Here is a 54,265-nt window from a genome sequence, read left to right as displayed (position 1 = left end):
CCTTGCAGCTAATTTTCAAAGAGTATGGCAAAGAATCAGGAATCTGCCATGAGGCAGAAAGATCAGAAAATCAGTGTACATCCTCAGTTCAGAAGTATGGGCTGAGCTCAGTTACATGGCTGTTTTGAGCCAGGGTCTCATTCTATACCCAACATGGCCCTCCTGTCTCAGCTTCCTTAGAGGCTGGAATTTCAGGCTTGACTTACTATGCCTGGCTCAAATCTTTAACAGATACTATTCAGAAATTAGTATTTAAACACTGCTGCTGCTTTATAAGTCCAGGTAAATCTAGGAATCTGGAATTGTGTCCTACCTAGTGTTTGCACCCCTTTTCACTGTCTTTAAACAACTAGTTCAGAGTATTTATGGTACTTTTGGCAGCACATTACATATAAGCTGCAGTAATTACAGGTATAAAAAGTGAAAACAGCTTACTGTGACACTGTACTCTCTAAAGTCCTGTGAAGGAATGACTGAAACCTAGGGCATTTCATGTCACTGCTGGGAAGTTAAAGCCATTGGAGATTTTGAAAAAAAAAATGAGCAAAAGCTTCAGTGTGAAATAAAATCTTCAATGATTGAAGACATACAAAGACAGCTTCTCTGAACACAGGAGTTCCAAGGGAGCCTGTAAGTCTTCCAGTAAGAAAGAGTTCAACTAGTCCTAATCCAGAATTACTGACGATTTTATATCTGTAAGAAAATGTACAGGATTGTGTAATAATTTAAAACTTTATTTTCTATTCTATGCATATGTGTTTTGCTTGCATGTATGTATGTGCAACATGTTATGTCTGGTACCCATGAGGCTAGAAGAGGGCACTAGATCCCTATAATTGGAGTTACAGGCAGTTGAGAGCCATCATGTGGGTACCTGGAACTGAACCCTGGTTTCTCTCTGCAAGAACAGAAAGTGCTTTTAACCCCCGAACCATCTCTTCAGCCCCTAACACATGCCATTTTAATCATATAAAAATAATATTAAATTGCAAACACTTCTGGAAAATATCTGTCAATCCCCTCAAGACACAAAATAGTGAAAATATAATTTGTAATTTTTGCCTTTTTTTTTTTTTGAAAAGATAGGGTCTCACCTATATAGTCCAGGCTCGCTCAAATTTGCTATCCTCCTGCCTCAGCTATCTTGACTACCTAAGTTTAGAGGGCATATAAAATAAAAATTATACAAGCTAAGAAGACAAATAGTAAAAGTAAATTAAACCTTTTTTTATATTCAAAAGTAGGACATTCCCCCTCTAAAGCCCTTCAGTTATCTTGTCATTTATCATAAAAATCATCGGAAATGTGTGGAGAAACTCTAGTTGTAGCATTTCTGCACCCTTCTGAGCCAGTCTCAGCCCTGTCTGATCAGACATCCTGTGCTACAAAAGCCTGTCCGTCTACAGATGGCACAGAGGACATCATACCTCAGTTGAGTCAGACTCTCCCATTTCAAAAGTTGTTTCAGAAGTCTCCTTCAGCTGGTTCTGGGTTGAGCAGCTAAAGCTCACAGGAAGGAGCAGCACCTCAGCCTGGAAGCATCTCTGCTAGAGACAAGGCTATTTATTGCTCAGTGCAACGGGAACTTGTGAAATGGGGGGTACTGCGTGCCGGCTGCTTTAAGACAGTCTTGTCATTTGGGTCTGAACTAATGCCAAGCTTATCACAAGATGTTCCACTAAAGTGCTTTAACCCTGACGGCAGGCATCTGTAGTTCATATAAACCATGCTTATGTGAATGATCAGTGCTGTAGCACAGAAAATTACCACCTTGTTATTTGTCATATGATCTGTAAGAAAAGAGAGAGGACAATGTGCAGTCTTTGCTACGTTTTAATAATAACTTTTAAGGAATTCGTTTTTAGGTCTAGTCAGCAACATCAGACAAAATGTACTGCGCACTCCCCAGGCACAGAGCACCACCAAGTGCCTTAGAACCTTCCCTGACAGAGATGGGGCTCTGCCCCTGAGGAGCTTACAATCCGGGGATCTACAACTCAAAGCCCGAGTTGGACAGCGAGCTAATTTAAGGCAAAAACCTCTGTCCCCTAGAGCTATTATAGATGGAATTATTTTAGCATTTTGAATTAAGCCAATGAAGAGATAATTTGGTTGTAGATTTAATTTGGTTGTGGATTTTTTTCAGGTTGAGCCTGAAATAGCTTTTTTTTTCTTTTTTCTTTTTTTTGGAGCTGGGGACCGAACCCAGGGCCTTGCGCTTGCTAGGCAAGCGCTCTACCACTGAGCTAAATCCCCAAACCCCTGAAATAGCTTTTATTAAGATTATCTAGTAAACAGTGACCTAGTAGGTGCTCAAAGTCAAGACTAGATCTCTTGAAGGGTAAGTTGAAAACATCTTCATTGTGGGTGGTTACTTGAAAAAGCAAATATATTGAATGGTGTGATGAGGGTATACTATTTAGAAACAGGCCCCGTATTGACAGTGTAGCCCCCTCATGCACTGTTCATTGACAAGTGAATATTAAAATACATGGCTCGTCCAACCCACAGAAAGACCCTCACAAACCTTAATGTTTGTGTAACAACCATCCACCGTGTGCTATCAAAGTTTTATTTATGCCTTGTTACACCAAAAGTAAATAGTCAATTCAAAATAAACTAATGACCTGCATATTTTCATATGGGTGAATGAATGTATATCTAAATAGGAAATAAATGGCAATCCTATCTACCTATATTAAAAAAAATAGACAGTCTTTCCAGATTTTTGCATACTAAGGAGAGGTCTGCGGTCTTAAGGTCTCACAACGGGTGACCAGGAAAGCAGCAGTTAGCCCGCAGCATCTTACCATCTGACTCAACTGTTCCTAAATGACACCATTTAAAAGATCTGTAAACACATTATCCGTAGTTATTCTGAGATGGTCCCGATGTTAACCCTAGGATCTACCAGAAAGAATTAGCAGTACAATAGAGAAGAACAGATAATCCACCTGACTATACATGCGCTCTCTTCAGGAAATCAATCCAGGCCTCTGGGGAGCACTCAATTCTCATCAGGTCAGGCCACGCTTTCTATGCAGGAGACCCATGGCATCAGGTGAGGTCTCTTCTAAGTTAGGAGTCTTTGTTAGGCAATGTAACTAGTCCAATTCCTCTCAGAACAGTTCTGCCCACCTCCACTCACAGCATGACACTTAACCCTTCTGAGCACACTGGAGGAGAAGTGAGCAGAGATGTAAACTCTAGCACATTCTTATTGCTGCATTGTCTCAAGTTCTGCACATCTACCACAGCAGTACTGTCCGGGAAACGGTAGCAGTGGCAATGAGAAAATAGACTATTAATTGCACAATTAATAGAAAAGTAAAAATGTTTCAAAATCTACAATAAACCTGTATCCAAAGGAGTGATAGGTGACATGCTGAGCTTTTGTTCTGGGGTCCGGCTGTGCAATAGACTTGCTTGGTCACCTGGCGTGGGTGGGCTCCTTTCCTGCCTGTGGAAGGCTGACTCTGCTACACAGAGCTAGGATGGTTCTGAGTGGTGAGTCACACAAGTCCTTGGTTCTGTGTAGCGGATTCACTCCTTGTGCAAACTTTGATGTAGATGAAGATAAAGTGGTTTCTTGGTCAATAGTTGCAATTTCTTTCTTTTGAAGTCAGTGGGTTTCTTGTATCTGTAACCACAACAGAGAGATGATTGGTTAGAAGCTTCCGCTTGATTGACCCCCACGTTCCATTCTTTGCTATGCCCAAAACTTACAGCTCTATTATGATTGGCCCAGGTTTAATCTCATCCATCTCCATGAAGGCAAAACACTTGGTGCTGGTAAACCTCTTTTTAGGCTTGTAATGTTTGAATTCAAAGAAGATGGCCGCACCTAAGAAATTGAAAGACACATAAACCTCAGGCAGCACCTTCTATGTTAATTAGCTTTCTTTACTCACCAGGACCTTATGAAAAAGCATTGGTTTGCATAAGCTGCAAAGTAACCTGTTAAATACAGTCTGTTGAGGTATGACTATTGGCTGCTAGGGATACCACCATAGTCTCTGCTGAATCTAACATGTCTCCATATCAACAAAGTCTAGCAAACCTTCCTGAACAAGACCGACTCAAGACTAAATTACTAAGGAAGGCTGAGTAGGGTGAGATGGTCCAATGGTTAGAGCGCTTGCCTTGCAAATATGAGGACTGAAGTTCAGATTCCCCAGACCCCATTTGACAGGTAGCCTGCCTGCAATCCCAGCTTAGAAGGAAGAGACAGAATTCCTGGAAAAAAATGGTTAGGAAGACCAACTTTATCAGTGAGCTCTGAGAAATGTGTCTAAATGAGTAAGAAAGTAAATAAAGAATACTCCCAATGTCAGCCTTGGACCTCCATGTACATGTGCACACAAGTGTAGGTATACCTACATATACATGTGAGCCCACACATTAAATACTCATGTACACCACTGTGCCACATAGTTTTATGTTAGCCTGAAATAGAGTCATCTGAAAGAAGGGATCACAAAAGAGAAATGCCTCCATAAGATTGGCTGTAAGGCAAACAAGCCGATAGAGTATTTCTAAAACTTAGTTATTGATGGGGGAGGGCCCAGCCCACTGTGGAGCCGTCCTTGGACTGGTGGTCCTGGTGCTATAATAAAGCTGGCTGAGCGAGCCATGAGACACAATCTGGTAAGCAGCACCCTCCACAGTCTCTGCAGCAGCTCCTGCCTCCAGGTTTCTGTCCTGTGAGTTCCTTTCCTGACCTCCTTCAATGATAACAACCCCATGGAAGTTTAAGCCAAATAAAGAAACCCTTCCTTCCCAGCTTGCATTTCTGTCATGGTGTTTCCCTGCAGCAAAAGAAACCCAACCACACAGAGAAAAAAATCAAACAAAACAAAACAATCCCAGAAAGGATCACAGTCTATAGGGATAAAGCGCACGTGTACTGGGCAGACTGGCAGTGAAAGTTCCTTTTAAAACATTCAAGCTTGACCAGCTTTGCTTCCTCCCAAAGCAAACCCCAATATGTAACTAACATGAGTCACAGCTGTTAAAAGCTGCCTCATGCCTGCTTTAGAGTCCTGAGCTGTGTATTTAACCCCTGCAACTGCTGACACACACATGGAGATGTGCTACGGAAGGAAGGGTACAAAGGCAACAATAATCAAGCACTGACTGAATCAAGGACAAGGAAGTCACATCGTTACACATCTACAAGACCGACAGTTAAGTCCTCTATAGTGAAGGGAAGAACAGTTAAGCTCAGGGAAACAAGTTACCTCACCAGTGTAGACAAAAACTGATTTCTACAAACAGCATGGAAAATAATGTAAGCTCGTGTCTCACTTACTCCCTTAATTCTGCTCTGACCAGGGTAGTGCTGGATCTGATCTTTAAAAACGATAACAGACATGGACTTCAGTGACCACACAGCTTCTAACTGATGTTTAACAATGTTCAAAAGTGTGAGCGGTCCTGGCACTTGGGTACAGAGCATCTCACAAATCAAGCAGAAAAGCCCAGACACTTCAGGACACACTGGAGGAGGGGAGGACGGGGCAGTGGGCACACTGGCCATGCATTTGCCTTCACACTGAGGTGTGACAATACAGGCTACTGGGGACTAACTTCCTAAGCACAGGGCCCTACTAGAACCAGAGAGTTTTAGGATCTCTTCTCATCCCTACACCAACAGCTGACACCTGATTATCAGAGACTCTGGAGCTATCAGGTCACATGCCTTGAAAACCTGAGTCCAAACATGTCTCCATCCTTACTTACTCATGTATATCATAAGAAAACAAGATGTCTTAGTATGCAGACCTCTACTCCACACAATTGTTAAGAGAACTGTAAAACTAAGATATCCTGAGATGACTTCAAGGTTTATAAACAGGAGTGTTCATTAGTCAGAACTATAGTGACTAAAGATTAAGTTCAAAAATGGAGAACAGGAACAGTGAAGTCCTGATATGGTTCAATGATTCGTCGGTATCAGGACAGAGCACAGTAAGGACAACCACTGTCTTCCCTTCAAGTCAGAAATGGGTTCAAAGTAACAGAGAGAAAGCAAGCGTGTGAAGGCACACGCGGAGTTGCAGTGTTCTCATGAACCCAGAACACACGCTCTGACACATACCCTGTCAAGTTCTGGAGTCTATCAGTGGCCTGGAGGTCTTAAAAACACTTTGCTGTGCTGCACCATGCTCATCCATCAGAGTCTGAGGCTGCTTCTGCCACAGGTCTGGCTTTGAGACTCCAGAGGCTGCAGGAATGCTTGCTAAAGGCACTCACTCCTCACACACTTCCTACAGAGCTGGGCATTCAGAAACTGCAGCTGAGCCCGGGTTGTCTGCAGAGAACACTGACATCAGCGGGTAAGTGGCAACCGCCGTGTTTACTGTACAGATTTGTGCTGGGCTGGCCGTGCAACTTCACTGTGCTAAAAGGTGGCTCTTTTCCATCTTCCCTCCAATGAGCTGCACGCTCTGCGTTTCTCTATTCAGTGCAAGTGGAAGGAAAAGATTAGAGAGCAACCTCAGAGTTCCAGCTTCACCTACTCAGTAGGAGAAAAGCTGTCATGGATGTGTGTGTGTACACATGCAGAAGCAAGAGGTTAATGTGAGTATCTTCCACAATCAGTTTTCCACATTGCTTTTTTTAGACAGGGTTTCTCACTGGGCCTGAAGCTAGACTGCCTGGTCAACAAATCTCAGGAATCCATCATCTGTCCTCTCCCAGCACTGGCAGCTGTCACACCTGGCTTTCAATGGGTACAATGGGTTTAGCTTAGGTCCTCCCAGGAGCCATCTCCCAGGCCTACCATTTTAATAGTAAAGAACATATATTCCAGTGTCATTATACAACCAGATAACACACCATCCATTCTCAACATTTAAAAATCACTAATATTTGGATTTCTTCAACTAACCAGGTGACACTGACTTCTACCAGATATGGACTGTGATAGGACCACTGTGTACATACTCAAACGAGTGCTGTCCATAGGAAGACAAAGACAAAGTCACAAACCTTTGGTTAACTTTTCAACGTGTTTCTGGAGCTCAATGTCCACATTAAAATGAACGTAAGTATCTTCTTTTCTTGATGCCACAGGAGTATCTTGTACAGGAGTTAAATCTATGCCATTCAAATCTAGAGAGAAACAAGTTTCCACTTAGGGACAATCAAATTTATAGAGCACCAAAGGCTAAATATCCTGCAGAGGTGGGAGAGGGGAAGGATTTGGGGCTCTTTGTATTAAACCTATGAATTCTAAACTACACACTACTCTCCTGGTCTCTGCTCTTAACACCCACCTTCTCATGGTTTTTGTTGTGTTTTTTGAGACAGGATTTCTCTGTGTAGCCCTGGCCGTCCTAGAACTACATTGGTAGACAAGACTGGCCTGGAACGAAAAGATTTGCCTTTGCCTGTATGTGCAGGGCTCTGGGAACTGCTGCTATCTGGGAGTGTGTGGAAGGAGCTGAACTCAGAGCACGGGAGACCACCGGGTTGGGAAAGTAAGTCTGCAGGAGATCAAATTTGGTCTTTAAGAGAGGAAAGAACTTTCTGTTTCCTGAGGACACATATGACCTCATACAGTTTGCTACAATGGCCCGCTGGCCTTCAGGCCCTCAGGTGCTATTTTGTAACAATGATCAGAGGGTAAGGCTGGGAAGGCCTTAAATCTAGAATGAAGTCAGAATTCCTCAGCTGTTTCAAGTCAGATGGGCCTAAGAGCAGCCAAAAACGAAACAAAACAAGCAAAACCAAAAACCAAACACATGAAAACCCTGTCTCACCAGTGAAGAAATTTATACACGGGGCTTACATTCTAGTCATGTTTCTACATTTCCTAAGACATAACTGGCTTTACCACAACCAGATGGTATACTAAGTTTCTGGATCCAGGAGCCCCACCTTAATCAAAATCTGCATTAGTCTTAACAAACAAGTGTTTATATATTGTTCAACAAAGATATTAATTTGGTAGGTCCATCTGATTATTTCAGTTCTTAAAGGTATTTACACAAAACCATGTTTCAGTTCAACATACATGCAAAGGTAATTTAACTCACTATTTATCATTCAATATTTCATATTTAACTCAAAAATACCTTTCTGAATTAGTTGTATTATTGTATAAATGGTATATCAAACAATATGTAGAGTACAATTACTTTTTCACACTTGATAGCTGGTTATATCTTAAAGTAGTGGTTCTCAACTTTTTTGAGGATCATTTATCAGACATCCTGAATATCAGCTATTTACATTATGGTTGGTAACGTTACTGTTGGGGCGAGCACACCATTAAGTAATTGTGGCATTAGGAAGGTTGAGACACTGACTGAACGGATCACCATCATTAGTTCTGCTAAGAGGACTGCGCATGGCTAGCCAGCTCCCTAGGTGGGTCTGGAGTATGAAGTATAACAAGAAACAAAGACAAGCTCAAAAGCAAAAGTGAGTCTAAGCTATACATTTAAAAATATAGTTATTAAATTATCAGAATCAATCACTAAAAGAGTAAAGATCAATTCCAGGGACTTCCTGTCATTATAAAATGTATCAAAGTGAGTTGCTTCAGACACAGTAGCCACATCTCTAAAAGCAACTGTTCCAAAGAGAAAGCAGCATGGCGTCTGGCAGAAGGAAACCCACACACGGAGAAGGAGTGCTGACCTTTCACGCTGACTGTGATGTAGGGATCGATGCACTGCCCCGCGTCTTTCAGACCAATCTTCTCGATCCTGATAGTGAGTAACGTCATCCCTGGTTCTGATGGCAAGCGTGGCAATAAAGTACCTGGCAACAGAGGAACCACAGGAACAATCAGGCCATCAAAAACTGCAGCAAAAGCACGTTCAGCAAGCAGGAGAGACAGGCTCCCTCGGAACTTAGCAACCAGGCAGGCATTAACATGCTGCTTTCTAGCAATCTCAAACACTGGACTATCCTTTTGGTTTTTAGGATGTTCTTAGGTTCCTGAGTAGGGATAATATGGGCATGTGCCACCATACCCGGTTTGGTGTTATTCTCTGTGAATAAATCCTTAGTTATATGCAAGAAAAGCTGCACTCCACACTCCACAGTCACCATAAGAGCAGAATTATTAAGGCAAGCTCAGTAATGTTCACGTTACTAAAGGAGCCTAATTCTAAGCTGCACAAAATCAATAAAGTATATCCACACAAAACATCTATCAGTACACTTGGAAAGATACACATTACATTTCAATATGAACTTGTAAGAAAAAAAAACAGGAAAAATCTTGTTATTCTGAAGCTTGAGAAGTTTGTGAGGCTGGAAAGATGGCTCAGCAACTAAGCTCAGTGATGTCTTAGGTCAAGCCCCAGTACCCAGAGAGAAGCGCACAACTTCTCAAACTCCAGTCTAAAGGTACCTGATGCCGCCTTCTGGCCCTTGAGGGCATTGCATGAACATGGTACACATACATGCAGGCCAAAACAATTTAAAAATAAAAAATACTCATACACATGAAGAAGGAGGAGGAGGAGGAGGAAGAAGAGGGGGAGGGGAAGGAAGAGGAGGGAGAGGGGAAGGGGGAGGGGGAGGGGAGGAAAAGCAAGCCAGGAGTGGTACACATCTTTAATCCCAGCACTCTGGAGGCAGAGGCAGGCAAATCTCTGAGTCTGAGGCCAGTCTTGTCTACAGATGGAGTTCTAGGACAGCCAGAGCTACACAGAGGAATCCTGCTCAAAATACACAACAAAACTGAAGTGTGTGTGTGTGTGTGTGTGTGTGTGTGTGTGTGTGTGTGTGTATGAAGGAGGGAGGGGAGGGAGGGAGGGAGGGAGAGGGGAGGGAGAGAGAGAGAGGGGGAAGAGAGAGAGAGAGAGAGAGAGAGAGAGAGAGAGAGGGAGGAAGAGAGAGAGAGCATGCGCACACACACATTCAAGAGCATGCAGGGACGAGGAACTCTCCCAGTCACTACTACTCTGTAGGTTTGTATGCACAGACGCCATTATTGGGTAATTCCTAACGCCTCGTTTGCTGCTCTCTTCCTCACGGCTCTGGATGATCTCGTCTTAGAAGTCAAGCTAGAGGAACGCAACGTAAAGCTGCAAGAGCAGCTGGAATGTTGGAAATGTCTTCACTCATCAATTAAACGTGACTGGGCTGCAGCATGGCTCCAAGCGAGTGCACTTTCTCCGCGACCTGAGTGTGAAACTTAGCAAGCACCTCAGTAAAAAGCTGCTCATGGCTGCACTCGCCAGTGAGTGCTGTTGAAGTCCTCAGGCTTGGTTTTCTCTGGTGCTTTACTCGCATTAACCTAGGTGTGGAGAGGCACTGACCTGGCTGTAGCTCGTCTGGTCAATAGGGCAGCACACCTTTCTGAATTAAATCATGCATTTGGATTTTTTCCTTTCTGAAGAGGATGTTGAAATGTCCTTTCCTTATTAAGTTGTAAGAGATCTCTAATATGTTAGAAAAAAACAGCTGAAGAGGGTTTTTCCTTAAAAAAAAAAAAAAGAGTGTACAAAACACAACACACGCATTTACAAAGCCTACATTTTGAGTGCAGTTTGCTGACTCTCACAACACGGAGTCTCACATGGACACGTCTGTGGGTGGCACCACACATGAACGGCGTGACTGACATGCTAGGGCACTGGTGGTCCTTCTGCCCTACTCAGGCCTCTAATCGCTCTCCCGGAAGACAGCAAGCGCTGCTGTTGTTTACCACCACAGACAGACAGGCTGCTTACACTCTGGTCTCTCATGGTGTCTTCTATGAGAATTTCATGCTAGGACAGTCAAATTTCTTAATGCCTTCTTTCATAGTTGATGCTTTAATAAAGTCTATATAAAATTGTGTTTAACGCAACAGTAATAATGGTCCGTACACCGCAGACACTAGACATGCATGTGCTGCACGTACAAACTTGCAGGCACAACACTCAGCATGAAATTTTAAAAATGAGTAAGTCTAATAAAATTTTAAAAAATAAAGAAAGAAGCATCTGTTTTTAGAAGCACAACAGACTAGAACTAATAATGTCTTGTACCTGAAACGGACCGCCAGTAGTAACAGCAACTGTGTGTGATTTCCCTAAAGTTATTATATTCACAGGGAAGGAAGATCTTCATCCAAGCTTGTCCACAAATAAAAACAGCTCGGTGTGTATCCTTTACTCCTCATAGGTAAAGGTGCACCAACCACAGTCTGGTTACAGGCTGATTATGTAGCATAGACACAGGCTGATACTGCAGGCCTAAGGCAAAGCCCATTTGCAAGGCTGACCTGTGGTGATTTCTGGGATCTTGGATCTGATGAGGACTTCCATGTGCCCTGCTCTTCCTTATCCGCTCAACTGTGTATGAGAGCAATATGCTTGTGTAACACTCTTTCCTTCTGAAACCTGTGATTCTGGTGGATGGCAGGTAGAAGGTAACTGTGTCTAATTCCTAATAGCAGCTGTGAACTGAATCTCTGTGTATACATTTCACTGTTCACAATGTTGCCACAACTTTTTACAGTGAGAATTAAATGCTGCCTCTGTGGCTGGCTGCACAGGGAGAGGGGTTTTGGAATCTGTGTTGAGAGATTCACAGGCATTCACAATTAAAAGGTGAGACAAGAGAGCACAGGAACAAAATTAGGCAAAGGCCAAGTGCGTGTGCTGTGTAAGGATGCCCACCAGGAACTCTTGCAGAAAAGGAGTCAGGAGGTCCTGCTCCAGCACCACCTTCTTCATCTTCTTCAAATTCCAAATTCTCCTCTTCACCAGGTGCTAAAATCCGTCTAAATGGAAAAGAGAGAGAGTGAGAGAAGAAAAACCCTTAAACAATGAGTAATAGATAATACTCAGTACACCAGCGAGACCTCAGAACAGCTCCCAGGATGGTAGGTGTGTTAAGAGCACTGTTACCAATGCGGATACCAACCATTAGCAATGACACCAAAGTGTGTAAAGCAACACAGCCCTCTGAAGACCAGGAATGAAGAAGACAGTAAGGAAGAGGGTAAACGTGATACCTTAATGGGATAGGCTGGACATCAAACGGGAACTCTTTATTATATGTAAGAATGTTCTTCAGGACTGTAATAAAAAGACAAAGAAACATCAATTTTTCTATGAAAACCAAACATTGTAGCTCAGAGAGCTAATTTTTAGTCATTTTTGCCAAGCACATTTAAATATATTTTTAAATTTCCAGACTCTTTCAAGAGCTACTATGCATTTGTTTGCAGACAGTCTGAGGAAAATTAGCCCCCCAAACCTTTTTCTACTACGTACAAGGTCCTGGGTGAGACATGAGGTACCTCCTCCCTGTACTGCTTTAATTAAGGGACTGACATTAAAGATTACAATCAGTGAAACACAGGAACATATTTTATTCTGTCTTAAGTTTTCTGTTTGATATTACCAAACTGATATAGTCTGTATTAACATGGTTATACTTACCATATTCCTTTTATGATAAAACTTACTGTGTATCTCCATATATTACAGATATAGACAAAGGAGTGTTTATCTTCCAGAGAAGTCCTAGACAACACAGTCCTATGTCCTGGCTTACCCCTAACAGCTCCCTTTGGGCACAGAAGATAGAAAGAGATGCTCTGTGGTGCTGCTGCATCTGCAGAAGTGCTTTACCTCCAGCCTTACAGGTCCCCATAATACACTGCAGGAACCCACGGCATGAAATGGGCAACACAAAAGGCTCTTGTGTCTTGGTGCTCAACACACTCAGCCTTTACCTCCCAGAGGGCACCAGTGGCAATGGCCCGACATATTACGGTGACTGTCGGTTGTTATCCAACTTCTTCTATGTGTGCTGAGTCCAGTGAGAAAAGAAGTCAGCAGCCACAGTTCTCACTGATTTGCATCCTCTCTCTTCAGCTCTTACCTATACCCTTCTACCATCTTTCTTCTCTTAGTAACTGTGAATTTACTACCCACAGTGTTTTAGACTTTCCTAGGATGCACAGCGATCAAGAACTCCTAAATAGATCTTAAACCAAACTCAAGAAAAACAGACAACAAAACGTCAACAAATAGACCAGATATCACATAAATATGAACATGCTAGAGGACAGCAGAAGAGCATCACACGACGTTTTATTTTGTCTCGAATAAAATTGGAGCCTCAATGGCATAAAACTGCAAAGGTGTCAGAAAAGTTATTCTTCTGATGTCTTGCTTATGATAAAATTGTATTGCATGTATTATTAACATATTACAGAACTAGATTCAGTTCAGCTTCTTCCTAAGGGAAGTCTTCAGACATGAATACTGGCTGTGGACAGGTTTTAGACTGACACAGACACTCATCAAAAACTCCCATTTGGACCTTTTCTCCAAACTGGAGAAAAACAGACAATGAATGCCAATAAGTAAAGAAGCTCACGTACGAATGTGGTTACTGTTAGGATGGGTACTGTGTGAATGGGTAGAGACATAGCAGCAGCTGAAGTCAGTGCCTCAAAACTAAGTTATAAAAAGACATTGGAGCTGTGACCCAGGATGGAGCATGGTCCACAGCCCCTCTGGGGTCAGAGCTGTCCAGTATTCCAGAAGAAGCAAGAACAATGGCTCGGAGAAGGTAGCAGAGCTTTGGGGTGGGGGTGGCAGTGGGGGTGGGGAGCTTCTTTGTGAGAGAGTTTCACTCAGTATCTCAACCTAGAATTCACTATGTGACAGTGCCTTACCCTGACCTCATGACAATCTTCTCACCTCAGCCTCTTAAACAGATATATCCCACCACATCCAGCTTGAGTCTGGCTTCTTCAAATAATACAAAGTTTACAAGCAAGAAAAAGTTATCAGAAAACCAAAGTAGGTTTAAATAAAATCCAGCTCTACAGTTCCAACGAAGAACACCTGTACAGCTATGCTAGAGTAACAAGTCTCCCGACCCTAGAGAGGGATGCCACCTCCTTCCCAGATGGCTGGATGAAGGGGAAGTAGAAATGCGCTGCTATGTGGGGCTCAATGCTCATCACAGTTTTCTGTTGTGACTGAATAGACTCCTATGTTTCCTGCCTCACAGAGAAGTTCTGCCTTTTCAAAACATAACAATATCCCTTCTGAACTTGATGGTTCAGTAACCAGCAAGTACTCACTTAGTATTGTGGGGACACTAACAATGGGAGCGAGGATTACAGCACGTGTCATTTATAGTGGAGATGACACAGAAATCCTATTTTATGATAATGAGAAAAAGCCAACCCTCACACATATAAAAGAAGTTGAAAGCTACATTAGTACAAAGAACATTTTCCCTTACCACAAAGGGTTTCATGTAGGTTAGGCTGGCCTTAAACTCCTTACATTGTTGAAGTTAGACTTGAATTTCTAATCCTTCTGCCTCCATCTTCAGAGTGGAATAATAATAGGCATGTATTACCATAACTACACATATTTTGCATCTTGTAAACTTCTTTTTTCGGGTATCAGTGCTTTGGACGGGAAAAACAGTGGAGAGATGGCTCAGCGTTTAAGAGCACGTACCATTTATTCTTTGAGAGAACCATAACTCAGTTCCAAGCGCCCACTTGGGATAGTTCACTCAGTTCTAGGGGATCTGAGGCCTGTCATGGTCCCTGAAGGCAATGTGCTTCTGTATAAACCAACAGTGGAATGCTCCCAACGGCCTGCTTCCATAAGCCAGGCTCCACGGATTTGTACCTGCTACCTCTTATGTACTTCGTGCGTGTGCACTGTGGAGGTAAGAGGACAACTTTTGGGAATAGACTCTTTCCTTGCTCTATGTGGGTCCTGGGGATTGAATTCTGGCAGTTAATGGCAAGTGTCTTGCACTCTGAGCCATTCTGCTCTTCTCAGGCCTCACTAAGTGTTTTTCACCCCCTTAATTAGACCACTCACAGGGCCTTCAGTTTCATACACTCACAAGCACTCTGACCCCCATGGTACCCTCTGTGCTCCTAGCCCTTCTGACTGTGGGAATGGACCTGCTATCCCCTTGCACTTCCTGCTCTAAAAAAATGACACATGTGGAGATCACATGTCCATGTAGCAATGTATCAATCACTTCATGTGGAGATCACATGTCCGTGTAGCAATGTATCAATCACTTCATGTGGAGATCACATGTCCGTGTAGCAATGTGTCAATCACTTCATGCAGACAAAGATGGAAACTACTTTCCCTCTGAATGGCTGGTTTCTAAGCTATGTAAGAAGATTCCCTCTTAAGACACTCAAATCTATTAAATACAACACACAATTGCCACATTTCTACTCTAAACAGAGCACTGCATAGACTACGCATGGGGAGGCCAAAGGCTCTGTAAGTGTTCTGAGGAATAGAATAAATAGACTGGGGAAAGCCACACACTCTGAGAGTGGAGAGGAGAGGAGAGGAGGGGGTGGCTAGTTCAGGCTTGGGAAAGTACAGAAAGCTTACAGGAAAGGTGAATTTCTGTGGCCTCTAAAGGATAGGTCATTGGAAAGGAATTTTATTGGGGTTGGGGAAAATAGGTTGGAGTAAACAGTACATCCTGAAGAGAAAAACAAAAGTTACTAGAATTACTACAATCACAGGTTTAATATGAACTTTGGACAGGAATGTCAAGAGATTAAAAAACTTCTAAGGAAAGAAAACATGAGCAAAATGAATCACCTTAGTCTACCATAGTGAAAGCCACTGTCAGTATTTTTCCTCAGAAAAGCATAATCAAGGGAAAACTTGACTAAGAATAGTTCATCTAAAATGTTATTAAACACTGAGTTGCAGAAAATATTTGAGAGAAATAACTCATAAGTGCGTAACTTTGATAAACTAAAAATTACAGAGTATATCCTCCTGAGGTAACGTAGACATAGCTATGCTCCTTCCAGAAAAACAGCAAGTTAATCAGCAGAAGTGTGGAGAAGGGTCCAGCAGAGTGCTCACTGTGTAAGTAAATGTGCTTGTTGCTGGTTCCAAGGACCTGGGTTGGATTCCTGGAAGGAGAGAAGCAGTTCCTATAGGCTGTCCTGAAGTTATCCTCTGATGTCTACTCAGATGGTGAGCCTTCAAGCCTTCCAGATAGGTAGGCAGACAGACAGACAAAACAGACAGGCAGGCAGGCAGATAGACAGACAAGCAGACAGACAGGCAGATATGGATATAGGTTAAGATAGACATAAAACAACCTTTTTAAAGTCAAGAAGGTCAAGTGAAAAGCATTATACAAATTCAAATATAATAAAATGAAGGCAAAGCTAGTGGTGAATTACTGTAGTCCCTGTACTTGGGAGGCTAATGCAGGGGAGAATGGAGTTTCAGACAAGGTTGAGCTACACAGCAAGGCCTTGTCCTCTCACCAAAACAAAGCAAAATAAATCTAATGTAAACCTTTAAAATATAAAGAAAAGCCTTAAAAAAGAAAAAAAAAAAGCAAGCACAAGGAACAGCAAGGCACTCTTAATCTAATTTTCCACTAAGGCATGAATCCATCGTGCTCAGGAGTTAGAACTAGACAGAAAGCTGTGGCATTTAGGATTAACAGATACCAAACCCACTCCCAACTCTGCAAGCACAAAGGCCCAGACAAGCATCAGAGCTGTTATTAGCAAAAGGCAGCTGAGAGGATTTCTCCAAATGCCAAGTCATACAGTTGATAACTCTTAAAAACAAACGAGAGAGAGAGAGAGAGAGAGAGAGAGAGAGAGAGAGAGAGAGAGAGAGAGAGAGAGAGAGGGGGAGGGAGGGAGGAGGCAGGCACTGGGAGGGACTGTGGACGAGGATTACAGAGAGGTACTGGGGAACAGTGTACAGAGAGGTACTGGGGAACAGTGTACAGAGAGGTACTGGGGAACAGTGTACAGAGAGGTACTGGGGAACAGTGTACAGAGAGGTACTGGGGAACAGTGTACGTCTTCACAGACCCCACCTACGAACAGTTCCCTACCTACTCCACCCCTCCCCTTTGTCTCTCTTGCAACCCTAGTGGACTAACCAAGGCCTTGTTCCTATAAGCCACATCCCCAGCCCTCTGCAAGATTCTTAAACTGTGTTTGAAGCAAACAAAACCCAAAACCCTAACTGAATATAGTAATTGTAAAATGCCAGACTCTTACTTCTTTTTTTTAATCATTTAAGTTTCCTTAGACCGAGGCACCCTCATCCCGATGAGAGCTGTGACCTTGGCGTATTTGTGTGTTTGCTTCTCTGTGGCTCTGGGATGCCTCACACATGCTGGGTATGTGCTCTACCAAGGAGACACCAGCCTGAGAGTTACAAGCTTCTTATTAAAGCCACCAGTGTGCTTTTCTCCAAAATACCTTAGGTATAGCCAGTCATGGGATACCAGATATGATTGCATTTGTATAAAATGTTCAGAATACACAAGTCTATAGACAAATTAAATTAGTGGCTGCCTGGAGTTGGAACTTGGAGAAGGTCAGGATTGGTAGAAGTGAATGAGGCTGGTGGGTACAGGGTTTCTGTTGAGGGGATAAAAGGATCCTAACACTGACTATGGTGATGGCCTCAGTGTCAAGACAATACAAAGGAGGAAATACTTCTACGGTATCTAAATATTACTTCAATAAAGCTACTAGTGAAAAACCTGTATAAACTATTTGTTAATGCTTTTTAAAGAGAACCTAAAAGTTCCAGGCATGAGAAAATGTGGTCAGAAAAGATGAAAACTTTTTACATTATTTGATTGGCATTCCTATATATACCAAGTACAGGTAAAAACTATTTAGGAATATAGAATTACAGTTCTTGTAACAAAAAGGCTATGGTCTGCATTATATAAAGTAACCAAAACTATTAAAATGACACAGTTCTTCATGATTCTTGCCATATGCAGAAGGATCTTGCTCGGAGGAGATGAATCTGACCGGGTAACCATTGTGGAAAAGCCAGCAGAATCACAGCAGATCTGTGTCTGTGTTCTTTGTTGCTTCTCTCTACCAACCCAAACAAAACAACAGAAACCTGATCCCTTTCAGTACAGACGCTGCAGTCCTCTGTCTGCCCTGGTCCTTCCATTACAGCACATTTCGCTTCTTCAGTAACTCACATCTGTCTGCCTTTCTCATTTGCTGTGAGTGAGCTCGGACGGCAGCTTGTGAGACTGCAACGAGCAATCTCTTCAGGCCTTTGACCTTTCACCCACGGTGTGGTGTGGAGACACCAACAGAACTGCACGAGTAGGAACTCTGCTCCCCTGATTCAGGCCCTGCCCAGCTAAGGGCTGCAGAGAGGCAGGGACAGTCATTTCATCTCATTCTTCAACTAAGCAGTGAGAGAATGTGACCACAGCAAGATTCCTTCATGTTCTCAACTTTGATTCCCTACTTGAAATCTGTCTTAACAGATGCTCTGAGAACTGTCCTTCCGTTCCGTTCACATACACGTTGAGCCGTGCAGGCCCATCTCCTGGTACTGGCTTTAGGTTCACTGTCATATTCACCTCTGCCCATATTGCAGACATTTCAAGAAAGAGAACGTCCATCTGATCTGAACCAGCCAAAAAGAAAGAGGGAGGGAAAGTGGTGGCAGCCTTTTGAGCAGCATCTTAACCACCAAAATATTTGAAGAAGTTATTTCCTTCAGAAAGCTGTAAAGGAAGAGGAAAGCTAAACTCAGCAAAGGAGTATTCTCTAGCAAGGCCTGCGGCAGGCCACAGTTCCATGCCATGTGGGATGCATGGCGTCATTACCCACGGCTAACATTCTCCCTTAGGCTCTGCTGTAAATGTTTCCCAAACAAACTAGTGTCATAAAAATAAAGGTGAATATTATTTACATCAAACTCTAAGTACTACAAAGATTGCAGGAACTTAAAAAGGACTCAAAGGATGCTACATACGAGGATATTGAGAGAAGACCGCCATCTATGGTAAACCGTTAATGCCTACAATGAATTATTTCCCTGAGAGAGACCACAGAGCACCAGAAGATAAAACTTACTTGGTTCTAGCTTCTTCAGGTCCTCCAGCTTAAACTCTTCTTGGGACTGTGTGGACTAAATTTAAAATATGCACATTACATCTTTTTACTACAAAGACTTCACTGTACCCTATGTCTCTTAAGTGGCAAAAACCAAATATTTAAAATTATTCAAAATCTATTTCTTGCTTTCATAGTAGAAAATGAACAGTGCCAAACTGGGTTTTGCATTTTTGAAACATTCAGGCTAAAAGTAATAGAAAAATTAAAGTTCTATCTTTGACTGCTATAATTTACAAACTATATACTCATGTAAGTATACATGCTACTGACAAACTCCCATAATTGTAAAACTCTTCGGAGAGGACACAGTTTTTGGCATGAATGCCTAATGTTTCTGCAAAACAATCCTATTAGAAAGCTAAAAAACAAAAAAAAACAAAAAACAAAAAACAAAACCACAACAACTACAACACCACCACCAGCAACAACAAACCTTCCACTTGCCTGTAATGCTGCACTTCGCAATTCCAAACATGTTGCAATTTTGCCGATGGTTTTCTGTAGGGATAAAAATAAAAAAACATAAAATCAGGAACTTTCTTTTTAACCAGTAAGAGGTTTCTAGTTCTTTTTTTTTAAAGAAATTAAACTTTACTTCTCTGTAGATCTCACATCCTGCTGCATATAGCAAGTTAAAGCAGCCAGGGCTCCATAACGAGAACCTGTCTCAATCAATCAATCGATAAATAAATAATCAATCTGGTTGCCCATTAATATGTACAATTTGAATGGATTTCTGCATCAGCTAAATTTAAATAGCTGGGCATGGTTACAGGTCTTTAAGCCCAGCACTCAGAGAATCAGAGGCAGGCATGTTTCGGTGAATTCTAGGATAGCCTGGTCCACACGGAGTTTCAGGACCGCCAGGGCTACACAGAGAGACCTGTCACAAAAATAAATAGATTAATTAATTAACGGATTAATTAAGAATAAATACAAATGTTCCAAAACAAATGCCAAGGAATAATAATGCTCACTCAGTCCCATGGGTCCTTCCAATTTGTCTTTTCCAATAAGCCTAAAACTTCCTGAAGCATTTAAAATGTCTGAAGTTATCAGTAGTGCCCTAGCATAATGCAATTCTGACTGAACCAAATCTATCTTATTTGAATACTAAGCAAAGCCGGTATTTACAATAAATGGTCAGAAATTTTACTGTCGGATACGTGTTTAACAGGATATAAAGTGGACACTAATGACTAGGCACAGTTCCTTTTTTCAAAGAGCTCATCTCCCGTCTGACTACAGATGTGTGCAGTACAAGGCTGGGCACGAGCCTCTACAAGCTCCAACAAAGGGAGCAATCCAAGCCTACTGAGACTCAGGGAGACTGGCTGAGGAGCCAAGCAGGGGTTCTAAAACTACAGAGTCTAGGAAAGTAACACAGCATGTTCTCTGGCTTCAGGTCCAGAGAGGAAAGGAAGGGCTTGAAAAAGTAAAGTCATAGATTTCGCTACAATTTCTTACGTATTAAAAAGCATCTAGGAGCTGAAGAGATGGCAGTTAATGAGTACTGGTTGCTCTTGCAGAGGACTTGGGATCAAGGCCCATGAAGGACTTGGCAGCTCATAACATAACCATCTCTATCTTCAGGTGCAGAGATCAAACGCCCTCTTCTGACTTCTGTGGGCACCAGGCATGCAAGTGGTCGACGGACATACATACAGGCAAAACATCCATATACAAAACTATTTTTAAAGATTTTAAAAAGGATTCTATTTGCACTGAGATATATCGATGCATTGGTTATGCAAACCTCTTCTGGCTTCTATGGGCACCAGGCACGCAAGTGGTACACAGATATACATACAGGTGAAACACACAGACACAAAATTAACTGTCTTTTAAATTTTTAAAAAGTAATTCTAGGGGTTGGGGATTTAGCTCAGTGGTAGAGCGCTTGCCTAGCAAGCACAAGGCCCTGGGTTCAGTCCTCAGTTCCGGAAAAAAAATGTAATTCTACTTGTACTGAGATACATCAATACACTAAGTACTTCCAAAGGACAGCTTCTACTTTTTTTTTTCTTGTCCCCTCCTTCCCCCAGGCTGACTGTTTGATTGGTGTTGTTGTTTTTTAATTACAAAATCTATTTAATTTAGTACACTTAACACCTAAGATAAAAATGTAGTTCAACAATTGGGGGTTCACTAAAAAACTCATGTTTTAAAAAAGATTTATTTTTATTTCATGTATATGAGTACACGGTAGCTGTCTTCAGACACATCAGAAGAGGGCATCAGATCCCATTTCAGATGGTTGTGAGCCACCCTGTGGTTGCTGGGAACTGAACTCAGTCCTCTGGAAGGGCAGTCGGTGCTCTTAACCACTGAGCCACCTCTTCAAGTCCCCCACTTTCTCTTGTAGAACAAGAGCTTTTTATACAGAACTGCACTGCATAACTGGATAACTGAATAACTGGCAAACGTTATTCACAGCTGCTTTAAGAAATGATGCCCAGCCTCAGTTCCTCGAGGTCAAAATGGTGGGCTCTACTGAAACAGTGCAGAAATATGAGTGAGCAGCTCAAGTCTACACACGTCAGACTCCAAATACAGCAAGACTACGCACTGGGAGCCAGATGGTCCAGGGAACAGAAGGGATAGCTGTGTTTGCTGTGCAAGCCTGCCAACCTAAGAGGTGAGAGTGGAAAGGAAGAACCAATTCCTGAGGACTGTTCTCTCACATACACCTTAATAATAAATAATAGAAAGAAAGAAAGGAAGAAAGAGAGAGAGAGAGAAAGAAAGAAAGAGGAAGGATAGATGAAGCAGCTAGGCAGTGGTGGCACACACCTCTAATCCCAGCACTCAGGAGGCAGAGGCAGGTGCATCTCTGTGTTCAAGGCCAGCCAGGTCTACAAAGTGGTCAAACCTTCCCACCCCCACGCCCCTCACCCAGCCAAAAAAAAAAAAAAAAAAAAAAAAAAAAAAAAAAAAAAAAAAAAAAAGACTGAACAGTGAAGGTAAGCTAAGTCTAACTGCAGACTTAAATTATTAGCACTCATTCAAAAACTAATTGTTCATACATAGTACAGTACAGAAAATCTAGGTAAATGCTATTTTACTTTGTCATTGCCTAGGGAAATTGATAGTTCAAAAGATCAATTATGAGAAAAGGTAAAAAAAAAAAAGTAATTGTGCTATATATATATTCAATTTACATAAGGAAAAGTCAAACATATATAAAGAATATAGCCTCACTTAATCCAAACTTAATTTTTTAACATTTAAGTAACTAGTCATCTTCTGTCTACCTGGAGAGCGAGAAAGTGAGAGAGTCAGAGAGACAGAGAGAGAATGAAGAGATGCAGGTAGAGAAAAGGAGATAGAAAGGGGGAATCCTAAAAATATACAACAAGCACATAGTACTGAATTCTCTTTACCACTAAGTTTGACTCAAAACAGGGAAAAGCTTCCTAAGTATCATCAGGATGCTGTTCTATGTAGAAACTTACATGAAAAACCTACTGTACCAAGTAGGGAATTCAATGGAATGAAGCACCTGGAAGCCTTCCACCGGCTGGATCAGTTGTCATCCACCGGCTATTACATTACAATCAGTTGTCATAATAACAAGACTGTTGAGAATTAAAATGAATGCTCGGTAAACTAACCTTGAACAGGCTCAAGGAAGACTCATAAGCCTTCCAGGCATGGTGGTATGTGCCTTTAATCCCAGCACTTGGGAGGCAGAGGCAAGTGAAATGCTGTGAGTTCAAGACCATCCTGGTCTATATAGTGAGTTTCAAGACATCAGGGCTACATAGTGAGAGACCCTGTCTCAAAAACAACGACAACAACAAACCCACCAACAACAGACATGCCAAGACGGACAAAGAAAAGCCCATGAGGTTCCAGCCCTACACGAAGAACTGAGGCAACTGAGGAATACTGAGAGCAGGACAGCCTTGCCCAGGGAGGAGCCCGCCAACTGGTTATCCAATAGCAAATGATAGCCCTGAAAACACATTCGATAGCATTGCAGCCCTTTCCTTTCAGTGGGAGTCACATGCACCTAGAGATTGCTTTATAGTACCTTTTGCTCTTCTGTGAATTCGGAATTATTGTGTTGAGCTTGGGCTTCCTTCTGTAAGTGTCTTGCTAATCTGTAAGAAGAAAACATTGTTTAGAATTGAAAGCAAGCAGGCTATCTCGACAGCAGCACGATGATACAGCTCAATCTTTTAAATACAGCGAAGCACAGTGCTTTGTTGTAATGATGCCAGTCTCTCTCACCCTTAGACACAAACTCTAAATATGCTACTTCTCACGTTTCACTGCAGAACTGGAGCTAGGACAGTAAAGTAAAACGCTAGGGTTGGGGAGGCTCTCAGGGAACACTGCATCCAGCTTTCCTCAGCATGAACGGTCTCTTCTGCAACTAGCCAGAAGACGGTATCCAGACTCAGTTTACACTTTCCAACTGAGCGCCAAGAGCTGGGCTGACTAGAGGTGCTTTAGAGATCTAGTATCGACCTGCTGTCTAGTCCACATCCAGATTACATCCATGACAAAGTTCAAACACTCTATCAAAATCTACTTGTGGGGTTGGGGATTTAGCTCAGTGGTAGAGCGCTTGCCTAGGAAGCGCAAGGCCCTGGGTTCGGTCCCCAGCTCCAAAAAAAAAAAGAACCAAAAAAAAAAAAAATCTACTTGTGAAGGTACTTGTTTTGGGGGAAAATCCCAACATTCATAAACAGAAATCACTGGTTGCCACATTGTCACCGTACTGTAAACAGCAGCTACGGCTGGGGAGAGGACTTCCATGGAGTCTCATGGTCCAAATGTGATCCCCAAGGTCCACAGGAACCAACTTTCCCAAGTTGTCCTCTGACCTCCACACACATGGTACACACATGCCTGCAAGCAGCAGGTAGGTAGGCTCTCTGAGTGTTTTCAAGGTTGGATCAATGTTACTACTCTATTTGTTAAAGAGTATAACAAAAGGACTGACATTTAAAACACACACACACACACACACACACACACACACACACACACACTGAGAGAGAAAGAGAGAGACAGAGAGATAGAGGGAGAAAGTGGAGGGAGAGAGAATGGGAGAGAGACAGACAGAGACAGAGAGAAGGGGGAGAGAGGGGGAGAAATAGACAAAAAGAGAATGTCTAGTTTGGGCAAAATGGTTTGGATATGGGTTTTTCCTGAGATGTAAAAATGGCCAATAAGAACATGAAGAACTCTATATCACTGGTCATAAGAAAGGTATACCAAATGACAGGTTACCACTCACAACCAGAGATGAGCCACATGATTTAAAAAAATAAAACAAAAGGAGAAAATAACAGGGATTGGTGAGTGTGGGAAAAAACCAGAACCCTCATTAACAGCTGATTCAAAAAGAAAACAGAAAATGGTACCAACTGTATGAAAAGTTGGGTGGTTTACCAAATAATTAACTACAGACTTACCACATGACCTAGCAATTTAAACTAGTAGGTATACATCCCAAAGAATTCAAAATATATGTTCACATGAAATATTTTTACACACACATGCATTATTCACAACTGAAAAGCAGAAATAACTAAAATGTTCAATGACTGATGAGTGAATAAATAAAATGTGGGACAGCCATTCAGTGAAAGCTTTGTCACTAAGGCGGGGAATAGCTTGGCAGTTCAGAGCGCAGCTTACTCTTGCAGATGAGCCAGGTTCAAGTCCCAGCACCTATTTGGCAATTTACAGCCATCGTAACTCCAGTCCTAAGGGTAAGCAACCCTCTTCTTGACCTCTGTGGATACCAGGCATACATGTGGTACACGTACATACATACAGATAACACAAAACACTTACACGCAAAATTTTTTTAAAAGAAATGTTATCCAGTCAAAAGACTGAAATTAAAATAGCATGCTATTATATGAACTTAAAAGATATTATAATAAATGAAAAAGGCCACATTAAAAGACTATGATTCCATAGAAGTCCAGAGTAACAAACCCATTGAGACAAAACAAAAACAAAAAACAAATAGTAGCTGCTTCTACATATTTATTTCCTCCCAAAGCTTTTCCCCAAAGTGTTATTAATAAGCTTTCGTGAACTTTATATGAGACAAGATATATGGAAAAAACTAATATGGCCATTTTCCTTGTTCAGGGAACCCTGAGAACTTTCCATGTGCAAGATAGTTCAATGTTTAAAAACAGGCAAAAGATCTGCATGGTACACAAAGACTTACAGAGAAAATATAAATACGAAAAGATACTCAACAGTATCAGTCGTTTGTGTAATGTAAACTAAGACCAGTGAGTGCGCTGCACACCCTCCAGAAGGGCTGCAATTAGACAGTAACAATTGCTAGATATGTGGAAGAAGGAAACTTCCCACTGCTGCCAGAAATACGAAATGCTATCCCTACTTCAGACAATAACTTGACAGGTTTCTTTTAAAGGTCACATATTTGGCAAAAGGTCTAGCAATTCTACTTATTGGCGTCTATCTTCATGGAAGGAATAAAATGCATGTACACACAAAGAATTACAGTGGCGGAGAGATTGCTCAGTGGTTAAGAGTGCACAATGCTCTTGAAGAGGATCCAAGCTCCGTTCCTAATATCCATGCCAGGCAGCTCAGAGCTACCTGTAACTCCAACTCCAGGAGATCCAAACTTCTGCTCTCCAAACTTCAGGTGCACAGACCCCATTAATTAAAAATAAAATAAAGGGGTTGGGGATTTAGCTCAGTGGTAGAGCGCTTGCCTAGGAAGCGCAAGGCCCTGGGTTCGGTCCCCAGCTCCGAAAAAAAAAAGAAAAGAAAAAAAAAAAAAGAATTGAATGGAAATGTTTAGGGCAGCATTGCTGATAATAATCAAAACTTGAATGTCCACTAAGTAGTGAATGGGCATACAAAACATGGTACACTTATACAATATAACATTTTGTTTGCTAACAAAAAGCATGAGACATGCCAAATTAATCTTAAAGATTATGATAAATAAGCCGCTATAAACCCAAGTTAGGTTATTATTACATGAAATGTCCAGAAAAGACAGCATTATGGAAAGAGATCATAGATGAGCAGCTGTTAGGGACTCAAGGATGTAGCAGAAATGCAAATAAAGGAGCACAAGGGACCTTCCGGGGGTAAGGGGAATGTTCTAAACCCAGGGTAGTGATAGCTTCACAATCTGGTAAGTTTAACTTTAAAGATCATTACATTATACATGCAAAATGTGTCAGGTTGGTGGTGTATAAGTTATGTCTCTATAGTTTTTAGTTGTTGGTGGTGGTGTTTTGTGTTTTGAGACAGGGTCTCACTAGGTAACCCTCCCTGGCTAGCCTGGAACTGGCTGTGTAGAAAATGCTAACCTCTATCTTGCCTGCCTTTCCTCCCAAGTGCTAAAATTTAAAATAAAGAGCAAAAATTCTTTAAAAGCCTAGGTAAAAACACATACATACATACATACATACATACATACATACATACACGCATGTGCATGTACATGTGAATGTGCCCAAATTTCATGGCAATCCTAAAAACAAATGAGACCTCATTCTGTGCACCAAAGAAGACCCTACACGCTCTGGATAATCATATGAACAAATGAGAGTTGATTAGTACTGAGGCTAAGAAATGAGTCCGATATCGCTCTCTAGGGATTGGAGCGAGTGATGGCTCCACAGCTAAGAGCACTTGCTGCACAGTCCTGAGGGCTGAGGTCTGTCAGCAGCCACACCGCTGGCCACGTATCCCTGGCACACCTGTACACCAGCATCGAGGAGGAAGAGACACAGCACTGCCTAGATGTGCTAGCTTCCAGCCCAGCGGAGAGATTTTCCCTCAGAAGGAAAGTGGGGTGGTAGAGGGTGTCCACTGCACACACAGGGGCACATAACTTACATAAAGGCAAAGCAATCTATGTTATCCTACAAAGGTGCCCACAAGTAAACAGGACTGCTCTCAGGAAGTGTCTTAAGGACACTTTAAAGCCCACAAGTGACTGACAGGAACCTTGTCCTCTCTATAGACAGAAATTAGTGTATCTCAACCATCAATAGCGAAGAAATACGTTTTCTCTCCACCAGTTCCAGGCAGATACACTGCAAATAAAAATTACTGTGAACAGACAGGTGAGATGACGCAATAGATAAAGCTGCCAAGTCTGATTACCTCAAGTCAATCCCTGGGTAGTCATGGCTTCCACATATAAGCACCAGGCACACATGTGATGTGCAAAAATACCCAAACCACTCATACACAAAAAATAAATGTAAAAACAAAATATAGTATTCTTAAAGTTAATAAACAACCCCTCCAACATACCCCCATAAACCAGCCTCGGTATGTTGTATGTCTATAAAGACAGCATGGTCACCCAATCAAAAGGTCTAATTATCGGAGGCCTCTCCCTTCATTCTTGATATCTAGCTAGTGACTACTTCTCACATTATCACAATCTTCAACTGGCCTCCTGTCTTTCCTCCCAAAGAGTGTGTTTAAAAAAAAAAAATGAGAAAGGCAAAGTGCTCCTCTTTCTGGTAAATTAGAAAAATGTAAATGCTTGGCTTCATTTATGTGTAGCCTGAATGTTACAAAGTTTGGCCCAGTCGCCATGTTTCTACTGAAATCTGACAGTGTAGTCTTATAATAATTGGAAGAGTATTCTACAGCTCTCTAGTACAGTGGTCAGTGTGGAGACTCAACAAAGGATTTGCATGTGCCTGTTACTCTCATTCCCACTAGGCAGCCTGCATGTTCAAGCTTCCTTTGTAATTTCAATTAGACATGGTATTCTCCACTCTCCATTAGGAGGTCTGCTGCCCAGTACCAACAGCTGCTAGGTCCCACTGCATTACAAGTGAGAGGTGGCTTTGCATTTCAGCATATGACACTTTCATTTCTATAGAGGGTGATGCTCACAGATGTCCACCAGCTAACTGATCAAGGTAACAAAACATTATTAACTCATATACCAGCAAAAAGGCACTGGAGTTATAAAAGCAAAACTAAACAAAACCGAAAACAACATCTCCCTTCCCCCAGATTTCAAAGGTATCATGTAGTGATCCCAGTTTTCTAATTTTCTAAAAAGAAATTCTATCCCTAGTGGACCACTACAAAAACAAATGAAATCACATGAGAATCCAAAATATATGTTAGTAGTTGTCTGACACAGCAAAACACCCAGAGCCCTGGGGTTTTGAACCTATGGACCATTCTATTCGTTAAGATGGGCAGAGTATCTATATACCTAAATTATCTTACATACTAGACAACAAATAGCTATTGTAGGAATAGAAGTTTTGTACCAATTCTGTATTCTTTCCAGAAAGGGAGATGAGAATGGTTTCAGTTTGAGAAACCTCCAACAATAACTTACTTTAAAACTGAAAATTAATGATAATGGCTTGCAAACAATAGCATTTTAATGGGCAGCTACTTTTAGTAGGAAGTCCAAGAAACTAAGCAAGATGTTTATACAGGCTTTTTGTTTTGTTTTAATTTTAAAAGCATCCCTAAAGCTGGGAGGCAAGAGAAAGAAAAAACGAGACTTGGGTGGATGAAGGAAACCATTCCTCACATGTACCCTGAAGCTATCTATACATTGTACACAGGAAAAGGGGGAGGGACCCAAAGAGGGAGTGGTGGCTTCTGTGCCTGGTCTATTAATTCACATTTTTGCTCCCCTCTATTCATATCCTGCATCGACTCCACCCAAAGCAGTCAAGCGAGAGGGTGGGTGGGACTCACAGCCTAGCAAATAACAGTCCCAGAAATCGAAAACGAAATCGGGTTGGAATTGTGAAAACACCGCTCACTAGAAAGAGGGGTGGAGAAGGAGCAATAGTGTATCGAGCAGGAACCCTTCTCTTGGCAGAAGAGGGATCCCTGGCCCTTCCCTGTGGCAACCTTTACTCCCGCGCTAGCACATCCTTCCTCTCCTACACGTGGAGAGTGGAAGACACACACGCAGAACAAGGCCACTCATCCACGGAACGTGGGCGGAGAGCACAGAAGTATTCCCTAGGGATTTTCAAAGACAGATTTCTTTTTTCCTGGAGGGGTGGCAACCTGGGAGAGGCGACGGGAAGGAAAGGAGACTGCCTTTAGTGCCCAGGACCCGTGAGAAGCTTGATGGGAAGTAAGGAGAGAGCCAGTTAGGGCCCCAGCTACCTGTTGAATGGACCCGGCCCTGTGCAGAAAAAGAAAGGTGCGAGAGCTTCCCCTGAGGGACGGGTGGTTCCTAAGCAGCCAGAGCGGGGCCCGGGGAATCTCAGCCTTGGTGCTTGCGGGAGCCCCACCCCAAGAAGCCTGCGCTGCGGGACACGGGGATGCTAGACCGGAGCAGAAACAAGGGGAGGCGACCCGCTTAGCCAGCTCCCGCGTTTAGTCACTCACATCTGATACTCGTCTATCGCCTCCACCAGCTGGCCCCAAGAGTCGAAGTCGGCGCCTCTCCTAAGACTGGCGCCCCAGCGCTGCAGCAGACTCCGGGTCACCTCCGACATGGCCGGTCCCCGCCCCGGCCCCCTCCCGCCCCTACCCCAGCAAGGCCAGGCTCTAGGGCGCCATCCTCCCCGGGCTTGGCCCTGACATTAACAGGACCAGGAGGAACCGCTAAGGCCACCACCGCCACCCGCCGAGGAGCCGCCCAAACCCATTTGCCGCCACAGCCAAACTTTGCAGCTCCAAGGCGGCCGCCCCGCTGAGACCACGCCCCCAAACCACGCCCCAGTTAGGTTGAGGCCGCCCCAATCCGCTGGGGCCGCCATCGCTACCGTGGCATCCGGCATTAACTTGGGAATCCCAGGCCACATCCCTCCCTTTCTAGGGCCCAGACAGAAGCTCGAGAGGTAAGGGCAGACCAAGTTTAGAGAGGGTAGGGAGACGGAGAGAACCGACGGGGCCGCGACAGCGCGGCAGAACCGCCCCTCAGAGACACGCTCCACCGCCTCCGCAGCAGTAGCGGTCTCCAGTCACGTGACGTCTGCTCTCCTCTGGTCGCACTTCCGGCCGCTCTAGCCCAGTTATCTTGGTGCTACTGGGCTCCTTCCTTGTCTCGCTGGCGGACTCCGTCCCACCTTCCCTTTCCTTCAGCAGGAAGAGTGGCCTTACGGACTCTGAGGTCTCCGGTAAGCTTGTCAGAAAGCGTGTGAGTTTGAGATCTCCCTCCCCTCTGGTCCCTGAACTTCAGTGGAAGGTCATCCCCTTCCCTACCATCACCCTTGGATGGTAGTCAGTGGAAGAATCGATGGTGTTAGCCTCTAGATCGGCCGACTCTCCTAGCCCGGCGTCGGCTTTGGTTGCTGCTAGAGGGCTTATTACATGCGGAACAGTGGCAGTCATCTGCTTGTCCTCCCGAGGTTGACAGGGTCGGAGTGCCACCCTAAGACCTGATCGCGATCCTGGAGGCCGGTCGTGGGGTCGCGGCCGGCTGACTTAGTAGGACACAGGGAGGAAGAGGCCTGACCGTAAACAGGAAGTGGGCACGGGCAATATCTAGGTGACAGGTAGGCTCTGGGGGCATCCGGGAGCTCCCGAGGGTGGAGGAGCTGTCAGCCGGGCCGATAGTCTTGTGGAGATCTGGCAGGTGACATTCTGGATTCCGGGTTGTACTTGGGGCTCTGCAGGCTCCTGAGGATGGGTGTGTCTGTCGTTCTTCAATCCCCACCCTTAGCTTTCTTGAAACCCAAGGAGTGCCGGGTCATCTGAGCGTTTGAGGGATGGAGCAGTGTACTGTCATTAAAAGAAACAGTCGCGGAAATTTTGTTTTCACAAATTTCCCTAGAGTAGGGTAGGCTCACCCAGTGCCGCATTTGTGTAAATTTTGAAGGTGGTTTGTATAGATGCAGTTTTGGTGATATGAAATGGTTTGAGTCCTAAGTGAATCTACCCAGGCTCTCACTGAGTATACAATACATTCTCTGTTCATTAAATACCTAGTGCTTCCCCAAACCAGTTTTGCTATGAGTAAGCCTAACACAGTGACACATAATGTAGATATTGGAACACTGTACCCATCCATCCCCACACTTTCCCCAGTAATAAACGCTGATTGGAAAGCCGTGCAATGCCTTTAAATAGCATGTGCCTTATTAGAATTGCTTTGGCATTTCTTCTGGAATCTAATGAGACGTGTCAGGCTTTGGTTTGGAGCCTTCCTGTGTCTACTTACCCAGGAACTTTCAGGGAAATACACACACACACACACACACACACACACACACACACACACACACACACACATCACTGTTTTTTCCTTTGTGCTACAGTTTTTTAAGTTGGCATTTCATTGCATTCACAATGGAAACTACTGATCAATTTACATTTTATTATAAAAAATAAAAAAATACCCTTGGCAATTTTATACCCAACCCATTTATTAGAGAACAGAAGTTTTCCACCAAGGTCCTTTGGTACCAGCAATATGTGGAAAATAAAATGAATATAAAAACCTATTTACTTTCAAGTAGGCAGTGGTAATGAAGGGATCCATTGGACTCTGTTAAGGAAACAGGACTCATCTGGCCCTGTACCTTCCTGCTTGCAGCCATCTAACCAGAGTCTCTGCTTCCCAGAGGTGTAGTCAGGAGCCCGAAGGGTCAGCATCGCAGGCTCTCCCCAAGACCAGTGAACACATACCAGACTCACACCTGCAGATGGCTTTTGCTTAATGAGGATTAACGTTTAAATACCATTGCCCTTCCGTATCTTATCGCTGAAGTTATTATAAACAAAATTTTTAGTTTTCTTATACAGGCATATTCTAAGTGTAGACTGTAAGACAAACTTTATTTGTTGTGTATTATATTTATAGACATGTTTTATGTATAATGGCTTATGCATAAAATGTATGTATTTGTAAAATAGCCAGTCATTACTATGTTCTTTTCTATTTAATGTTTCTTCGTCGACTTCTATGTCTTTCGTGGTTGTAGAGCACATCACGTGAAGATGACCCACTGGTTTCATAGGAACCCATTAAAAGCTACAGCTCCTGTGTCCTTCAACTACTATGGCATGATCACTGGGCCTCCTGCTTCAAAGATTTGCAAGTAAGTGTCGGTGCAACCTAGGAAGCGTTGGTCGAGCAATGAATCAAGGTCCTTTTTAAAGTTCCATGGTAGAGAAATGTGTACTGTACATTCCTAACGGTAGCTTAAAGTCATTTTGCATTTTATCATTAACAAACGAAGGTCAAATCGTGGGTTATTTAAGTTTTGCCTAATTTAGGCCACATGCTTAATTTTAGATCAGTAAGTGAACTCCAGAAGGGCTAAAGCAGTAATAATCAAAGTCAAACTCAATATTTCAACAGATCCATAAGATAGGATATGAGTCTCGGTAATGGGCCAGACAGTAAATGATTTGTGTTCCTAGCAGGGAGAGAGTCCCGTGATTTGGAATAGGCTTCAAAGTGGTGGTAGAGGAGAAAGGACTTGAGCTGAGGTTCAGATAATTGTTCAACTTAGATGTGTGTGTGTGTGTGTGTGTGTGTGTGTGTGTGTGTGTGTGTGTGTGTGTTCCATCACCCACAGCTCAACATGCAGGAAGTTAAATTCATTTTAAAATGGTTCAAGTTGATGGAAGCACGCCTTTAAAATATGTGATTTAGGCATAGGCATGAGACCTGAGTTTGGATCCCTAACATTCACATAAAAAAATTGGACAAGATGCATAACTCTGAACCAAGGCACTGGGGGATGAGGGGATTGTGGAGACAGGCAGAGCCAGGAGCTCCCTGGCTAGCAAGTTTAGCCAAAACAGCAAGTTCTAGGTTCAGCGGGAGACCCAGACATCCAGCCCCTGGCTTTCACACTGCCCATGCATTATTCACACATGTGCATTTGTGCACGAGCACTGCCTTGTGTTTAGGATGAGCACATGTGCAAATGGCTTTGAAAACACTCAGTATAAAATGCTAAACGTCCTGTGTGTTTACGATTTAAATTGGTCTGCAGCTCCTCACACCTGTTTTAAATGTCTTACCTTAGTGCTGTCTAATGGGATTTCTGGAGCTCACTGCTTCCTGGGTTATATGTGGATGTACATTAGAGATGGTGTAGATTGTTCTAGGAGAGGAAGTCATTGAACATGTGAGAATAGAGATCTCAACAGTGAAAATCATTGAACATGTGAGAATAGAGATCTCAACAGTGAAAATCAGAAGGCCAAAGACCGGCAATTTGTAGATGAGAGAAAACTGGAGACATAGAGAAGAAATGTTAACCGGGAGGAGCATCTTGAAACTAGAGCACTGGCCGTGACCATAGGGTAAAGGAATTGCAAGAAGGAAAGGTGGATGTGCCACACCTTTTGTTACAGTGAAGAATAGTGTGTAGAGGGCAACTCAGGTATTTTAAACTCATGGGCATAAGGTTTTGCCTCTTCTGGGTATATATATTCTTACGGTATTGCCAAATTTAGAAATTAAAAATACTTATTAAATTAATAATTAATTAATTTTAATTAAAAGAGCATTAAATTTCTGTTTTCCCCAAACTGTTGGCTAGACAACGAAGAAGGAATATTAAGTGCACTCAGTTGTTTGTGTTGATAGATTCAGGTCTCCAGTAGACTGCGTGACTGAAACCTGCCTGGCTCTGCAGCCAAGGCTCCATCTTGCACCTTTGAAGCACTGGGATTCCAGGTGGTGTTGGCATGCCTAGTCAGCTTTCAAACTTGCTGTATATTTCTATTGCACAATTTAGTTCTATTGCACAATTGGCATTGTACCTTTAATTAGACTGAGTTTGTTTTTTAATAACCTCTGAATCAGTTGTTACTAGAAACTTCATTTATCTTTAACAAGTTAGCAATGGATCTGTGGGTATTGTTCTAATGCTCTTACGTTGTAGCCTCTGGGCTGTTTTTACGTAGTCTTGGAAACATGACTTACTTACTTTACTTTGTTGATGTAAGTGATTTGAGATCCGCCAGGACTCGGCTCCTCGAATTGTTCACTGATTTGAGCTGTAATCCAGAAACGATGAAGAATGCCGCAGACCTGTATTTCTCTCTTTTACAAGGTTGGTCACCACTATAAACTTGAGCGTTTTAAAAACCAACCGTGAGGAATAGACGCTTAACTTTTCAGATTCGGACAGATTAATCTCCCAGGATATTTTGGAATGCATGGGTCTCAGAATTGTGGTGGTGGTACATGGTCTTTCTAATATTCTGAAAACTGGATATGTACACATTTTATATTCTATTACCAGGAGAATGTATAAAATGTAAAAGGGAAAATGGTACCAGAAGTGTCATTCCGACACCTGTAAAAGTAATTGCATGAATATGTTTTGAGGGTGGAGGGGGAATGGTTCAAGACAGGAGTTCTCTGTGTAGCCTTGGCTGTTCAGGAATTTGCTTTCTGTCCTGGCTGGCCTTGAACTCACAGAGATCCCTGCCTCTGCCTCCCAAGTCCACATGCTAGGAGTGACAGTGTTTTAACCAGAACACATAATATTTGTTCCACCCTAAAATATGCTGCATCTTTTTATAGGTTTCATAAATTCAGTGGGTGACTCCACCCAGGAAAGCAAATTACGATACATTCAGAATTTCAAGTGGACTGATACATTACAAGGACACGTTCCGAGGTGAGCAGGACTGCTGATGCACTAAATCCAAGGCTGATTTTATCTATTTAGCTAGTGTATTTGAAGGGGAAAAATAGAAGACTGACAGATATTTTCACTTGCTGGGACACTAATTAAAACATTGACTTAAACTAAAATATGTACTATTAAATTTAAAAGTCTTTCTACTAAACAAACATCTATTTTTGAGATAGCATGAATTTTAACTTTAAACTCCTTTAATAGCACCCAGTTTGTAATCCAAAACTGGCATCATTTTTCTCCCTTTTCAAGCCGTATCTCTACTCTTAAAACTTCTCTTCACAGCTTTTCCACTACGCAACCATTATGAATCCATCATTGTGCTGTTAACCTTTAATTTTAAAAACAGAATGGGATTGTTAAAATGTCAGTAGATCTTTGTTTAATTAAATCTGGAAAGGGAGCTGCCGAGATGGCTCAGTATTTAAAGGTGCTGGCTGCCAAACCTGACAAACTGAGTTCAATTCCCAGAACCTCATGAAGGAGGAGAGAACCAGCTCTCATAATTTGCCTTTTAACTTCCACACGTCTTGTGGCTCATGTAAAACACAACTAAATAAGTACGTAGATAAATAAATGTGAAGGGATAAAGTAAAAACAACAGAAAGGAAGGGATTGGAGACCACAAGTCCCAAGCTCCCACTGTAGAAGGATGGACACTGCGTTCCTACGTGCTGGACGCAATGCAGGTCTGACAGGCACATCTACGTGACTAGATTCTGATGTAAAGAGGAAAGGACCCTGAGGAACACAGTGAGGAAACGCAGGCTGGATAAGGGATGTAATGTCAGGGATGAAGACCTTGTAAGACATCGTCTGTGCTTACCTTCTTCTGTCCTTGGACATGTTATGTGGATTTTAGCAGTGTTCAGGACCGATGTTCTCCGGGACCTTTTCTGTGTTTCTCTACGTAATCAGTCTGCTTTTCATCCAGAGTTAAGGATTCTGAACAGGGAATTTGAACAGGCCATAAAATGGCTTGAAATAAATAAATTTAACGCTTTCCCAACATCATCCCAAATATCGATTCCATGTTACTCTGGGTTGTTTTTTTTTTTTTTTGTTCAGTTGTTTTGTTTTGTTTTGTTTTTTGTATTTTGTTGTGTTTTTGTTTGGTGGTGGCATTTGTTTGGTTTTTTGTTTGTTTCTTGATTTTTTTTCAGCATTTCATGAGATAGTGAGGTGATTAAGCTAAGTATGGTGGCACATGCTAGTAAACTGAGCACTGGGGAAGCCTGAGGCAGGAGGATAATGATCTAGAAGCCAACCAACCTGAGCAACATAGCAAGTCCTTGTCTTAAAAAATATATATATTTAAAAAGAAGTAATGTAACCTTAAGTAGTATCCAATACTCAGTATATATGAACTGTAGACTTGATTACTTGACACGTAGAAATTATTCCAAATGTCTTTGTGCCAAGACAGTCTCACTCTAGTTTAGTACCCTCAGATTTGTCCTGTAGCTCAGGCTGGCTTGGACTCAGGTCAGTCCTTCTGACTACGTCTCCAGAGTGCTAGGGTGAGCACCACACCCAGTGGAAAAATAAACTTTTATAATACGTGGTATCCTAGGGTTTTAGTGCTGTGAAGTGATACCATGACCATGGCAACTCTTAATTGGGGCTGGCTTACAGTGTCAGAGGTTTAGTCTGTCATTCAGGCAGACATGATGCTAGAGAAGGAGATGGGAGTTTTACATCGTAATCCACAGGTAGCAGAAGGGGCCTGTCAAAGCCTGCCCCACAGTGATGCACTTCCTCCAACCTTATCACTCCTCCTCATAGTGCTACCTCTGTGACCAAGCATTCAAACACAAGAGTCTGGGGGGCCATACGTATTCAAACCACCACAGACAGTCATACTATTTAGATGGTAGAGTGTTCTAAAACAAGGTTGTAGCTTAATAGTAGAACACTTATCTAGCATGTAAAGCTCTAGATTTGATCCTCAGAAACACACACACAAGAAAAGATAGTTATTCATAAGTCATCATATAAATTAGCAAAACCGAGGCCAGTGAGATGGTACATTGAGGGAGGGTGGTTGACGGCAAGCCTGCTGACGGAGCTTGCTCCCCAAGACCAACATGGTAGAGAGAACCAATTATTGCAAGTTGTCCTCCCATGACCACACATGCTCATGGTGTGGACACACACACACACACACACACACACACACACACACACACACACATGTATGTTTTGGATTCCATCCTAAGCTTTCTGACTTTTGAGGATGAGTCTCAGAATAAATAGTTGTTCATACTTGTGCTGGTTAATCTTTTGTCAGCTCGGTGCAAACTAGGGAACTCAGGTTGGCCCGTGGGGCATTTCCTTGATGAATGATTCGTGTGAAGAGTCTCCAGCCCACTCTGGGTGTTACCACCCTAGGCAGGTAGTCTTGGGTTATGTAAAGAAACCAAGCAAGCCACGGAGAGCAGACTGGTAGGCAGTGTTCCACCATGACCCGTGCTTCAGTTTCTGCCTCCAGCTTTCTGCCCTGAGTTTCTCTTCTGACGTCATGTTATACTACAAGCTATAAGAAGAAATAACCCCTTTTCCCCTCGTTGTTTTTGGTTGTTTGTTTGATTGATTGGTTGGTTGGTTAGTTTGTTGGTTGATTGGTTGGTTGGTTAGTTTGTTGGTTGATTGGTTGGTTGGTTAGTTGGTTGGTGTGCATGCATATTTTAGCAAATAGAAAGCAAATGAAGACAATGCCGGACAACCAAACAACAAACCAACAAAAATGGGACTGGAACACATGATACAGATAACTGGCTTCAAACTCATAGTAATTCACCTGCCTCTGCTTCCCACGAGCTTCTGTCTTCATAATTTTTTTAAAATTCCTGCATTTTCATTATTAGGTGTATGTGTGGCCATGTGTGCATGTGTATGTGCCTGCATGTCAGAGCATGTGTGAAATGTAAAGAATGACATGTGGGTTCCCAGGGCCTGAACTCAGGCCGTCAGACTTGGCAGCAAGGCCTTTATCTACTTACTCTCCCAGGGAGCTGTGTGTAGCAGTGTCACAGAATTTACAGAACCTAATGATTCCATTTGTAATTCCAGTGCCCAGCAGGATGCTGTTTTCGAACTGATTTCCATGGGATTTAATGTAGCGCTGTGGTATACAAAATATGCTTCAAGATTGGCTGGAAAAGAAAAGTAAGTTAGAAAGCAAAGGTCACGTGTCTATATTGTTTTTTAAATAATACCAAATTTAAGCCTCAGCATCTATGAGGAGGTCGCATTTGAAGTCAGCAGAAGAATCATTGTTTCATACTTACGTGCTGCAGCCGTGCAGCTCAGTCTTCGTTTTGTAGATTTTTATTTATTGTTATTGGGGTAGGAGAGTGGCACACATGCCAAGGTGCATGTGGAGGTCAGAGGTGATCTCTGTGGAGCGTGTTCTCTCCCCTCACCTGTACGTGGGCTCCATAGATCCACCCCAGGTTGGCAGCTTGTGCAGCAAGCTCATAACCTCTGTACTCTGTGACAAAACGTTCTTAACCTTGTCACATGGTAGACCTAAGAAGTAATTTTTAAAATGTGAATATTTGACTATATTTAATATCTATAAACAAAGCCAGGCATGTTTCCAGATGCCTTTAATCCCAGCCCCAAGGAGGCAGAGGAAGATGGATCTCTGAGATTGAGGCCAGCCTTGTATACAGATAAGTTCCAGGACAGCCAAGGCTACACAGAGAAACCCTGTCTTGAAAAACCAAACCAAAGAAACAAATAAAATATATAACTACTGCAAATAATAATCAAAGATTAAAAACAATAACAAATTAGTTAACAACATCACAGTTCATTGTAAGTTGTCCAGTTTCAAATGTGTAGTCTCAAATTCCATCAAGTCAGATGAAGTAAAGGACGGGAACAGACAATCCATAAAGCACATGTGGAGGCTCAGAAGGCTGAAGAGCGGGACACTAGAGGCACTGGGGTAGCTCATGGCAAAGGTCCCTGCCACCCGACAACACAAGCCCCAGTGTGACTCAGAACCCACGAAGATGCAAGGGGAGAGCCGAGCCCACAGACTTGTCCTGGAAGCCCCAGTCGTGCACACAGGGGAAACCACCTTATTTTCTTGAGAGTAGTAAAATTAAGTGAGACAACTGTTGAAGTAACTAACAGGGATACAGAATTAGGAAACTGGCAAATTAGTTGTGATTCATCCATCCGTAATAATACTCAGCCATTTAAAAATGAATCACGTTTGCTGATGTAAATGATACAAATGACCAGACTCGTGTCTGAAGCTACATGTGTGTTAAGTTCACAATAGTTTGTATTCGTTTATGACAGAGCAATCTGGAAAGAAAATAAGATCGTTTAGCATTTATTTCTAGGCAAGGTTTCTATTCATCTGCAGGGTCTTGGGATGTCTCACGTGACTTATTTTTTTAATGTTAAATTAGGTTTTTTTTCTTTTTAAGTAAGAAAACTAATAATAAACACAAACACCTAATTTGTTTTTCTGATGCGTTTAAATTTTGTGTCCCTCTGTGGGTGTGTGCACATCCATGCGGAGGCGAGAGGCATTGGGCCACCCTGGAGCTAGAGTCCAAGGAAAGCCGTCTGACATGGGTGCTGGGAACTGAACTCCAGTCTCCTGCAAGAGCAGTCAGTGCTGTTAGCCACTGGGCCCTCTCTCCAGCCAGTGTTCTGATAATGAATTGGCTTTTGGTTCCAGAAATAAGATTCATCCTCTGACTAACTCAACTACTGTCTTAAAGCATAACAGAAGATGAAGCAAAAGAAGTTCACCGAAGCCTAAAAATTGCAGCTGGGATTTTTAAACATTTAAAGGTAACGTGGGTGTGGGAGTGCAGCATTGACTCGAACTATGTGGAGGGATTAGTAACTCCACTGTGTCGCAGGAGGCAGTGCAGTCCCTCCAGGGACCGCAGGGAGTCGGTTCAAGAGCAGACTGCCCCTTTCACATCTCCATAGCAGAGTCTAGACTCACAAGTGTCTTTTCTGAAATGGGGGTCTCTGCATGTAAGCTGTGCACATCCTGAACACTGAGTCATCGCTTGTCAGCATGGTGTAGTGCCCATGAGTACGTGTTCTGCTGTGTTGTCTGAGGAAATGTCTGTGCAGACCCAGCACAGATGCAGTCCTAGGTGGCCATGGGCAGAGTGGAGTGCTCGTGTCTGAGCTAAGTGCACGTTGTATATTAACTGCCTTATAGGAGAGCTACAGCCAAAGGCTGAGTGTTAGTTAGTAGCTCGCTGCTGACTCATACCAAGACATTTCAAGTTGTAATAGTCTGCTTCCTTTTCTGTCTCTTCACCCGGGGCGAAACAAAACAGATAAATTAGTGTCCGTCCTGTCGCACATTGCTCTGGGCAGTTGCCAGGAGCAGTGACAACCCCACAGAACCGACTCTGAGGTTGCACTCCAGCTCTCTCCCTGGCCAGCCAGTCATTGCATGCTGTTTGTGTCAGATGGCTTGAAGATGGCATGGGGCTCCGAGGAAACAATGTGTCTTCTTTTTTTTTTTTTTTTTTTTTTGGTTTTTTTTTTCGGAGCTGGGGATCGAACCCAGGGCCTTGCGCTTCCTTGGCAAGCGCTCTACCACTGAGCTAAATCCCCAACCCCAACAATGTGTCTTCTTGTGAGACTGCCCTTCTGATTCTTCTGATTACAACTGCTGGCCACTGAGGGCCCCTGGGAGCCAGCTTTCGGTATCTTTCCACCCTGAATTAGATGTAGAATTTGGAGAATTCTCTTCCCATCATCAGATCTCACTGTGAATGAACAGTTAGTTCACAGTGCCGAAGAGACCTTCAGTTACTATTGCAGCTGAGGGCTTTCTAAGATAAAGGCGCTTTGCATTACACTGCATTGGCAAAGGAATCTACCCATTACCTACAATTTGCTGTTGGCTTTCTTATGACGTTCACTTTGAACGCTCAGGACCACACCACGCCTGTGCGCATGGCTGCTGCTCGCTCTGTCCACTTAGGTTCCCAGTGAGTCTGTGATTTGAATGTTCTCTAAGTTGTATCTTCTCACCTTTGACAACAGTGTTCTTGTTGTTCTCTCTAGGAAAGTCATATTCCCAAACTTCTGACACCAGCAGAAAAGGGGCGGGATTTAGAGGCTCGACTCATCGATGCGTACGTCATCCAGTGCCAGGCCGAGGCTCAGGAAGGTATCCTAAATACTGTAAGGTGGTTTCAGTTTGTTTGTTTGTTTGTTTTTAGGAATATTTATATTGGTTTTTAATCCTCAGATTAAGTTTCAGGTTTTAAAAATTGGTTGTGAGGGTTCTTATCTTTAACATTCCCTTTGCCGTCAGCAGGCGAGTTCCTTCTAGCCAATGCTCCTTAAAGGCTTTTGATCTTATACCTTTTTTGACAGCATTAATGGTAATCTCTTGATTTTCATTCTTTAAGATTTATTTTAGGCATGTGCATGTGTGTGCACTCGTGTGTAGGGATCTGTTATGTATGCAGGGGCCTTGTGTGGGGGTCAGAAGAGCACACCAGATTCCCTGAAGCTTTCCACAATGCACGTTGGGAACTGAACTTGGTTCTTCTGAAAGAGCACAATGTGTTCCTAACCAGGAGCCGTTGGTCTGGCCCAGACACCGATGCTTTAATTCATCTTTCCTCCTGCTTTGTGCTTACTGTCTTTCTTCTTCCACTTTTACCTTACATTGAAGTCGTCATCGTTCAGTTGTAGAAAACAGGAAAGTAACTTCCCAAGCTTTTTTCTCTGTTTCAAAATGGACTGCCTTCTTTCCGTTGTGCTATTTTATAGTACTGTGGCTAATAATTGGCTAGTTATTTAGAGATACTCAAAATCAGTGTCTTCATTTTGTCTTCATTTTCACACTAAAACTTATTTTTAGAAAACCTATGAAAATTTGGAAAAAGGTCCCCAGGCTGTCTGTGCTGTTAGGAATGAACTCCCCTAGGCAGATGTGGCCTCAGAGAGTGATGACTGTGTGTTGGTTACAGTGACCATCGCCCGAGCAATCGAGCTGAAGCACGCTCCGGGGCTGATTGCGGCGCTCGCATACGAAACGGCCAGCTTCTACCAGAAAGCAGGTGAGCTCGCCGCATTGTCACTCTCTTAGATTTTCACGTTCGTTTGATTTTTGCTAAAAAGGAAGGAAAAGATTCTCATATTTTCCATTACAACACTAGAATAAAGTCTTTGGGCTTTTTTAAAATAAGAGACCAGGCCTGGTGGCCCAGCTACTCATGCAGGAGGATTGTACCAAGGCCTGTCTGGGCTATAGAGTAAGATCAAGGATGACCTGGACAATTTGTCTCAAGAAAAGGGAGCCAGCTCTGTGGAAAGTGCTTGCCATACAAGCACTGGGACCTAAGTCCAGTCACTGGGACATAGAAAAGCCAAGTGCAGTGGCATGTGTCGTGGTCTCAGCACTGAGGAGAAGGGGCCACACGGCATCCCTGTGGCTTGCTAACCAGCCAGCCTCACTTCATCTGTAAGTTCCAGCTAGAAGTGAAGAGAGCTCGTCCTAACACAAGACAAATAGCTTCCAAATTAGGCACACGCACAGGCATGCGCCTCTCAGACACAGATGTGCACTTGTACCTGTGAATTAATCGATATAAGTTAAATATGAAGAGCTCGAAATACAGGTAGGAGTAGAGCGCTGTGTCAGTTCCCAGAGCTTCACAGATCACGTGTTAGATGACTCCTAATGGACTTTTCCACCAGTTATGTCCAGTCATAGGTAGCCTTTGGTTTTTATGGTCTTTATAACTATCTTAATGTACGTATATATGTATGTATATATTTAGTTAGTTACTTAGTTTGTTAGTTTTTTTTTTTTTTTTTTTTTTGTTTTTTAGTTTTTAAGACTGGGTCTTCCTGTGTGGTCCTGGCTGTCCTAGAACTTACCAAGTAGACCAAACTGGCCACAAACTCCAAAATTCCACATGCCTCTGCCTTCCAAGTACTGAGACTAGAGGCCTGTGGCACTCACCCAGATCTTTATAACTGTGTCATAATGCGTAATGTTACTTAGATTAAATGGCGACAGTGAAGTGATTGTCACCACCTGTAAGCTGACTATGGCATGTGGAAGGTGGGAACAGACTTGGCTCCTGTGAGGTAGGAAACACACTTGGGTCTGTTTGGAGGCAGGCTGCTGGTTCAGTTGCTGAGCAGACTAGAATAGATTCACAGTCTGAGAGAGGAGTCAGGTCACGATGCAGGACACGCCATCAGTCATGTAAAGAACGGAACAGTGTGGACGTGTTAGTGAAGGGTTGCAAGAGGAAGGTAGCTTTTTAGTCTCATTTCAAAACAAACTGAGTGTGATTTGATTGGATCCTAATTCTGAAAGAAAATTCCCAAGCTCACACATGGGCTCGCTATGTGATGGACTAGGCTGGCTCAGTGTTTACCGGCTTTGGAGGATATGAAGAAAGGTTTGGCCGGTATAATGAAGTTGAATCTAAGGAAGACAGAAAGTGTTTGGATTACGTGAGCACATGTGGACATGGGAGTGAGTGAGTGTGTATTTTTCATGCAAGGTTCAGTAGTGGTTGAATGAATATGAGTTGTTTCTGGCAGGCAAATAAATAGACTGCTATGTGCCTGCCTATATTGTATACAATCTTAAAGTTATAAAATAAATATTTGCGTTGAAATTCTTAGTTCTGTCACATTTTATCATTACCTTAAAGCTATATTAGCCATCAAGTTAAAGAGGTATTTAAATTGTTCAAATATGCAATTATGGGGAAATAAGTCATGTTAAGTATTTAGTGTTTTGTTTTGTTTTTTAATGTATGAAAGCTTGAGTTTAGACAGCATTCTGCTTTTAGCACCAGAACACAGGAGCTAAGCAGTGCTCCAGTGAAACAGGGTGAAATGATACTTTGCTTTTTAAAATGTAACTTTAGATCATACTTTGTCCAGTTTGGAGCCTGCACACTCTGCTAAGTGGAGAAAATACCTTCACCTGAAGATGTGCTTCTACACGGCTTATGTAAGTGCCACTGACGAACCCGGCACACAGGGAGCCCTGCAGACAGGGAGCACACTCTCCACAGTAGCCCTGCAGACAGGGAGCACACTCTCCACAGTAGCCCTGCAGACAGGGAGCACACTCTCCACAGTAGCCCTGCAGACAGGGAGCCCTGCACACAGGGAGCGCACTCTCTCCAGCCCCTTCTCACCTCACCACTAATCCTTAGCAACCCACCAGTGACGGGCAGCTCTCAGTGAATGTTCACTGGCAGTAGTGGGTGGAAGGAAATGGTAGAGTTGTAGAGCTGGAATTGCTATATCTAAAACAAAGGCTGGAGACTAGAGAATTCTCTCAGTTTTACCCTGTCTATTTGGAAGGACAGCCACAAACTCTCCTCTTAATGGCCGAAAGATAGCTCAGTAGGTGAAGTACTTACAAAGCAAATGTGAAGACCCGAGTTCAGATCCCCTGAAGCCATGTTAAGCTGGTGACATCTATATTCCCAGCAGCCTACTAGGCACAGAAACCAGCAGCTAGCCTTGCATACCTCACAGCAAACAACAGGACACCCTGCCTCAGACAGGGGAAGGTGAGGGCAGGGACTGACCTCCAATGCCCTGCTGCATTCAGACCCCCTCTATCCTCACACTGATTCTGTCGTTGGTTTTTTATTTTAATCTTTGGGTAAATACCATGCAGTGTATATCACCTCGGTGAAAACCACCAGTATGTGCTTTTAGAAGTTCCTCACCAGTTAATTAAACCACCAAACTTGTTCCAAGATTGTTAACATGAGAGAGGCAGTTAAAACCTTTTTCAGAGTTGAGTATTTTTATCCCTTACACGTCATAATGTTTTCCAACTTAGTGCTGCCCAACGCCATGTGTCTGCACCAACAGATTGTAAACACTAGACTTTCAGGGTGTGCATTTTTCTTAAAACCTGTGCCCTAGTATTTGAAGGTGAGGCTGAAGGGTTCTGAACACAGTCTGAATTCCAGCAGACTCTGCTGCAGGTCACACACACACACACACACACACACACACAGCCTTCTCCCTTTACATATGCATAACCAATAATTTACTCTTTTATTTACCTCTGTCCTAATTTTTAGAAGAAGCTTCAGCCAGCTGGTTTTACTCTTGGAACATGATTAGAAATCCACTTTGCCTCAGGGCTGGACCTAGTTCTACCTTTTGTTGGGACAGAGGTGTGGGGTGGGGCTTACCTCAAGTAAATGATACAAAGAATTACATCAATAACCAAGCGCTGACTGACAATGCCTACCTGACATGTAGGTATGATGACAGAACATATGAAAACATGTTTCTTTTACCAGGCGTACTGCTACCACGGCCAGACTCTGTTGGCGAGCGATAAATGTGGAGAAGCAATCAGGTCTCTCCAAGAAGCAGAAAAATGTAAGTTTGGCTTTTAGAATTAGAATTTTAACTCCCTTTTAAGAAAAGAAAATCTGGGGTTGGGGATTTAGCTCAGTGGTAGAGCGCTTGCCTAGGAAGCGCAAGGCCCTGGGTTCGGTCCCCAGCTCCGAAAAAAAAAAAAAAAAGAACAAAAAAAAAAAAAAGAAAAGAAAATCTTTCATTCTAAAGGGAATGAGTAGATTCTGGCTGAGTTCTTGAAAGGAAATGGGCAAGATGGAGGAGAACAAATCTTAGCCTGGAGAAAATGCCGCCTTCCGACGGTGTTGGCATTCGTCGCTTTCGTAGTGTGTGAGAACAGCGGGAGTTACGTCGCTGACTTAAAGCCTTTAGTAGTCACAAGCAGGACATAGGACTCTGAGACTGTTGTCCTCTCTGCAGTGTACGCAGAGGCAGAAGCCCTGTGCAAAGAGTACGGGGAGACCAAAGGGCCAGGGCCAACGGCCAAGCCATCGGGACACTTGTTCTTTCGGAAGCTCGGAAGCCTCGTGAAGAACACCCTGGACAAGTGTCAGAGGGAAAATGGCTTCATGTGAGTATTGCTCATGGCTCAACTCCAGTACCACACGGCCACAGTTGTTAAAGTAGTAACAGCTTAATGTAGTTCTTTAGTCCCAAGATGTGTCTTAAATTTTGTTTAAATTTACTATTAATTTCCTTTTTAAATTGGTAATAAAATTGTTTGTGAGGTCTTTATTCTACATATGATGATGTCATAAAAATAGGTTTTAAAATTTAAATGTGAATTGTTAACATAAAGTGTATTTGATCAGGACACTCCCATAAAGGCTTCACTTTCTTTTAACTTTGTTTCCATGTTACTTATGTGTGCAGGGTGTGCGTGCAATGTAAGTGTAGTATGTGTTTGTTGGGGGGTGTCATGCTTTGAATATGATTGGCCCAGGGAGTGGCACTGTTTGGAGGTGTGGCCTTGTTGGAGTGGGTGTGTCACTGTGGGTGTGAGCTTTAAGACTCTCACCCTAGCTGCCTGGAAGTCAGTCTTCCACTAGCAGCCTTCAGATGAAGATGTAGAGCTCTCAGCTCCTTCTGCACCATGCCTGCCTGGATGCTATCATGCTCCCACCTTGATGATAATGGACTGAACCTCTGAACCTGTAAGCCAGCCCCAGGTAAATGTTGTTCTATAAGAGTTGTCTTGTTCATGGTATCTGTTCAGCAATAAAACCCTAACTAAGACAGTGTGTGTGTGTGTGTGTGTGTGTGTGTGTGTGTGTGTGTGTGTGTGTGTGTGTTTTCAACTTCTTTTGCATATTTCTCTCACTTTGACTTGAGTTAACTATAAAGCAGGAAATTTTAATTTTCTCTTAATTCTTCCTGGTCTTTTCAGAGACAAGGACTATGACTGTGTAAATCAGTGTGCAAACTGTATTTCAGTGCCTTTCCTCCTGTCTCTTTTTATTCTTCCTGAATTAGGTCACACTGAACTTTTCACTTGTCTGGTTCAGTGTTTAATCACTTCCCTTGAAAATACACAGAGCCGCTAAGTCCAGGCCCATGGCCCCTCTTTCTATCCTTGGAAGCTCTGTTGCACTGGGCTGTGTGTGGCAGGGCTTCCTCACTTTATCAGCTGCCCACGTGACTGTGCCTCAGGGCAGAGAATTGTCAAACTCACTGTAGGCCTTAAGCATATTAGGTTCTCAAGTATTTGCTGAATAATGAATAAACCACTATTTAAATTGTTTTTTGCAGTTACTTTCAAAAAATTCCAACAGAAGCCCCACAACTGGAACTGAAAGCGAACTATGGGCTGGTAGAGCCTGTGCCTTTCGAATTTCCTCCTATGAGTGCTCTCTGGACATCAGAAGCCTTGGCTGCATTTGATCTCACCAAGAGACCCAAGGATGACAGTGTATGAGAACAGGTTTTTCCTTACAGTCATAGAATGTAGAGGAGAAGAATATAGAGCCGGCATTGTGGTCTTTGTCTACTTGAGCAGGTCTATGCGTTTGTCTAATCCTCAGTGAGCTTACGATGGTGTACATTGCTCTCAGGTAACCCTGTGCCATCAGCATCCTCTGTAATACTATACAGTGTATACTATACAGTGTATACAGTGTATACTATACTATACAGTATTATAATAATACAATAATCCGGTGTAATTACTCACATTGTTTTCAACAGTGTTTTGTTGTCACGACTGTCAGTGCTCTCCCTAAAAGAGCGTGGGGAAAAGGCCCCGTGCTGATGTTGCTATAGCAATGCTCCTTTGACCCTGGGCATTTGAAGATTGGATTTAACTCCAGCTCTCCGTTAGTCATCCAGGAGTAAAGCAGACGCTTTTGCGCTCACTTAGACCTAAGCACCAGTGGTGCGCTCAATAGATGGTGGCTCCCATGGGAAGGGTTATGTTTAGTTACCAAAGGACTAGGTATCTGTGACAGAAAGAGTAGGAATTGGTTTACAGCCCCAGTAGTCCCTTGAAATTGCATATGTCATGCAGTTACCTCCCCATAAACTGCTCCTTAAAATAGCCGTCTTTGCTCCCCCACCCCGAAGCCTCTAAAATAGAACCTGTAAAGACAGCTTATGCTGTCATAAATTACCTCCACGTGCTAGGGTCCCATCACCGAGCCGTTCCTTCTAGAACAGTTGTAGAGGACCTGCTGGACGTGGAGCATCTGGAATGGGTGCAGCCTCAGCCGCGTCCTTGGATAGAGTGAGCGCCCTTGGAGGTCTGAGGTAGAGCAGATCTTTGTGGGTTTCTCTACTTCATTTGCATATTTACCTTGTTTTCTTTCTCCTTAGATCAAACCCAAACCGGAAGAGGAAGTGAAACCTGTAAAAGAACCAGATATCAAACCTCAGAAAGACACTGGGTGCTCCATCTCCTAAGAATGCCACTCACTTAGAAATCTCTGCTGGTCCGTAAGAGAAACCTCGGGACTTCAGTTCACCTTTTCGATTCCTCTGAAGCCCATTGGATGATTGTCAGCTTCAGAGGGACTTGGCCTTTAGTTTATTTATTCTTGGTTTTTAACATAGAGGCATTTCATGCTTTTGTTTTGGGTTCTGCTTTACAATGAGGACATTTGGAAGGGTTGGTTTTTATGCCTCTAACGAGCATCTATGGGGGTGGGGGGTGGACCTTTTTTGAACTCTAGATAGTAAGTTTCATGTTAATGTTTTTCTACTTTCACAAAAACGTTTATTCTTGCTTGATACCAGAAGAATGCTTTGAAAAGAGATGAGTTCGCCTCTCCTCACCAACTTGTCAGATCTGACTCTAGCTCAGTCTTCTGTTAGGGAAACCGAATCGCAGTTAAATCAGAAAACCTCAGTCCAAATTCTTTCCTTATACTTAACCAGAGTCTGTAATTACTAGGAATCAGTGTCTTCAAGAACGTGTAAGGCTCTTGGAAATCGGCAGTATGGGCCTGTGCCCCAGCCCTGCTTCCCAGCTTAGTGCCATGCTGTTCCTGCCACCCTCGGTACTGAGACAGTGGTTTGTTTTGGTTTTTATTAGCACCTTTTCTAATGGATTTTTTACTTAGGGGTAAAGCTTTGTACTAGCCTTTAGAGTGCTTCTGTGTAGAGAGAGAAAAAGAATGGATGTGTGTTTTAAAGAAGTAAAATGTTGCATGTTGTAAAGAAAGCCTTTGCAAACTCAACCAAGACAGGTTGTCCTGGATCACACTGGTAATTCCTTTGTTAGAAGTGTTTAAGAAAATGCCTTTTGTTACCTGATTTTGGTGTACATTGTGTTTTTAACATGGTTTTCTTCCATATGTATCCTATCAGAATTGTTTGGCATTAGGCCAAAGGCCATAGCAACAGAAGGTTAGGATACAGACACCCAAACTATGATCTTTAAAGTGGGTTGTATCACTTAAAGGACTTGGTTATATCCATAAACTGGGAATGGTGGCTGTGTGATACTTCATCGAGTAACAGATGTGGGTGTGTCCTACTTGGTTACTCTCCTGGGGTGTTAACTTCCTTTTCTAGGTGACAGATTTCTTCACATAGTAGGAATAATAATGTATGAGAGAACTTACTGTGTGCCAGGCCGTGTGTAGGCACACACACAGACCGCTGCACCCCCTTAGCAGCCCTGTGAGAACACATCGGTCTGCATAAAGCACTGAAACAGGAATATGCATCTCGTGATGATCGATCAGATTATGCCTATCAATCAAGATAAATCAATAAATCATATACCATAGTTTATATGCCTTTGAAAAGCTACATATAATCACTAAGGGTTTTTTCTTAATAAGTTAAAATGTTAGTTACAGCCTGCAGTGTCTAACATTTGAGGCTGCAGCTTTCAGAACACTTGGAGTAACTACTGAATGGGCATTGAGCTTTCTTTTGCTGCCTATAGGAAAACAGTACCTTATTAAGTTTTACCCTTCCTATAGTCACTTGTTAAATGGCAGTTACTGACAGAACTTTAACTAGTACTTGCTGCTGCCTGTCTACGCTCTCCCTGCCTAAAGGACCTGTTCCCGTGCACTAATCCTCATTAACCTAGGTAGTCGCAGTGTGGTTTCTGTGGACTAAACTGCCATTCATGAAATGGAAACACATACTGTGTCCAGCGCTTCTGTAAGGGGCAGTAAATGCCGGTGTTAAAACCCATACTTGGCAGTGTTCACATGATCACATGAGCAGTCACAGTTGACTGCAGAAGTAACACCAGAAGCCTATCCCGTAACGTGAGGTTTGGAAGAGGTACCGGGAGTCTGGGGAGGAGCACTGCACGAAGACTGTGGAGAGATGAGACTGGACATTGACGATGCATGTATTTCAGACCAGGCAAGGATAGCTCACATGCTACTTCTGTACAGTGTTTATATGATTTATCTTTTTATTTATGATAATAAATTTTACTTACATAATCACTGGATGTGTATGGCGATATCTGTTAGTAGCAGATTTAGTAGAGTAAACATTCTCTCCTGTAGTTACACTTTAAGTGACATTGGCGTCAGCTCTTTGCTTCCTGAGTTAATCTCCTTGACATATTAGTTTGTGCTTGTGTTTATATTGGTACTTAACCACCTCTCCGTGTGAAAAGCACAGTTTTAATTAGCTCACGGAGCTCATCTTACCAGTTCAGTGCAGTATTCTGTGAGTTGGGGTTAAGTGGGCAACACGTAAGGAGCTTCCAGCCTCGTCACCTCCGGGATTTCAGACCAGGTAATGTGTTGTCTACCATGATGTGAACTGGGAAATGCCCAGAAGCGGGCACACAGCTGCACATAGGCACATAGTTAATGCTGGAGATGAAGGTGCAGAGACCCATGGTCCTGAGGAGCAGCAATAGCGGCTTACACTGGACTTGTCCCTGTTGTTCTTTCTCACTGACTGCTGCTGTGCACACACAACTCCAGTTCCTTCTGTGAGGCTGTGCTCAGCACAGGTTAGACCTCCGCACAGCATCTTGAATTGGGAACTGTGGAGGCTAGAAGAGGGTGGCTTAGTTCCTGTGTAAGTTACCCAATGCTGGCTCTTTGCCGTTGTAACCCAATCCATTTGCAAACATGATGATAAGTGAAAACAAAGTAGTAACAGACTGTAGGTCAGATGCCTTCCTCCTTCAAGTTAGGAGCCAGCATGTGCTTTCTTAGTACGTAAATCAATTGAAATAATTATAGATGATAACAAGAAAAATACTAAAATTGTTTAAAAACAGAAAATATTGTGTTCGTGTTCTGTAATCCATTACATAGTTCCTTCCCATACTCATTAAATTTACCCAATTGCATGATTCATTAAGTGAATCCTGAATTCCAGCCATACATCAGGAGAAGGACACCACTTGACAGAAGATAACAGCAGCAAACTAGGAAAAAATCACTTGCTGTGGTTTGAATGAGAATGGGCCCCATAGGTTCATGTATATGACATTTGGTCCCCCTTTGGTGAAACTTAGGGATTAAAGGGTGTGGCCTTGTTGGAGGTGGTGATTCATTTGATAGAAGCTTGAAGTTTCAAACTGGATCAAGATGTGAGCTCTCAGCTGCTGCTCCAGCGTTCTACCATGACATCACAGACGAACCATCTGGAAGCTTAATGCCTATGTTTTCTGTAAGTCGCCTTGGCTGTGGTGTTTTGTCGCAGCAATAGAAAATTAAGAAGTTAGGACTTGGGAGTGGGCTACTGCTCTCACAAACCTAGCCATGTGAGTTTTTGAAGAGTGAAAGACTCTGGTACTTTGAACTATAAAATCAGAACACTGAGAGCAAAGGTTAAAGAGCCGTCCTAGTAGGAGCTCAGAAGACAGTAGTGCTGGGAGCAATTTGGACTATAGAGGTCCAGTTCAAGGAGTTCTAGAGGAGAATATTAGCAATTGGGCTGGAAGGCATTCTTGTGGTATTTTGGCAAACCATGTGGTTGCTTTCTGACCTTGTCCTAAGAACTTGCCTGGGGCTAAGTTGAAATGTTTTATCTAGATATTTGGTGGAGATTCAAGATAACCTAGTATTTAATCTGTTGTGTGGTTACTAGAGTTTATTTATTCTTAATGCAGATTTATCAAAAAGCAAGAGAGCATAAAGAAATAGAAAATATAGTTTAAGGAGGGGGGGAAAACAACCAATGTTGTGCTAAGAGCTGATTAAGGGAAGGCCTGGTCTGCAGTGAAGTAAAGAACAAATCCCCAGCCAGATAAGCCTCCAGCTCTTGAAGAGCAAAGGCCTAACGGAATTCCCCCTAAAAAGCGACAACACATGAGCACTGCTGCAAATTTGACTCAGGAGGAGTCGGCTCCGTCCCAAGTGGGCTGCTGGACTCGGCAGTGTTGTCCATGTGGCTCTGGCTTGGAGTCATGAAGGATTCAGGAGTAAAGGTTTGCAGACCTTCCTCTGGGGTTAAGGAGAGCTGCTGTGGCCAGGCAGTATGTGGTGGGCACCCCTACTATTACAGGGTGAGAGGCCATTATGTGTAGCTGTGATGTGAAGCCTGCCTTGCACAGAAGACAGCTATGGGATATTTATGAAGGAGAGATGCATGAGGCAAACCAGCACACAAGAAACAAGGGTGTTAATAGATAGGCAGGCAAGTGGAGCCATCTAAGCCCTGTGACACCGGATAACATTAACTATGGCATTTGGAGTTTGCCCTACTGAGTTTTAGTCTTGCTTTGGTTCAGCGCTCTCTCCCTTCTGGAATGATAATGTATATTCTGTATCATTATATGTTAGACATATGTAATTTGCTGTAAGCTTTTTACAACTCGTTAGTTAAGAAACTTAAATCTCAGAAGAGATTTTAAACTTTGGTTCGGTGTTGAAACTGAAGACTATAGGCCATTTGAAGTTGAACTAAATGCATTTTTGCATTACGATATGCCCATGAGCCCACGAGTCCGGGGAGTAGAATGTGGTGGTTTGAATGAGAACGACTCTCATGGGTTCGAAGGCTTGGATTCCTGGTCCCAGTTGATAGAGCAGTTTGAGAAAGGACAGGAGGTGTGATCGCATTTGGGAGTAGAGTTCACTAGGTGCAGCTCTGAGGTTTCAGAAGACCCACGCTATACCCAGTATGCTCTCTGCCTCCTTGTGAGCCAAGAAGTGAGCTCTCAGCTGCTGCTCAAGACATATACCACCGTGTCTTCGCTCCACTATCAAAGCCTCTACCCCCCATTGACCCATAAGCCCAATAAACTCTAAGTTGCCTTGGTCGTGGAGTTTGATCAGAGCAGCAGAAAAGTAAAAATGCACCTGCTTTGCTGAGGACCACCTAAGGGGGCAACGTGTATGAAATGAGCGTGGTGTTCCTGAGAAAAGACAAGAGAACACTAATAAAGGCTGAATGAAAAGAGTGGAAAGTTTCCTTGAAAGACTGGGGGCGGGGGAGGAGCCTTGGATAGGGCGAAGTTAAAGACCAAAGCAAAAAGATCCCAAGGCAAAAGAAAAGGGCGGGGAGAGCAGTCTGCTGTGGCTGTGGAAGACTCCTCAAGGAAGTGCAGTTCAAGGATGGGATGTGGTCTGCTTATTACACTGTGTATCCTGATCACCTAGAGTCAGGTTTTTAAGAAAGAAGAAAAGGTCTTCAGGAGAGTTGAAAGGGTTAAAAAGTTTGATACATAAAGTACTTGACCTAGGAATTGATATAAAGAGAAATGCTGCCGCGATGTTGAAACATCAGTATTAGGCTGGAAGATAGGCACAGTGTTCAACAAGGTGAATTCTGTGTGGCATGTTTTCAAATGCCCATTAGGTGGCAGAAAAATCCTTCTCTAAATCAGCCATGAGCTCCAACCTCTATAAAAATGGTGGGTCACGAGTTGGGGAGCATCCTCTCAGACGGTGGGGTGGGGCAAAGCGCTCAGGGAGTGGGGACCAGAAATGGGAGCAACATTTGGAATGTAAATAATAAAATAATTTAATAAAAAATAAATAACAAAAAACAAAAACAAAAAAAACCTAATGATTGTCTGGTGAATACAGAAAACACTATTGTTACAAAGAAGCAAGACAGGTGTTTTCTTCAGCCTGTCACACACGGAGGACAAGCTGTGATAGGCTGTATGTGTGGTTGGCATCATCTGTATTCGAGTGGTCTTAAGGGGAATGAGTCAACCAGAAGCAGACCGTAAAACCCTATTTAAACCTTCATGTTAAAGCTTTTTAGCCTCTCTCCTCCAGCCAAGCAAGATGCCCAGAGGAAAGAAGGCCAAGGGGAAGAAGGTGGCCCTGGCCACACTGTTGTCAAGAAACCGGAAGCCAAAAAAGTGGTCACTCCTTTGTTTGAGAAAAGGCCCAAGAACTTTGGCAGTGGGCAGGACATCCAGCCCAAAAGAGATCTCACACGCTTCGTCAAATAGCCCTGCTACATCAGGCTGCAGCAGCAAACGGTCATCCTCTGTAAGCGGCTCAAAGTACCTCCTGCCATTAACCAGTTCCCCCAGGCTCTGGACAGGCAAACAGCAACTCAGCTGCTTAAGCTCGCCCACAAGTACAGGTCAGAGACAAAGCAGGAGAAGCAAAGGCTGCTGGCCCGAGCTGAGAAGAAAGCTGCTGGCAAAGGGGACATCCCAACTAAGAGACCACCTGTCCTCCGAACAGGGGTCAATACAGTCACCACCTTGGTGGAGAACAGAAGGCTCAGCTGGTGATGGTTGCCCATGATGTAGAGCCCATTGAGCTGGTGGTTTTCCTGCCTGCCCTGTGTTGAAAGATGGGGGTGCCCTACTGCATCATCAAGGGAAAGGCCAGGCTGGGGCACCTGGCCCACAAGAAGACGTGCACCACTGTTCCCTTCACACGGGTTAACTTGGAAGACAAGGGTGCTCTGGCTAAGCTGGCGGACGCTATTAGGACCAATTATAATGACAGATATGACGAGATCCGCCACCACTGGGGAGGCAACATCCTGGGTCCTAAAT

At 43.1% G+C, this 54,265-nt stretch overlaps 2 protein-coding genes and 1 long non-coding RNA gene across 4 annotated transcripts; 2 read left to right on the top strand and 1 right to left on the bottom strand.

Annotated features, from left to right (window-relative positions):
- Positions 1-2,534: 2,534 nt before the first annotated feature.
- Aida (axin interactor, dorsalization associated) lies at positions 2,535-29,842 on the bottom strand. Its single transcript, XM_032914795.1, has 10 exons — positions 29,270-29,842; positions 22,944-23,013; positions 19,352-19,405; positions 18,866-18,920; positions 11,969-12,032; positions 11,631-11,734; positions 8,650-8,772; positions 6,994-7,116; positions 3,727-3,844; positions 2,535-3,640 (listed from the first exon to the last, which is right to left on the bottom strand). Exons 1-10 carry the CDS (start codon positions 29,377-29,379, stop codon positions 3,544-3,546), a joined length of 918 nt encoding a protein of 305 aa, XP_032770686.1. The 5' UTR covers positions 29,380-29,842; the 3' UTR covers positions 2,535-3,543.
- On the top strand, positions 11,723-13,104 carry LOC116911046. Its single transcript, XR_004389307.1, has 2 exons — positions 11,723-11,943; positions 12,447-13,104. It is a non-coding gene; the product is annotated as an uncharacterized LOC116911046 (long non-coding RNA).
- Positions 29,843-29,875: 33 nt separating the features above from the next.
- Positions 29,876-49,780, top strand: Brox (BRO1 domain and CAAX motif containing). Of its 2 annotated transcripts, XM_032914794.1 has the most exons (13): positions 29,876-30,003; positions 31,810-31,926; positions 33,794-33,900; positions 34,377-34,473; positions 37,567-37,662; positions 39,243-39,315; positions 40,561-40,666; positions 41,478-41,567; positions 43,401-43,486; positions 44,808-44,889; positions 45,289-45,439; positions 46,618-46,777; positions 47,677-49,780. In XM_032914794.1, the coding sequence occupies exons 2-13, from the start codon at positions 31,826-31,828 to the stop codon at positions 47,761-47,763; spliced, it is 1,236 nt and encodes a 411-aa protein (XP_032770685.1). In that variant the 5' UTR covers positions 29,876-30,003; positions 31,810-31,825; the 3' UTR covers positions 47,764-49,780. The 2 variants fall into 2 exon arrangements, with proteins under 2 accessions (XP_032770685.1, XP_032770684.1); XM_032914793.1 differs by lacking the exons at positions 33,794-33,900; positions 34,377-34,473.
- The last annotated feature ends 4,485 nt before the right edge of the window (positions 49,781-54,265 follow it).

The sequence above is a fragment of the Rattus rattus genome, chromosome 10, assembly GCF_011064425.1.
Source record: "Rattus rattus isolate New Zealand chromosome 10, Rrattus_CSIRO_v1, whole genome shotgun sequence".
Classification (NCBI taxonomy): domain Eukaryota; kingdom Metazoa; phylum Chordata; class Mammalia; order Rodentia; family Muridae; genus Rattus; species Rattus rattus.
This window is presented reverse-complemented; position numbering and strand designations above follow the sequence as displayed.

Bases quoted from the DNA above. Each gene is read 5' to 3' on its own strand.
- Aida (XM_032914795.1), bottom strand. From the start codon at position 29,379: ATGTCGGAGGTGACCCGGAGTCTGCTGCAGCGCTGGGGCGCCAGTCTT. The intron at 18,921-19,351 runs GCAAGTGGAAGG...TTTTAAATTTAG, and splicing joins TGCGAAGTGCAGCATTACAG to TCCACACAGTCCCAAGAAGA. The intron at 8,773-11,630 runs GTGGGCATCCTT...CTCTGTTGCCAG, and splicing joins CTTTTCTGCAAGAGTTCCTG to GTACTTTATTGCCACGCTTG.
- Brox (XM_032914794.1), top strand. From the start codon at position 31,826: ATGACCCACTGGTTTCATAGGAACCCATTAAAAGCTACAGCTCCTGTG. The intron at 33,901-34,376 runs GTTGGTCACCAC...ATCTTTTTATAG, and splicing joins GTATTTCTCTCTTTTACAAG to GTTTCATAAATTCAGTGGGT. The intron at 39,316-40,560 runs GTAACGTGGGTG...TGTTCTCTCTAG, and splicing joins GGATTTTTAAACATTTAAAG to GAAAGTCATATTCCCAAACT.